Source organism: Lepisosteus platostomus, chromosome 5, assembly GCF_059453375.1.
Source record: "Lepisosteus platostomus isolate fLepPlt1 chromosome 5, fLepPlt1.hap1, whole genome shotgun sequence".
In the NCBI taxonomy this organism is placed as follows: Eukaryota; Metazoa; Chordata; class Actinopteri; order Semionotiformes; family Lepisosteidae; genus Lepisosteus; species Lepisosteus platostomus.
The window spans coordinates 49,068,859-49,140,947 of NC_142615.1; the positions used below are offsets into that span (position 1 = coordinate 49,068,859).

General features: G+C 41.2%; 1 long non-coding RNA gene and 3 other non-coding genes across 4 annotated transcripts; 2 read left to right on the forward strand and 2 right to left on the reverse strand.

Annotated features, from left to right (window-relative positions):
- Nucleotides 1-16,020: 16,020 nt before the first annotated feature.
- Nucleotides 16,021-16,093, reverse strand: trnak-uuu (transfer RNA lysine (anticodon UUU)). The gene has a single exon. It is a non-coding gene; the product is annotated as a tRNA-Lys (tRNA).
- Nucleotides 16,094-17,409: 1,316 nt separating this feature from the next.
- trnaa-ugc (transfer RNA alanine (anticodon UGC)) lies at nt 17,410-17,481 on the reverse strand. Its single transcript has one exon. It is a non-coding gene; the product is annotated as a tRNA-Ala (tRNA).
- Nucleotides 17,482-33,541: 16,060 nt separating this feature from the next.
- LOC148668292 (uncharacterized) lies at nt 33,542-34,517 on the forward strand. The gene is made up of 2 exons (XR_015936973.1): nt 33,542-33,657; nt 34,219-34,517. It is a non-coding gene; the product is annotated as an uncharacterized LOC148668292 (long non-coding RNA).
- A 12,603-nt stretch (nt 34,518-47,120) lies between these two features.
- trnai-uau (transfer RNA isoleucine (anticodon UAU)) lies at nt 47,121-47,214 on the forward strand. The gene is made up of 2 exons: nt 47,121-47,158; nt 47,179-47,214. It is a non-coding gene; the product is annotated as a tRNA-Ile (tRNA).
- Nucleotides 47,215-72,089: the final 24,875 nt, after the last annotated feature.

Consider the following 72,089-nt stretch of genomic DNA (forward strand, 5'->3'; position numbering starts at 1 on the left):
GGAAAAGAAAAAGAACAGATGTATCAGTTTACTGTTCAGTCCAGAAACAGGTCACTGTCAATGTTGCCTCTGCCCAGACGCAAGGTGGATGTGTTGTACAGTCTTATGGCAGAAGGCAAGAATGACCTCCTGTAGCGCTCCCTGTCGCACTGTGGATAAATCAGTCTACTGCTGAACGTGCTCTTCATTTCTACAAGCCTGTCATAGAGGGGATGGGAGACGTTGTCCATGATGGCCTCTAGTTTGGACATTATTCTCCTCTCAGCCACTACCTCCACTGGGTCCAGGCCAGACCAAATGACAGGGCTTGCTCTCCTGATGAGCTTATTCAGCCAGTTAGAATACACGGCTCTAATCCCAGAGCCCCAGCATACCACTGTGTAGAAAATGGCGCTCGCCACCACCGACTGATAGAACAAATGTAGCATCTTACTAGGTACATTGAAGGACCTGAGCCTCCTCAAGAAGTAAAGCCGGCTCTGACACTTCTTGTAAATGGCCTCGATGTTCTTAGACCATTCCAGAAGCAAGTGACCATACATGTGAATACAGATCAGAAAAGACCAGAAGAAAATGGAGGAGAGGAACCAAAAACTCCTTAGTAAGGAGGACAAAAAATATTTCTCGAGGTTCGAGATCAACTGGCTGCCCAACCCCTCTGGGCATGCTAACATTATACACTTCTAAAAAGTACTATATGTGGAGTATTAAGCCTTCCATCATGTCCTTCTGTGTGTCAGTACTGAGACCTGGGGATGTGCTCTTAGCAATCAGGCGGGCAACTTGGTTAGAATTAATGATCCTCTCCAGTTTGGGTGGAGACTGTTTAAAAAAAGCCCAGGCTGTTCACTTATTGATAAAGGTTATTCTATTTGATGCACACCAAGTCTCTAACCAGTGGTTTAGTAAGAATATAGCCTACTATAGGTTACTGTAAAGGATTTGTAAGGGACCAGACACAATAAAATGCAATAAAACGAAGTTAATCTTTAACATCTCAGATTGTTGATACTTTATTCATTAGTTCTAGCATGAACAACCAAGGTGGAGACTTCATTGCTGGAAAATGTCTAGTTTCGCCTCAATGTCAGCATTTTACGGAAACCTCAGATTTGTGACGGTTAGGAGTTCTAACTTTCCTGATTATCGAGCTGCCAATTCAGAGCACCTTATCCCCATCGACGGACATGCTGCCTAAAGCAGAGAACCTGTTGCTGAGTCAGATGAGTCGTCTTTGAGCTCTTAGACCCCCATCTGACCTTGACCCAGGGCTCGCGTGTGGTCACTGCTGGTGCCAGTGTCAAGCTGGAGACAGCTGGGCCGGGAGGGACTGCAGCCAATTCTGAATTGACTGAGTGCTCCGACTGAGCTGAATTTATCCTCCCCTCAATGTGTTTAATATCTAATAGTGTGCTAATGCGCCCCTCCAAAATGCAAAATCTGTCCTCCAACTCTACTAGAACTGAGCAGTTCTGGCATTTAAAATGTATCTACATTGTAGGTGGAACTTTCTACACTGTACATGCAGCAGGACTGGCGAAACACAAGGGGTGCTCCCAGTGGAAGACATAATCGCGACTCGCCTTTGTTAGATGTGTCAGCGGCGATGACTAATTACTGACAGCCGAGTCTGATTGAACTCGGCTGTTGTCATCTTTCGCGATCAACTCCATTTCATAAAAGCCTGGAAGACTGCTGGAGCGTTCACTAGGCCAAAAGGCATAACCAGATATTCCTAATGTTCATGTGTTATCATTAATAGCTGTTTTCCCACTCATTGTCTTCTCGTATACGAAAAAGATTATACTGTACACCCCCCAAAGATCTAGTTTTTTTTAAAACAGTCACATCCTGCACTGACTCGAGAGCTGCTGCTATTTGAGGCAAGGGCTATCGATGTTATTTTTTTTAAATAGTTATTTCATTGAGATCTGGATAGTCAGAGCTGGGTCATAGTCTCCCATCCTTCTTCTCCACGAAGAAGAGACCCGCACACACTGGGGCTGTAGAAGGTCGATAAATAAATCCTCAGACTGCTTATTGCCCTGGGCATGTACCAATAAATTACAGGAGCATATCTATATATCACTGCATTGAAGCAGGAGACACAGAATCACTGCAAACACATCCTAAATACAGTGTTCCTGCACCTTTGACCTCATCCAGAACGTTTCATTTTTTTAAAAGGGATTGCTGTCTGAATGCACATCTGAATCCCAAACAGAATCTCTAGTAAAATACGATCATTTGTGAAACGTACAAATGAGTGTTTCAAGGGCCCATTCCTCATTCTCAAGACACATGTATGCAGTAAGTTCACCATGCATTGAGCAATAGGGATTAAAGACACCACAGGTAAGGTTAGAAGTCATTCTGAGGTGCCACATGTGAGGGATACAACTAGGAATCTGAAATGCAGGGTTTGAGAGCCCTTCAGGAGCACTGCATCCTTTGAGACACACCTGTGCATGTTAAACAAATGATCATTTCTTTCAGCATTAGGGACTAAATATACTAAACGTATTATTCTAAAATGTTATTTAAGCAGTAAGAGTGCAGGGGGTCTAAATCTGCGATCCAGTGTATTGAAGTATTTCACAACACTACCTTTAGCACGTCTGGAAATAAATCCTCATTCTGATTATTGCCCTGGGCATGTACCAATAAATCACTGAGCCTATATATATATATCACTGTGTTGAAGCTAGAAACACAGAATCACTGCAAACACATCCTAAATACAGTGTTCCTGCACCTAACCCTAACCTACCTAATTTAAGTAGAATAGATTCTAATAATATAATGATCCAGTGTGTTGCACTACTTCACTGATCTATGCCATTTGGAAATAAATCCTCAGACTGCTTATTGCCCTGGGCATGTACCAATAAATCAACAAATCGAATTAAAATAAAAGCTTTATTTTATGATCATTCGTCCAACCACTCCAGAGATTGTCCTTCTCCATTAAACGACTTCCTGGAGACACCATAATCACATAGGAGCTCTTCTCCCACTGCAATCTCTCTTTTTACCAAGAACAGAATTATGTCAGTCTTTTCGTCAATTACAAAAGATTCTTTAATTGGTCTGAGGTTGGCTTTTTTGTTTGAATGATTTATGCGCCTTCCAATTGTGTCCATATCCAGGTGGCAGGTGCAGTGTTCTTCACGCGAATCAATGCACATTTTTTGTTTAGGTCCAACAAAAAAGAATAGATATCCCATGTCTCCCTCTGCCGTCTGTGCCATTAGGGCTTCTCCAGCTGTCTTTGTGATAACCTTGCCATGGTAATCACACACCACCTCTCCCTTCTGGAAACGCCTGTAAGTTATAACCTTCTTCCCTTTCACAGGATCGTCAACGATGTGCAGGCCTCTCCAGGTTTGGAGTTTTACCAGATTTTCAATGTCCTTGCCATTTGGTTGGACTTCTACATGCGGCCTCCAGTTCTGAAGTACCTCGGACACAGCTGGTGTATGGGTTGACCATCCCATTTTTTCTATATAATGGGTCACTTGGTTTTCTGTTGGTAACCGTCTTTTGTATTGATCTGTAGAGAAACATCAGAAATCCACCCAAAGAATATATCCAGTAATAGACTCTTGAAATATTACTCTTTAAAAAGGGAAGAAATCCTGTTCTTACCTAATATGTTCTGTTACCTCCTTTTCCTCTGCTCAGCTCTCCATTTATTGTAACAGTGGCGATCGTGAACGCCGGTCACTCTCAGGCGCTCTTTCTTTCTGGGAGGCTGCCTTCTAATGTCACGGGAAACATCTGTATCAGCTTCTGGAAGGCTGCAGCATCATCCATCTTTGGGCATCTATATGCAGCAGCTGCCACCGTGGACCTATTTGTAAAAAGAAAACTTAAATATCTCAGATCTAAGACAGAGTGGCTAAAAGGTAACTGAAAGAGGATATTGAATTAAAACTTACCGTATAGCAGCTGTACGTTCTTGTCCATAGCCTAAAGATTGCTCTCCTGATCCTGAACTGAAGTTTAAAAAAATATGAGAAATGTATGTTTATCTTAAATATTGACTTTCAGATACTGAATTTTGATATCACTGTGACACTTACAGAGATCCTGCTTCTACAATGCCATGAATTAGTTCCCTGGCTGAGCACATGTCCTCATCTGTCAGCCTTCTGGCTAGGTTTTCAACAGTTCCATTTGAAACACCTAAATAATCATTCAGGACAGTTTTCTGATCAATAGGTAGCGTCTTTATTTCCATTTCAAATGCCCTTCTTGCAACATAGCAAGTAATCAGTGGTAGGTGGTACCTGCAAAACAAACATATATAAAATAGTTGTTTTCAAGCCACAGAAAAGTAAAAAGAAAATACATCAAAATAATGATATATTTCAATTTACTTCTCATGCAGTCTTCGCAGATCATAGGTAGGATTGTGAACTGGTTCTCCTCCTGCATACACAAAAAATGTTCTATTTCCATTCTGCAGTTTGCATCACAGCGTAACTTAATGAAGTAGCAGTGAAACATCTGAGAAAATAAAAAATAAAAATGCAGTTTAAATGCAGTATTCTTCACATACCATTGAATGCAAAAAGACAGTTTTTAGCAATGAAATATCAATAAAACCTTCAACTCACCTTTTCCTCTTCTTCATTTAGTGCAAAGGAAGCTAGTCGCTGAGTTGCAGCCATGCGCTCTTTGACAGAGATTATTACCCTGTTTTTACCCACTTTTATTCACAATTTTTCGCTGTATCCAATCCAGGACCTGAATTCAGAAGATTTTTTAATACAAATATTAATTAAATTCAATTTCTCGAAAAGAACATCTATAATCAAAATTCTCGGTTGTATGAAGGGATGCTTACTGTCATATTCTTTACCACCCCTGGGCTCTGAAGGTGCTTCAGCTGGAGAATGGCCTGCAGGTAAAGCATCACAACAATCCGCTCACTTGTGGTGATGTCTGCAGAGGTGTGTGTCTTGCCCAGTATCTGCTGCACATCTTTCTTTGCAACACTCAACACCTTCAAGCAATCGCTTAGTTTAGGTGGAGGACTCTGCAGCTGTGTTTGTCTTGGGGAGAGAGAGCAATACTATCAGCCTCCAAAAGGCAACATTCATGTGTTTGAATAGAAAAGCAAGTATAAGTTGAACCAACATTTAATAAGTAATGTACCTCTTTCTGGTTATTTCCTGTCTGACACTCTTGTTGTTTCTCTTTTTTATATCCTTTAGATTGCTCTGGAAGTCTAATAAACTCTTAGCTAGACTGGGATCCTCCACTTGCAGGCTAGTGTTTTTTAGGATGAAGAGCAGGAATCTGCTGATATTAATGATATAACCTGCAATGGTCTGGTGAGACAGCCCAGTCATCTTCAACTGGGAAACAAATGTCTGCATTTTGGAAATGTCCTTCAGAAAACTTAAGGAAACTTCTGATGGATGCATAAAAAACAGGAACCTGGAGACATTTTCAACCTGAAAAACATATATAGAGAAAGTCATTATTTTTATGACCAACATCCGTGGTATGTGAAGTTTAAGCCGAGTAAAACCATGTACCAAATACCTACCTCCTTGGAGCAGTTTACCATTCCCAGGCCCTGGATAAGGTATTGTTTAAAGCCAGCCAGGAGAGGAGAATCAAGAGAGTGTTTTCTGTAAAGTCCAGCCAGGGCAACTCTTTTTTGGAGAGCTTTTAGATTACCTTTAACTGACACCCTGTAGAAATAAGACACATGGACAATTACATGTATTATAAGTGTTTCCGTTTTCTTAGTTGGCTTCTGGGAGAAAATGGCTTTAGATGTGGCCCCGTGTGAATATGTATATCTACCAATTAACTGACATCCCAATTAAGGCTACATTTTTTCTTGCCTCTGTGAAACAAAATCAATTTTTATACATACAACGTGCAAATAAAAAATAAAGCACTAGAAACCCTATTGAGCAGAGAGTCTTACTGTTCCCCATCTTCCCCTTCCTCCTCCGCTTCTGCTTCAGTTTCTGGAGCAGCCTCTGGCATCTCTTCCTCCTGGACAGCGGCCTCTTGCTCAGGGCCACTGGAATACAGGTAGATTCTTTTCAACATGCTTTTACATAATATGTTGTAACAATGATTTCAAAAAGAAACTACAGAAGCCTTACAAATTAAAAATATCTCACCTTGCCAATGTGTCTTCAGGCTTCCCACGTACAAAAAGGCCCAAGGACTCTAGCAGTCTTACAACCGCTATCCTGTTTGCCTCACCAGACACGATCTCTATTCTGTTGTAATCCACGATGACCCCGTTCTTCAGGTGATTCATCATGTCCTTTCTCGCCTGTTGAGAGGCCATCGTGATCTCCTCTGCTGTGGCGTGCTTCATACATGCCCTCTTCAAGTGAGCAGGAAGCTGATCAAAAGTATTCAGGCACATCTTGCACACCAGGGGAATCCTCGTGGGGTTTCCTTTGAAAATAAATAATATAATTTGTGTATAGAAACAAGATAAGACTGATTTCTTAAATTATCCTTAATTTTCTCTCTCATAGTTTGAGCATAATGATTTTATTGTATTGCTCATTGCTCCAAAATAAATAATGGTTTCATAAAAAAGTGAACATTCTCATCTATATTCATTTGCAGTTACACTATTGCAATTAATCTGTATCCATTCTGCATTCATATCTACTAGAAAGAGCTCTCAATTAATTAAATGCCCCATTGAACTGGCCCTGATTATACAATGCAAGGAGAAGTCTTCTAAGCCAATACTTGTAACCAGAAAGAGGCTGTATTTCAATTACACAATATACAAAACAACACCATTTAACACAAAGATATATTCCACACCTCAGCATGCACATGATGAGATTCTTGATATTAGATTAGTAAAAACAATATCAATTCACTGAGAGACGCTTAAGAATAAAGATGCATCTGCCTGACTGCATATTTGTTTTAAAAGGTTATCAGCAAATGCATTTAAAAGTAAAAATGTAAAGTCTTACCTCTTGATCGTGGTGGTGATTCAATAACCAGGACCTTAGTCAAGTCTCAGAGTTACTGTACCTCCTGTCTTGTTATAATTTAATTTAAAAACATGGTTAAGCATGGGTTTAAAGTATATTAAAGTATATTCAACAGTGCAGGTGCATCCAAAGAAATCCAAGCCCTCGGAAAGAATTACCATTTCCAAAGATGTCTAGTTTCAAGCATTAACATCCAAAGTACCCGTCTTAGCTGGGGCAGATAGTTTGCCAAGCCATCTGAAAGAATTACCATTTCCAAAGATGTCTGTTGTAAGCCAGGTTCAATCATTACCATCCAAAGTATCGGTCTTCCCTTGGGGCAAGGGAGTTTCCTGTGTGTCTAGGATGTGTACTTCCCTTAAATAAAGGATGAATATGGGTACCATAGGTATTAAATCTCTCAAAGCTCAGAGTAAACTAAAAAACCCTTGGTAAGTGTGTTATAACATGGATGGGTATTTATAGTCCAGTGCCTCCTATTTGGTGTCCCCTGAAGGCATTTTGAACCCAGCAGGTGACACTGATTTAGTTTTATTTGGCCCTGATTATGCAATAAAGGATAAGTAACCAGAAAGAGGTGGTATTTCGATTTTACAGTATATAAAACAATACATATATTCCACAGCTCAGCATGCACATGGTGAGATTCTTGATATTAGATTAGTAAAAAATACCAAGGCACTGAGGCTTATTAATAAAGATGCTTTTGACTGACTGGACCTTGGGGCAAGGTGTGTAAATTACAACAGACATCTTTGGAAATGGTAATTCTTTCTGAGGGCCTGGGAAACTCTATTTCTTTGGATGCACCTGCACTGTTGAATATACTTTAAACCCATGCTTAGCCATGTTTTTAAAATTAAATTATAATGATTTTTGTGTTTGATAATGGTAGCAAAGGCTTCCTCCACCCACTGCTTTGCCAAAGGGGAGTGCTGTTTTCTGGGAGGGGTGGAGTCTTTGCTCGGGGTAACTTTCTGCTGAGTGCAATATACCTTTCACTTTTCACCTGCAATCGAGACAGGAGGTACAGTAACTCTGAGACTTGACTAAGGTCCTGGATATTGAATCACCACTACGATCAAGAGGTAAGACTTTACATTTTTACTTTTAAATACATTTGCTGATAACCTTTTAAAACTAAAATGCAGTCAGGCAGATGCATCTTTATTCTTAAGCGTCTCTCAGTGCATTGATATTTTTTTTCTAATCTAATATCAAGAATCTCATCATGTGCATGCCACGGTGTGGAATATATCTTTGTGTTAAATGGTATTGTTTTGTATATTGTACAATTGAAATAAAGCCTCTTTCTGGTAACAAGTATTGGCTTAGAAGACTTCTCCTTGCATTGTATAATCAGGGCCAGTTCAATGGGGCATTTAATTAAATGAGAGCTCTTTCTAGTATTTAAGAATAAATATTAAATTTATGGTGTATTAAATAAAGGGTGAATATGGGTACCATAGGTATTAAACCTCTATAATCTCAGGGTTAAAATAAAAAAAACAAGGTGAATGAGGTGTAACATGGATTACATGGATTATTTAGTAGAACTTTAACTTTAGTAGAAAGTGGCTTTCAACAGCCATCTTTGGAAATGGTCAGTCTTTTAGACACCTGGGGAGAAGGTACAGAGTAATTTACACACCTTCCTGCTACCATGATCAGAGCAGTATTAGATTAAACTTGTCATTTATTGAAAGCCCAGTTTTTAACAATCATTTTCATTTTAACTTACTTTTTTCAAAGAAGGATCTGAGGTTCACTTCTTGAATTAAATCTTTTGACAAGAGGTAAGACTTCTATTTTACATTTAAACCCATGTTTAGCTGTGTTTTTTAGATTCAACTGAACCAATTTCTGTGTGTGATAATGTCCTTGAATTCTGACAACATCACACTAAATTACATGATATGAAACAGCTAATGTTTCTAGAGATTAAGTTTCTGGGATGCTTCTCATTACTTTGCATTACCAGGGACAGTTTAATTCACCTTGTACAGTATTGAAAGACCAAGATGCTTTTTTTAAAGTTATTTAACATTTTATAGAACTTTGTCTACTATGGCAACATGATAAGCTTTTGCACCTACCTGCCCCCCAGGGAAGGCCAATGATTTCTAAATTGATGGTTCCCTACAGTAGACTGTACCTTATCTTCTAAGGCAATGTATATTGACCCAAATCAGTTTTGGAATCCAATCTACTGACGAGATGGAGCACATCCTTTTTTGGATACAGATTCATTGCAATAATGTAACTGCAAATGAATATAGATGAGCATGTATGTTTGTTCATATACAGTGGCAGGAGCAGTCTCTCATTGCAGTGAATTTTCAGGGCCAATTCATCTCTCCATCTTATACTGAATATGAAAGGTAGCTGTGTCTATATGGACTCCTCACTAGTTGGAATTTGTATATATTCCAGTGTTCCCTCAGCCAGTCCTTCTGTTGTAATTCAATTTATCTTATAAAATTCCTTCCCCACTTCTAGGACCAGCAGTTTTTGAACTCCACAATGGCTCCTATTGGAAAGTCTGTGACTGAGACCAAGTAAGAGTTCACTTTTTTATATTAAGCCATTATTTCATTTGGAGCAATGAGCAAGTCTGATATAAATACAATAAAATCATTATGCTCAAACTATGAGAGAGAAAATTAAGGATAATTTAAGAAATCAGTCTTAGCTTGTTTCTATACACAAATTATATTATTTATTTTCAAAGGAAACCTGCAAGGATTCCCCTGGTGTGCAAGGTGTGCCTGAATACTTTTGATCAGCTTCCTGCTCACTTGAAGAGGGCGTGTATGAAGCACGCCACGGCAGAGGAGATCAGGATGGCCTCTCAACAGGCGAGGAAGGACATGATAAATCACCTGAAGAACGGGGTCATCGTGGATTACAACAGAATAGAGATCGTGTCTGGTGAGACAAACAGGACAGTGGTTGTAAGACTGCTGGAGTCCTTGGGCCTTTTTGTACATGGGAAGCCTGGTAAATGATTTGAACTAATTTAACGTCATATTCGGGAAATCCAGAGAACGTCTTCACACTTGTCGTGGCTGTTGCAGGAAACACCTGTTGAATCTCACTCGGGATTTCTTGAGAGATCATTCAGCGAGCAAGTCGCAATTAGGAGATAATTTGGTATTTCTTAAGAGAACTCAGAGAACAACAGCACCAATAAATGCTGGGGAGACAGGTAGTTTTTTTGTAATCAGATTCCAATGTCGAATACTGTGTATGAGAGCTTACTGTACGTAACTTTCCTTTTCTCACATTTTCTGACGACTATTCCGAAGGGGGGCCCTGTCAACTCCTAATACTTTCAAAAAATCTGTCTGAGTGTTTGATTATTGTCATTTAATTTTTAAAAAAGTTCAATGTTGATTATAACTAAAGAAATTAATGATCACAAACAAAAAAAGGGCTGAAGATGCGAGTCGCTTTTGTATTAGAGCTGGATGACACAAGCTTATAAATAAAAAACGTTTTCTTCCAATAAATCATACATTTTGTTCCATCCTTCTTACTATACTTCTCTCTTGTAGTAGTAAAGCATTTTGATTGAAACCGAACAATACATTAAAGGTTTCATCTATACACTTATACTTACGCTGCTGTGCAGCGGAGCCTGATACACCCCAGTGGGCAAAAGACGTATAATATATGTCTTAAACGCATACCTTAGACGTATAAATGTGGTCTGCAATTCGTCTAGAATGAAATTCTAATATACGTCTATGATTAGATGTTCATTATACATAAATGGTTGGAGTTCTATTATATGGATAAATTTAGAGGTCTATTATACGGATAACTTTAGAGGACTATTATACATATATGGTTAGAGGTCTATTATACGGATAACTTTAGAGGTCTAATATACGTATATGGTTAGAGGTCTATTATACGGATAACTTTAGAGGTCTATTATACGTTTATGAGTAGAGGTCTATTATACATCAAAGATAGGTTTTACTGGTGTAGAAACTAGTAAATCAAGCCAATGATTTGGTTTAGAAATTTATTCAGAAAATACACATTCACACCTGAAAAATATGTATTTCAAATTATACATTGTATACAATCGATCAACAATCAACATATGGGCAATAATCATAAAAAACACAACTAGTCTTAAACTTCAGCTACAAATTCTGGTAACATGGCAATATACAGTATAGTAATGACAAACACTAATTACATTAACGCACTAAAACAAAAACACATTTTGATTCAAATATAAATTTTAAAATGCACAACTTCTACATTTCCAAGAAAAAAAACATTACAATGGAAATTAAGACGATTTTTGTCCACCATTTGCAAACCCTGTCTAATTGTCCTAACAATTAGAACCAGAAACTTATTATTTTCAGTGTCCAGATCTCCTGGCCCCCTGCCTTGCATATGCATTCTTCAAGTAATGCATTTTGTGCTCCTTAATTTCTTTTAATGTCGATGTAGGGTGGGACTATATTTATTACTATATTTAGTATACACGTGTAAATAAAGTAATTACTGCAAAAATAATTTACTTCGTGCACGATGCAGATTGCTGTATACTCCTAGTTGCAAAGGAACAAGTAATAGGTTTATTCCATGCTGAAAAAAAGAAGAAAGAGAACACAACGTTTCGGCCGTGGAGCCTTCTTCAGGTGTGAGAGAGACAGGGCAGTAGGCAAAGGTAAAGTAGCGGGAGAACAAAGGTTGGGAGGGAGGAGGAGTGAGAGGCGGGAGCAGGGGACAGAAAGAGAGGCCAATCAAGAGGTGTGAAGTCAGAATGGGTGCAGAGAGGTGTGAAATGAAACTTCCAATGAATGGAGAAAATTTAAAAGAACAGTAATCTGTAGTTAAGGGAAGGGAGAATGTGTGATCCTAACTGCAGAATAATTTTAGTTTCGGTGGTCTTTCTGATGTATGAGTTCGGAAAACCGTCTTTGAGAACACAGACGGAGAGATTAGTGTGGTCGTGGCCGTCAGAAGTGAAATGAGAAACAATGGGCTTGGAGAGATCTTTAATCTTCACAGCCCTGACGTGTTCTCTGAAGCGGTCTCCGAGTCTCCTTCCTGTTTCTCCAATGTAGATGGCTGGGCATTTACTGCAAGAGATACAGTAAATAAGGTTGCTGGAGGTACAAGATGCTGTCTGGGTGATCCGGAATTGTCCTGAGGGGCCTTGAATGAGTGTGGTGGTGGCTGTGTACTTGCAGGTGATACAGCGAGCTCTGTTGCAAGGGAAAGTGCCTGGTGTGGATGGTTGTTGAGGGTGGTCAAGGGAGCTGTGAACAAGGAGGTTACGCAGATTAGGTGGTCGGCGATATGAGATGATAGGGCGATCATCTCATATCAGGTTACCCACCTGAACTACTCCTAGTTGCGGCACACAAGACATTAACAGTAAAAAGCCTCAGGGACTGTGTCAGATGTGTTTTCGACGTTATATATGCATTTATTAATGTTGTCGATTTTACGGTTGCAATTCGACGTTGATTATACGTCGCGACAACGTATATATAAGTATAGCCGTATTTTCGCCGTGATATATACGTATATTCGACGAATCACTGCCCACTGGGACGGTGCCGTCCGGTTTCAGCCGCACAGACACATCCGGACCCCCACTGAACGATCAGCAATCAATAACATTTGAACGATATAAGCTCCTGCGCTCCGGATCATGTGAGAGAGAAGGCACTGAAAAAGTCGTGTGAAAGTGGATTTTGCACCTGCGCCAGTGCTGTAGTGGTATCATACAGATGCCCATACAAATCCACCATAAAATATTGCTCTGCCCGTTGGTGGATTAGGTATGCATGCTATATTTCAATTTAAATATAAATTGAACCTATTAAAAATTCGATCTTAGATTCAAAATCGATTAATGTAAAAACTGATAAAGCTAAGGCTTTTTTTCAGGGCTATATCTACTTTTTTTAAAGAAGTCTATCGCAATTGTGAAAATTACATAAGGTGTACCAGCACAGGGAGTGAGAATGACCTCAGTCCGGCTCCCAGCAGAATCCGTCCTGGTTTGGTCACTGTCAGACTGTTTGGATCGCAACGTGGAAAAAAAAAATCGCTCTCATCGTGTGACTTCAACTAGAGGAAGGGAAGATCTCATGTTTAAAAAAAATTAGGACTGAAGATAACGTGAACTGAATCCGGGGCCTCACACTTATCAAATTATAAAATAATAATTATTAAAATATCAGGTTGTTTTATGCAGCATTTTGTGCACAGTACGTCGTATTTATCTAACAATAGAACAACAGCCTACCTCAAGGAGGGATTCACACGCAGTCTGGGGTATTTTCCCCTTTACATTTTTGCGATTTTATATCGAACCTGTTATACTCCCAAAAGTGCAGAGTAGCTTGTACTGTGTGCCCTGTTTGCCTTTGTAAGCATTTGATTAAAAAATAAGTTCACAATACGATAAAAACAGAGAAAGCACAAATGTAATAATATAACTATACAAAATCAATACCAAATCATAAAGCCAATTAAGTGCCTAACTTTTGAAAACAGACAACACTTTATCTACAAAAAACTTGACATTGGTATCTATTTTTGAATTACAAAGCAGATAGAGCAGTCCCTGAATTCAAAGACCAGATTAGTTAAAATCCCTTCCACCAATTTAGATTGATCTCGGTCAGAACAAGACCATCAGACGTGAAGGGAATTCGGAACAGGAGCCTCTGCTTCATCATTTATTGAGCTTCTGATCAACATGTGAGTGATAGTTATTTATTGTCTTTGATTAAAGTACACAAAAGTCGCCTTCCTTCGAGCCGGAGTCGAATCAGCAACCTTAGGATTCCCAGGTGTTCCTACTACAGTCCTCCGCTCTACCATCTGAGCTATCGAAGGGATAACAGGAGCTGTTTCCTCGCACACACTGCACAATGTATTGAAATGTTCCAGGTTATTTAAATCCCAGTAAGACATCAAGTTTCCAACTCTTTTCCTTAGTCTTGGTTACCTTGAATTTAAGCTACGAACCAGGATTCTACTGTATACACTTCCGGGGATATTACAAAATGTTTGGTGTGCCATCAATCATTACAGGTGGAAATTGACTCTTTTCTTTCTCGAGGGATCATATTAAACCTTTCATTTGGATCGAGAAGAGGATCGGCATGAGACACAAAACATACCTGTCTTTTTTCTTAAAATCGAAGAATTCTTTAACTTAAGACTACAACGAACTCGGCCGCAGAAATCAGTCCACAGCTCCTTAATTAACCTGTTCTTCACTTCAAGGAACCCAATCCTGCGCCCTCTAGAGGTTACTGAAATAGAGGACAGACTGAAATGAAGACATTCAGAAGCAGACTAAGGGGAACACTGGATCTACATTAGAATATTACCCTTTATAGTGGGAATAAAATTGTCGCGACATAATGAATTTACGCATCAGTTGCTTGGAATATCATTTAATATTTAATTTGCTTTCCTGTCACACCACTTTTATTAATTATGAAGTTTATCAATACACATTTATTTTAAAAAATGTCATTTATTATTAATACACTTTCATTCCGTTCTTATTAGAAGCTGTATCACAGATAATGCATGTAAAGCCTTCAGTATGCGATTGTGAGTTCAGTTATCCCAGGGAGTGAAGAGAACTGAAATTAAGTGAAATAACATTTAAATAGAGTGTAAATCTTCAAAGTTATCTCTCACTTCAGAATATTTACAAGAACTTACGAGGCGTGGGGTTTAAACCCACGTGGACATTTGTTTATTAGATCTTAAATCCCACGCCTTAACCACTCGGCCATCCTGGTCAATAGCAATTTTCTCTCCGTTCTTTAACATTTCAATATGATTCAACAAGTTAAAAAAATAAACCACGGCCCTCTCACAGAAACGTATCCCGTTCTGCCGCGCACCAAACAGGGGTACTTAGCACTGTACTAAAGAGGAGCTGTTTACTGTCAGCAGACATTTCCTCATTTCGAAAGACGTTTTCGCCTACTCTCAGCTTTTTAAAGACGGTCATAAACGCTCAAGAAGTAATTAATTTCAGTTTGAAGTCTGTTTCTTTTGTCTCCGCTCTTGATGAAGAAAAGCCGTGCGTGGGAGACTCCCTCTCTGAAGAAGTTTGCCGTCACCCTGCAAGAGAGAAGATCCATCATTCACCGAGGCAACCACTGAGACAATTAACATTAAACACGTGAAATGCGAGATGCTTTCTACCTAGGGATTTTATCGTTTCTCCTTTGTCAGAAGTGGGATGTAAACAATGGTCTCCAGGAAAAGCTGCAACCTAAACGCAACGCCTTAGACCACCAATACGGAATTATATTTTATTTCTTTCTACTTGTTGAAAAGAAAAAAAGTGAAATCATGTAATGAGGGAAATGTCTTTTTTTCCATGGGAAAAACTAGTACGAGGAAAGTTTATTGAGCAGCGCTCAATAAAAAATATCAGAAACCGAAATCGCTTCTTATGCGGATCAGTATATTCCGATGCCGGTGATTCTGCAGAAGAAATAAGAAAAGCTGAACTCAAAGCACTGTGCTGCCATTACGGCTACTGTGTCTGCAGCTGCTTTAAGATCTACTCACACCGTGTTGCCATTAAGGCTACATATTTAAAAAAAAACGTATCGTCATCTTTTTGAACGTGATTATTAGACACCCGTTAAATCTCCACGAGGTTTCTTGAGAAATCGTTCAGCGAGCGAGTATTAAAAAACTACGTCGCTTCCAACCCCTGCTGTCACTGTAAACTCGGACGTGATGTTCTGCAGATGTGCAGTGTGCCTTTCCTCTTGTCGTATTCAAGAGTACTCACTGTGATTTAATTTAGATGATTACGTGGAGTAGAGTGACAAGATCTACTTGAACATTTTCGGTTTGTGAAATGAAACACTAAATACACTACTGTAAATACAAGTAATGGACATTTAAAATAACCACAGTACAGCTAGAAGAGTGAAAGATAAGAGACTACTGAGAATGACTTTCACAACTGACTTAAGACCAGCACAACCGCCCGAACAGGGACTTGAACCCTGGGCCCTCAGATTAAAAGTCTGATGCGCTACCGACTGAGCTATCCGGGCTCTGAAAGAAAGACGACACTGTCGGGATCCTCGCAAGTCACGTGTCTCTTGTGCCAAAGAGCAGTCATACCTGACCCGTCTGGAATGACCACTGACAGACTTTATCATGAAGCGATGGCACCACTCCCAGTAGAATGAGTGAGAAATACAGCATGACATGGGTAGTTAAGGGGCTCCCACAATCCATCTTTCCTCACATTACTGATTTTTTTCAATAGCATTTTGACCTTTTTTCACATTCAGATTTTTTTCACATTTAATAAAATCTTTTTATCAACAACATTAAAAAGAAAACAAATGGAACATTTTTTGGAACAATAATTCAAAAAATCTTTCAATGCCTTGGTTGTATATGTGTGCACACCCTTTATAAAGGTAGTTGCAACAGTGCTGAAATTTAAAGAGCATTTCTGTAGAGAAAACAGCCTTGATGTTAAGCTTAGGGAGCCTGTCTTTTAGAAATTCTATTTCTTAACACCCTGCACAGCCTCCCGACAGACTAACAAATATTTTTTGGAGAAATTGGCTCACACACCGGAAGACACTAACCTTTATTTACATTAGAGTATATGAATAGCAGTTTAACCGAAAAAGTTTGTAATTGTGATTCTGTTAAAATTCAATAAATCGTCTATCAACAGTTAGAATTTATTAAGAAATTGTTTTATTTTATAAACTATAAGATAATTAAGAGAGTTTATAGGTCATATCCGTCGCTTATGTTCTTTTAACTCTAGCGTTCAGGATCCAAACCCAGCTGCGGACGATTGTGTTTCTTGAATCTCTTGTAATCATCAAAAGTCGATGTGTAGTCCTTCAGTACTTTCTCGAGTTGTGCCATGGATATTTTATACGATCAATACTTGTCATGCTCTTTTGCATTTTCCTTAACAAACGGAAAAAGTTCAAGGTGTGTTTACGGCTGTGCTTCACATCTACACGAGAGCAGTACAGGACACGGAGTGAGGAGTTCCTGAAGCTTTCAGTTTAGTGCGGAGTTCAGAAGGAGGATTCGCTCGCTGAATGATCAATCAAGAAATCCCGGGTGAGATTCAACAGGTGTTTTCTGCAACAGCCACGACAAGTGTGAAGCAATCTCTGGATTTCCTGAATTTGAACTAAATTATTAGTTCAAATAATTTAGGATTTAACAGAACTAAATGAGGTACATTTAAAACAGCAGCGCAACCCTGCAGCACGTCGAGCTTAATTGTGTAAACTGCATTTAATTGTGTAAACCTGGCTCTCTCTGAACACGAGCAAAGAGTTCTCACTCAACAGAAGACTGCGATGTGAGTACTGTAATATAAAACACCTGGAGATGCCAGGGATTGAACCCGGGACCTCATACATGCAAAGCATGCGCTCTACCACTGAGCTACATCTCCGATGTAAAAGGCTATGGAACAGACTTAGAGATGTGCAAATGCTCACTGATCACACCACTCACGAAGAATGCCTGCAGTTTCCCACTTTTGCGTTTCTTCTACTACAGAGTAAATTCATAGGAATGAAGAAATAAGGAAGGAAAAATAATCGCATCGAAGCTTAAAGAGACTGGGCACAAATTAATCTGTTATTTTTGTATCCAGTTACATGGGCGACGGTGGTTGATTCCCAGACGGCGAGTGCTTTTTTTCTACCTCCTTACTCGACTGTCTTTCAGTTCTATTTTATTTGAAAGCTATTTGCATCTTTTAAGTGCTCTTGATTAAACTATGCATAGAAAAACAGCAGTACTGATGATTTAACGTAAAAGGGTGAAACAACGCCCCAACCACAGGAATGGTAACAGGAAGGATCGTGTTCTTATTTAATATGTCCTTTTGAGATGTCTTGTCAATGCTCACAGGCGGTAGAGCTGAATAATTTACTTTTAGTGGTGTTTTTAAACAAAGATGGAACACGTTCTTTCTATACCAGGAGAAAAGGAGCAGACTTTACCTTTAAGTGGCAAAAATGACACCTTATCAAAGCTAATATTAATTAAAATGATATCACAACAAAGGATTTGAGCCTTGAGCTTTCATTGGACGTCTGTGTCTCCATAACTTTGTAGGTGAGAGAGAGGATTGTTATAATTTGTAGGTGCTTCTCGGAAGTGCGTTGGTGGTACTCTGGCTGTAGCTGTTTTAAGATCTACTCAGCGGGCAAAGAAAGTTGTAGGAGGTCAGACTGTTTGCGCTGTCTGAAAAACAGTATGCGAATTTAAGCTTATTTAAATAAGATTATTTACAATATAATACATGCTCCAAAAGCGTTAATCCTGCACAGGCTGCTATTTGAAACGCCTTCATAAATGACGCGTAATAGAGATTTATGCAGCTGGCTTTTATGCTTCACAATATATTGCAATCAGGAAAATAAACCTATAAGAAATGTGCAATACAAGGTCTGTTCCCAAAAGTGAAAGCTCTTTTACACTGATGTCGGTCTTTTTTAGATAATCCAGATTGTAAAAACGACCGCGCCCTGGCCGATCAAAATATTACAAGAAGGCTGTAAAGCACACTCTGAATCGATCCGAATATTTAATTTCCCGGTCCGTTTATGCTACAACAGGCAAGTTTTGCTTATCCAGCAAAGCATTTATCTGTTTAGTGAACTGCTGGTGCTTCTAAGACATCCATGATGGCCGACCACAGAACACTGACACAGCTTTGCGTTCTGAATCTCTTTTTCTCATGCGTTCATTTAATGTGGCACAATGCACTGGGATAGGGGTATTCTGTTCACAAACCAATAGCATTTAAACCACAGCACCCACAATGCTGCAAGTAAGTGTTTTGCACACTAAGCAGAGAGCGATGTCTTCCTCGTTAGTATAGTGGCGAGTATCCCCACCTGTCACGCGGGAGACTGGGGTACATCAGGACGTGCATTGAAGCGAAAGCAGGAAGCGCTGCGACATGCACTGTTCAGATCCCGCCACACTAAGAGGTGAGTGGGTCTGTTCGATCACAGCACTAGGCGAATTCCCAAACAGTGTGTGTGGCGACAAACGAAACGAGCCTGTTTCTGCCCGGTTTCGAACTCGGGCCCAGTAGAATGTGGCTCTGCCTTGTAGAATTCTCCACTTCAGTAGCCCGATTTCGTCGATTGCGTGGAGAGGGCTGTAGAATGTGGCGCCGCCATTCCTGCTCCGTCCATGACAGGCGTGCTGGTCTCTGGAGAGAGAGCACGGTCCATCAGCGCACTCCAATAAAGGCACTGGATGCAGCTGAATCTCATTGACTAAGCTCAGTGCTGGGCCGCTGGGTAGGGTTTACCACCGTTTACGTAGTGTAGTGGTTATCACGTTCGCCTCACATGTGAAAGGTCCCTGGGTGGAAACAGACCGGCTTCTTTTGTCGCCACGCACACTGTTTGGGGATTCGCCTAGCGCTGTGATCGAACAGACCTCCTGCGGGGGCCTCTTAGTGAGCCGAAAATCTCATTAATCTCAAGAATCGGCTCCAGCAACAGGGCTGGGCGCATTGTTACATTCTCCGACCACTCTCGGTGTAAACAAGTCCCTCCTGGTCTCTGCTTGAAATGCACTTTCCTGCGTTTGCTTTGGTGTAACTGGCTTCCCCTGCATGGACGAATGTGAAGAAGATCCTTAGTAAGTCATCGAAGAAAACCGAGAAGAGGTCGGAGTGGCCTCTGTCGTTCAGCAAAAATCCAGGCAGGCAGTACTTCTCCTATTCTGCCAGGACCCGGAATCGAACCGGGGTTGTTGCGGCCACAACACAAAATACTGACCACTATACGATCACAGCAAGTTACCGAGACAGACACAGTTGGGTGGGAAGGATGTACTCTCTTCGTGTGACACTAGTCGGAAAAGTCCTGACGTTGTATTTCAACTGAGCCCTAGTATACATCGACCCTTCGACACTCTGAGTGCCATCTCTCTTGTGTGTTTTCTCCACCAAGCAGGTCATGAAGGCAGCAATTACAGTTTGCTTACATGACGCACGGAACAGCATGGCTGTATGCTCCCATATGGTCTAGCGGTTACGATTCCTGATTTTCACCCAGGTGGCCGGGGTCCAACTCCTGGTATGGGAACGTGTCAGTTTTGCCTCCTGCTTTCCAAAAGATCAGCACCATGTACGAAGGAGCCGCATTTAAACCACTCGATCATGTGCAAAACGTACGAGAAGAGGGGGTGCATGTTTTCAACCGAGGACCTCTCGCGTGTGAGACGAACTGATCATCGCTGCAGCTCAGAAACCTGCAGGAGGTGGGAGGGTTACTCTGGTAGACAGTGTTGACCTTCGGCAATAGGATTTATACTCTCCAAGATGATATTTGCACTTTCTGGAGAGGAGATTTTCTCCAGTTCAGTAGCCCGATTTTGTCGATTGTGTGGAGAGGGCTGTAGAATGTGGGGCCGCATTTCCTGCTCCATCCATGACAGGCATGCTGGGCTCTGGTGTGAGAGCACGGTCAATCAGCGCACTCCAACAAAGATACTGGAAGCAGCTGAATAGCACTGGCGAAGCTCAGCGCTGGGCCACTGGGCACGAGTTCCAATCGTTCCCTTTCTCAGCCCGAAACGCAATCAAGACACCAGCAGCAGCCCCTGCAGGTTTCCGTAGTGTAGCGGTTATCACGTTCGCTGTGTGACTCTGTTGGTGAAGCTCTTCTGTGCCTAGACCTGTAGGAGGAGCTTCTCCCAGACAGCCCTGTCAGTCTCACAGTGCCCATCCTCTCCCTGAGACACTGACACAAGGAGGGTTGGGACCTCGGTTTTCCGCCTCCCCCGAAGGACGGCGCCTGTTTGTGCAGCAGAGTGTCGCCATCAGGATGCTGGGGCATAAGAAAGCCACACAGACCGCAGGGTGAGTGCTCCCTACTGGTCCCAGTCACACCTCTTGCAGGAGCAGCAGCAACCTGAGCGTTTCCGGGGGGGAGTCTCCCATCCGGGTGCCGGCTAGGCTCACACCTGCTGGGCTGCCGTGGGTGAGCCCAGTCGAGAGTCGCAGGGTGAGATCTAGTCACCAGGGAGAAACGATACAAGCGAAGGATTACTCGGCTCCCAGCACTTGAAAAGACCGACAAATGACTCGTTCCCGCCGGAGCTGAATGTACCTGCATGTGTCGTGTCGTCTACTTCCCCCGCCCCGCTGTGTTTGCTGTATTGTCTTTGAAGCCGGCCCCCGAGACGAGACGGGCTGTTCCTGTGCCCCAATTAACACTTTACAGGTGCCATTCCCCGGCATTGTTGCCATTGTCGGTGCTCACACGGGATAAGATAAGGTGGAGGAGAGCGGGGCATGCCCACCGCCAGACATTCAAGGAGGGGGCTGTGCGAGGTGAGGTGAGGTGCGACATGCCGGAGCCCCGACGCTGCTAATGCGGAGCACTTGTTTAACTGGCATTGAAAGGACGTGTGCGCACGGAGCGAGCCTTCCCTGCGGCAGAGCGTGGAAACTTTCTCCCCGCGCTGCAGGAGTTGTGTGCGCTGCAGCGGTGCCGAGAGAACAGCACAGAAGACAGCAGGCTCTGGAGAGCAGGTAAGAGACCGAGCCTTGTGGGCAGGCGAGCAGGCCCGTTTTTTGGAAATTGCTGAAAAGGCTCCGGTGTTTGTTCGGTGTGTGGCAGGAGCACGAGTCGAGCTTGTGTAGCGATCTGCCGGTCTGGTATTATGCAAATGAGGCCGAATTGCGTCCCGGGACATGCTGCGAATGCGCAATGGCGACTGCAGATGTGTAGGAAACGGCGCGCTCGTTTTCTCGTTTTGCCCACACTTTTGAGTGTTAGTGTGGCGTGTGAGTGTGCGACAGAGTGGGCCCAGCAGGGGGCGGTGGCGTGCGGGGCGAGGAGCTGGCCTAGGCTGCGCGATTTGTGCTGTGGGTGCGGGCCGCTTGCAGGGGCTTGTACATCTCATACTTACCTGGCAGGGGAGATACCTTGATCATTCTGTAGGTGGAGTAGTTTGATTGTTTTCTGCAATTGAGTTCCTGCACTTGAGAAGATCAACTTGCAGCCTCTGACACAGAGAGAGAGGAAAACGGTGCATGTTGTTATGTTCTCGGAACTGGCAAAGACAGTGGACATTCATACCTGGCTTAACCAGTACTACACTGTCCACCATGGAACTGAGGTTAGAGATGTTGATGGTATAAAAACAGGAGCAAGGAAATTCGAGGTACGCTTGCTATCAGACAGCGTAAATGGAGGCTTAAGGCACCTGCCGTCTACAATCCGGCTGGGTGCCTGCAATGGCTATGTGTTTTATATAGGACAACCAAAGGTGTGTCGGCGCTGTGGTGTTGTGGGACACCTGGCATCATCCTGCACTGTGAAATGCTGCAAGACCTGTGGCAAACAGGGACATTTAGCCTCTGACTGTTCAATGCTGCCAAAGTGCAATTTATGTGGCTCGGAAGGACACGTTTTTAAGAACTGCCCTCACGCCTACGCCAATAAACTCAAAATGAGAAAGGATGAGGCAGTGCTTGTTTCAGCCAAACCGGCCCGAAAATCCAAAGCAAACAACAAGTCAAACAATGAACCCTTGTTGGACAAAGAGTCTCAGCCTCCAGCCACGATCAGTCCTGCTGTGGCTCCGGGGCCGGTGGAAGAGAAATCCACTACGCCCCCACAACCGCAGACTGCACCAGACAAGCACGAGGGTTTGAAAACCCCCGAGAACAGCAAGGACCCCTCCCCCACTCCTGCTCCTCAGAACAAGGGCCAGTGTGGGGCCCCCCGGTGGAGCGGGTCCAGCGAGGATGCCCAGGATTCAGCGGAGCTGCTTTTCTCAGACTCTGCAAGTGCTACAGATGCCCTCCTCTCCTCCATCCAGTCCATCACGGAGGATCTGCAGCAGCTGGTGGGTGAGGGGGAAGAGGAGACTGGTGCATCGGCTGCACCTCTTTCCCCTCAGTGCTCCCAGGAGCTGGACTTGAGGAAAAGGAAAAATGACTCTGTTTTCTCCCCGAGCGAGGAGGAAGGAGAGCATGGCGATGGGGACAGCTGGAACCCCTCCACCCCTCCCTCTACCCCCTTCCTTGAAATGGACTCCGTGAACGCTTTTACTGCTGCCACCCTGATGAAGGCTCATTCAGAGGATGGCTGGCAGGAAATTGGTAAGAAGAAAAAGAAAAAGAAGAAGGTAACAGGTGAGACAGAAGAGAAATGTGTTTTGTAAAGACTGGTTCCACTTTCTTATGTAATATGTCTCTAAACATAATTTCTCTTAACACCAGAGGTATCAATGACAGAGTTAAATGCCAGTCTGCCAGTCTCCAGCAGAGAGAGGGAGATGTGTTGATGTTGCAGGAGTGTGCTTTAGCCTATCAAGAGAGGTATAAAAGCTTTGAAGATACATGGGATAAAGGGCCTTCTGTTGGGTCAGGGGACAATAACAACAGAGCCTCTGGTGTGGCCATTCTTTTCAAAGGATGGGCATTCAAATTGAAAAGTATTCAGAGGGTCATAGATGGCAGGTTGCTGTGTGTGGATGTGGAATGGGGGACCGTTAACCTGCGGCTAATCAATGTGTATTGCCCTACTGACGTGGGAGGAAGGGTGGAGCTACTCAAGGCACTCTCTCCCCTATTGTTATGTAGCACAGACGTGATAGTGGGAGGGGATTTTAATTGTATCTTAGAGCACACAGACAGGCAGTCTAGCTCTCCGATAAAATTGGATTCCAGCTCACTGGCCCTGCAAAACTTAGTTCAAGACTTTAAACTCTCAGACACATATAGACGTATATATCCCACAACAGCAGGATATACATGGTCAGGGAGGAATAGCAGCTCCAGAATTGACTATTGCTTTGTCTCAGAGAGAGTGAAAGTTGTTGGGGTCACTCTTCAGCCTGTCTTCTTCTCAGATCATCAGGCTTTAGGGTGTAGAGTGGAACTCCAGGGCGGGACTGTCTTTGGCCCAGGCCTCTGGAAACTCAACACAAAGCTGCTAGAGAACGAGGGGGTAGTATCCTGCTACAAGGAGAAACTATCACAGTGGCTGTCCTTGCAGTGTCTGTACGGGTCAGTAGGAGAGTGGTGGGAGGAGGTGAAGGTGAGGACAAGGGCCTTTTTCATGGCTGAGGGAAGGAAGGCTGCTGCCAGACGGAGAGGAGTGCTAGCCAGGAAACAGAGGCAGCTGCAGCGTCTCTACACGATGCTGCACAGTGGCTTCCATGTGCTCGAGGATATCACCCTTTTAAAAAAGGACATCCGGAGCATAGCCGAAGAAAGTAGTCGAGGAGTGCTGTTAAGAAGCAGAGTGCAGTTCTTGGAAGAAAATGAGAAGTGTACTCACTTCTTTTTCAGGAAAGTGGTAGGCTCCAAGTCTGTCATGGAAAGTGTAGTTGATGAGGAGGGACGAGAGAGAACAGAGCCGAGTGCTATCCTCTCCTGCACCGAGGCCTTCTACTCAAGACTGTACAGCTCTACAGAGGTAAAGGATGAAGAAATTCATTTTTTTACCTCAAAGCTAGAAAACGTTTTGAGTGAAGAAGATAGGGAAGTACTTGAGAGGGATTTGACAGTAGAAGAGCTGAGACGGGCTATGGAGAGCTTACAGCAGGGGAAAACGGGTGCTGACGGGCTCCCTAAAGAATTTTATTGCACCTTTTGGGATCTGCTTCAGGATCCACTACTGCTCCTATTCGTGGAAAGCTATAAGACAGAATTGCTGCCTGACTCCTTAAGAGAAGGCACTATCTCTCTCTTGTTTAAGAAAGGAGCAAAGAATGACATAAAGAACTGGAGACCCCTCAGCCTGTTAGGCGTGGACACTAAGATCCTGTCCAAAGCCCTTTTCCTGCACCTACAAAATGTAGTGGCCTCACTGGTAGGAAAAGAACAGACTTGTGGGATAGCAGGACGCCTGATGAGTGACAACCTGGCCTTGTTGAGGGATGTCTGTCTGTACTCAGAGGACCGCTCCCTCCCTCTGTGCATTTTAGGTGTAGACCTAGAAAAGGCCTTTGACCGCCTAAACCAGCAGTACTTAACATCGGTACTTGAGCACATGAAGTTTGGCCCCATCATGAGAAAGTGGATTAACCTGCTGTACACAGGTAGCAACAGCAGAGTAATGGTTAATGGCAATAGATCACGCCCCTTTGAAGTCTGTTCAGGGGTGAGGCAGGGCTGCCCATTATCCCCCTTTTTATTCGTTTTGGCTATGGAGCCCTTAGCCTGTGCCTTGCGCCAGGATAAGGCCATTAATGGGATACCAGTGCCTGGAAGTGGGGGAGGAGAGGTAAAGACGTCTCTATACATGGATGACGTCACTCTGCTCCTCTCTGACAATGCCTAAATTAGCAGAGCTCTACAGTGCTGTGATCGTTTCTCTTTGGCTTCCTCCGCAAAAATTAATAAATCAAAGAGTGAGATTTTTTATCAGAACTGGAGGGAGCCAAAAGAAGACATGATCTCAGGCTGCAAGAGAAGAGAATTAAGGTCCTGGGGGTGTATTTTGGAGAAGAGATGGGAACAGTAAATTGGCAGAACAAATTGCCTATCTTAAACAAAAAAGTGATGCAATGGAAGGACCGAGACCTCACCATGACAGGGAAGGTGCTGGTCATCAAAGCCAAGCTCTTGCCTGTCTTGAATTTTCTGGCTTCTACCTTCCCAATCCCACACCGTGTTGCGGTGGTGCTGAGGAGATTGATGTTTCAATTTCTATGTGGGGGAAGCAGGAAAGGGAAGGGAAATAATGTACAGGCCGCTACTCTCAGGGGGGAAGTCTGTCCCTGATATTGCTACGAAGCTGCTGTGCATTTTTCTGGCCTCTGTGCTGAGAGGCTTTGCAACAGCACCTGCAGCGCGTACCTGGACTTATTTTTCCAGGCTCTGGGTAGGTAGGGAGGTGTTCAGAGTGTGGGGTGTCAGACCCAAGCTGGATGTCCCACTCTTTGACACATGCCCTGCAATTTATGGGACAGTTAAAAGTTTTCTAAGATCTCACCCAATTGGCCATATTCCCCTCCGAGATGTCAGCGTCCAAAAACTGGAAGATTTCGTTGCACCCCAGAATAATAGGCAGACCCCTGTGGGTATTTTAACATCAGCCTAAACAAAACACGGAATGTGTGGAAACACACATCCTCTAAGCTTCTGTGCAACATTCACAGAGACGTAGCCTGGAGTGTCGTCCACCAGTGCTTACCAGTGCGAACCTTCTTGTACCACAGGGGCCTCACCCCCAGCCCTCGCTGTGTTAGAGTGGGTTGCGGTGAGGAGGAGACTGTGACCCATCTCTCCTGTCAAACTTCCTCCTGACGTGTTTGACAGGATCTGCACCGTGGTAAACAGTGGGAAAGACACCCTGTGGAGAGTGAGGAACTTGGGGGTGTTCAAAGGCATCGAGGTCCCAGTCAAGGCAGCAGGTAGCCTGGCCCTGTTCATCACCCAAGAGAACTATTACCTCAGAGATCCTCAGAGCAGAAAACCTGTGGTAAATAGACTCCATAGGACTATGTATCTCAAGAAGCTGTGGAAAACATTATCATGTTAAAGTAAATAATGGGATTTTCAGCGGAACAAGAGAAATTGTTGTTATGTAACTGTTACCACGTCAAAACTTAACGAGATGTGATCATATATACTGTTTTAATGTAACTGTATGTATATTAATGTAAAGCTTTCTATTTTGTGATTCCCTGTATTTATTTGTGAAAAGAAAATAAAGTTCTTAAAAATCAAATAATCCAAAAGCTGATGAGTAAAAAAAAACAACTTAGTACAGATGCACATCCATGAAAAACCATTAAAGAGCACAATGGTTTTCATCACATGGACTTGTTTGACTGATGAGGATTAATGTTTTGGTGGCGGATCAATTAAAAGACAACAACCAGAAACACTATCTTTTGTCTTTCCAGAGTAGTCATTCCAAGTTTATTAACTTGTCTCTGTTTTTGTTTGTACTCTTCAAGAGCCACTGATGTTATTTACAACAGCTATTTTTGGACTAATTTTAAAGAATTGGCACATTAGGCGAAGTGGTGGCTCTGTGGCTAAGGATCTGCAGTTGTGACTGGAAGGTTGTTGGTTCACATCCCATGGGTGGCAGAGGAATTCTACTCCTTTGGGCTATTGAGCAAAGTCCTTAACCTCAACTGCTGCAGGTGTGCTGTATAAATGAATGACCCTGTACTCTAACCCCCAGTTTCTCTACCTCTCTGTGTGTCTCATGGAGAGCAAGCTGGGGTCTGTAAAACATTAGTTCCTAATGCAAGAAATTATATATGGCCAATATAGGGATCATATCTTGTTAACACATGGTAATCTCCCAGGAACAAGTTTATTCCATGCTGAAAAGAGAAGACTTAAAAAAAAAATTGCGGATATTTTTTTCCAAGAAACGCATACTTCTTTTCTTGTTTTTTTATGTGGTGACTGTCAGGAATCCTCAGTGAAAGGTATGCAGATCATGTGCAGACGCAGGAGCAAGTAGTTATTGAGACAGGTGAACAATCCAGAACGTCAGGCGTGGTCCAAGATCGAGAGGCAAAAGGGAGTTCAGTAACCAGTAAGCAAGATTCAGAGTAAACACGAGGTAGAGCTCTCAAAGAGAAGACTCAATACCAAGCAGCGGGAAGAGGGTTTGGATGGTTAAAATAGTGCTGCCTGCTGCACAGTAGAGTGTGTGCTGATGGATTAACACTTGCGGCGGCACTTGTTATTATTAACCTGCTGCTGGTACTGGTTAGTTCTTTTGTGAGTTGATCTCCGCTGGGTGGTGGTCGTGACAGTGACAGAATGCTGTTTTGCGATTGATGCTATATCAAAATATAGCGTCATTCAAAAATTAAACAGAAATAAAAACATTTAATGGACTTGTACATCTGTTGCACTCCTACACTATTAACATCCATTGGACATAGAATTTCAATTTTGTTTCCACTTCATTCAGATGCGTTTTCTATTTTTCAGATTGTTGGCAATGCCACATGTTAAAGGAGGACAGAGGAGTATGAGGCCAGACCTGTGGTCAAAGAAACGCCTTCACTATGATACGGTGATTGAATTACATATGACACAAAAATTAATGAAAGAATGTGACTTCGACACTGTCCATTTTCCAGGATATGTACAGATTTTGCAGTTAGACACATAGCTGCCTGTCTTTACACAGAACATAGTATGCGAATTCTTATTGCCCATCTAAAGATGAAGGAGAAAGTCAGCCTTTACCGGGTTGCGACAGGAGGGGTAGTCAGAAAAACTCCATCGGAGAACAAAAGAATTATGTACTACAGTCTTACATTACCTGGAGGTGGAAAAAGAAAGCCTCCATTATCAGTCTGAAATGTTGAAAAATGACCGCACAGTTGTCAATATAGAACGTTGGCTCCGGAAATTCATGTTTGACATCTCGACATGTACTACCAAGAGAGTGCAGTTGTTATGTCCCAGTGTGTGTTCTTTCTGTTAAGTCCACACTGCTGACCCTTGTTTGTTCTCCCTTCCCCATTGGCCCACCATCACACCACTGTTTCAATATCACACCACACTTTCAGTTGATGTCATCATCAATTAGCTCTCAGCCAATCAGAACTCATCTTATTCAGCATATAACATGGAGGTTTTCAGCAAGGAGAGGCCTTTCGTTTGACTTCGGTCCCGTTTGGTTTTGGTTATCACTTCGCTTCTGGTTATTGCTTCGGCTTCGTTTGTTGGTTTGTTTTGCTTTGTGTGTGTATTTTCGTATAGCTTCGGCTTTGTTGTTTTGTTGTTTTTTTTTTGGTTGTTTCTTTGTGCTTTCGTTTGTTTGTGTGTTCATCCTTGTTTTGTCATTACCTTGCCCCAGTGTTACATGTTCAACTTTTGTGTTCTTTTGTGCCCTGCTCGTGTTTATTACTCTTGTTTTCCCTTATTTGTCTTCCTGGTTCACTTGTGTTTTTGTGTGAACTTTTGTATATAAGGTTAGTTTAGGTTGTTGGGTACACTTACACACTTAGTTGATTTTGTATTAGTACACTAGTTTAGTACGGGTGAGTGCCATTTGTCTTGTATGGTTTTGGGTAGTCAGTGCAGGTCAGCTAGGGTGTTGAAGACGCCGAAGACCGTGTGTTTCGGGTTTTCTTTTGTAGTCAGATTAGCTTTCCCTCACTTTCCTAGCCAGCTCCATTTTGTTTGTTATTTTCTTTCCTTTGGCACCACTCTAGTTCCTTACCCTTGTTATCACGCTTCCTTGTCCCTCACCAAAACCCCCCTACTTCCAAAAGAATTATCCTAAATGTTACACCCCTTTACCCCTAGACACTTGGGGTCGTAACAGCAGCATGTAGAAACTGGCTTCAGCTGGGCCCTGATTCACAGTGCATTTCTTTTGCCTTCAATGGGGACACCATCCATGCATACTTAAATTGTGCAATGAAAGTCTCCCAAGGCAAACTTAAGTACACAGAACTTCAGATGTTCACTTTTCTGCACCTTTGCTCTGCCCATGTCATAAAGGCTGTCTCTCAAGCAATTAGGAAAAAAACAACAGACAAAGGACTGTGAGACTTTGCAACATTTTCCTTTGCCATCCTGCAAAACAGCACAACTTTGAGTGTCGCCAGAAATGTTTTCAAACACATGTGCATTGTACTCTCAAGCAGGAGGTTCACAACTGAAGTCCAATCTAGTGTCTGCCTCCTTAATGCTTACATTACTCAAACAACGATACCAGACCAGATGGAAAAGGAAGCAGAAGTCAAAGACACAGATGAGGTACTATACACAAAAATGAGAGGCAGCCTGGGCCGCTCTCCTTTCGCTGTGGAGTTCAAAGGTATTTATGAAGACAGCATATCAGCTCAAGGACATGATGACTATGGGACACAACACAATGTGAACCCCTATTTCTGTGAAGACATAATTAGATTTCTGTTGCAAAGATACATGGCATTATTTCCACTGTGGAGTGGAATTTTGTTGGGTGACCTGACAAGATATGCTTCATACAGCAAAAAAGACATATCAATGTCAGAGGTAGCACAAACAAGAGCCACTAACTGTCATGTAGAGACCTGGTTTTGCATTGTCAAGCAATCAATACTTCAGCACAGGAGGAAACTGAGGCCAGCAGAGTTTATTACGATAATGAGAAAATCCCTCTAGGGCGGTACAGAGAACATATAATCCAAAATGATCTCCCCAGAAAGGTTTTGATGGCACCATTGATCACCACTAAGACACGTCATGAACATGCACAGGAACAATGGGCAAAGAGAGCACCAGGTGTAGGCATAGAAACAAAAAATAAATTCTACAGCGCACCACAGAAAATTCCAATCCCCCAAAAAATGAGAGAACAGGAAAAAAAAGTTAGCAAAAGAAATATCGAAACAAGTGAAAAATCACCAGATGACAGCAACAGCCTGCAAGTACAGCAGGGGAAAGCAGGAACCACAGAATGTAAAGAATGGCAGCAAAAAGAAGAAAGGAAAGTGTCACCCAAGCAAGCTGTCGTGGGCATGACTGAAGTGATCACACCACACTGTGATGCACGCCCCATCTCAAAACTTATAAAAGAGAAAACAGATTTCAGAAAGAAGGTAGGATTTGTATTCCAAATATTTCTCTGTGTGGACATTTACTTCTTTTCCAGAGCTTATGAATGTCCTCTTCTACTAATGTAGGTGTTCTTTGTCATTTCTCTCTAACTTGTTATACTTGTTGACATTGGTGCGTTATCTCAATTTTCATTGTTAGCTCCAGTGATCTTTTGGCTTGCCTTGTGTATGCTTTTGGCTTGGTAAATCTTTTTTTAGGTTCACGCCCTTTGGAACATCAATCCGAGTGAATTAGTGGTTGCAGTTTTGCCATCCATGCACAGTGCAGACACATATATTCTCAGACACTCGGAGTTTGTGTCTCTGAAACCAGATGAGTGGCTCATAGGCGAGGTAAAATGAAAGTGTTTGATTGCATGCACTTGTTAAGGTTTCTGAGCTTTGTCCAATCAAATGTGTGTGGGTGTGTGAAATCACATCTTCAATTGTGTTTGTGTCACGCCCTCTGCAGCCAGAGGGCGCTCCTTCTCTGTCCTGTCCCTAGTTTCTGGTCTGCTGTCCTTCCTGTCCCTCTCTTTCCCTTGGGCTATATATTTCCGGGTCTTGCACTCTGTCCTCACTCAGCATTGACGTTCGGATGTCCTGAGACCCGCCTAGCACCAGGGCGCCCCACGTCCGCTCCCTGAGGGCATAGGTTTCTATACGGCATTCCTGAACTCTTTGCACTATGAGCCCGGGCCTTTTTCCCGTCTCGCCGCTACGCATATGGGTCTTTTTCCGCTCTCCTGCTCCCCACGGTTAGTCCCTTTGGACATCCGTGACAGTTTGCTTTTTCCATAAGACCATTGAGTGTTACTTTCAAGTAGTTAAAGAATCCATGGACTTGGGGAAGAAGGCTTTCCTAATGAACCACTACACAACTGGGGTAATCATGAGTGGGAATAGAGAGCTCATGGCTAGACAACGTTTGTTCAAGGTAAAGACATCAAACACAAATTTTGATGGATTACATTGGTGAGGGGCAAACATGGTTTTTCTACTAACTAATAATTGTTTTATCAATAGAGAAACAAGGAGAGCCACAAGCAATCAGAACAGGACACAACTGTGCCCATGGTGATGCCTAAAAAAAACTACCTTTATAGTCAGAAATCAAAATTCAAAGGTAGCACATCATCCATGTGAGGCAACCTGTTGTGCTAATCTTGTCATTCTTTTCATTACAGGTCAACTCTGAACACTACGAAGCCATTATTAGCTTTTTTAACACTGGTGCCCATTGGAAATTGTTGGTAAGTGTGGTGCAGGTAATCCAAAACAGCATAGGTTTATAATTACACTTGGAACCATTACACAGTTCAAGTGATTATCCCTGTTGCATCTAAAACAATTACAGTCACAATGTATGTGTTCCTCTCCTGTTAAAAAAGGTGGACATGGATAGTGAGTGTAAGGCAATGGTGACAGTGCACTTTTCCTAAGTTATTATTGTGAATACTGCTGTGCAATGAACAGACAACCAAGCAGGTCAAAGTGTCATGTAGGAAAAAAAGTACTGTTAGGTCATTTTCTGACTGTCTTTGCCGAGGTTTGCAAAATATTAAATGTAAAATAATATATAAATATTATATATATATAAAAAACTTTTGTTTTCACAACATGAAATTCCTGAAACTGCCTGTGTGTCTTGCCCCACATTAAATGCAACTTCATGTCTGATGACGGGCCATTTGTTTCTTGCAGTATCTGTATGCTCCATCCCAGAAAGTCTTTGTGGTCGACCCTATGGGGAGTGACAAGATGGCAGACTCCACTGCAGCGGCAAAAAGGTTCAGGTAAGAAATCAAGCATTGGTTTCGTGGTGAAACTCTGCATGGGCACACACACATTTCAGGTTCAAATTCAGCATGACAAATATTTCCTCATTTATCAATAACCTATTGTTTGGATTCACAGGGACTTTTTCAAGCTGAGAAGGAACGTCTTGGAAAAAGAAGACTAGTTGAATATCAACTTGCACCCAAGCGTGATTGGTCACACCAGGCAAGCAGATGCCTCAAGCTGTGGAGTCTTTGTGCTGCAGGTCAGCATAACCTTTCCACGCTGAAATTTTGGACTGTCTCAAAACTATTGTATGAGAGATTTTTAGGTAAATAATTGTGACAAACTTTTTTCTGTTAGATGGGCGCAGACATCATGAACAATTTCCCGGATATTCCAACATACATCGAAATAAACAGCAGCGCCAAAGAAATAAGAAAGTTGCAGGAAGACCCGTCAATCAGAATTCTTGAAGCTTCAGGTATTGTATCATTTGATCCTCATTGCCTACGTTTATTGGAGTATGTTGTTTTCCTGAAGCATGTTCTGTCTCTGTAACAAGTCTGAATGAAAAAGATTCTCAATTTATTTATATGCAGAACTCATTTGGGTGTTCTTTTTGTACTATATAACACAGAGATGAAAAGTTAATTAAATCACATTTCACACAGTTAAAATTCAATGGCACTTTGGCCTTCATCGTGGTTGACACAACCATAGTCTAGGAAAAGTGTGGGTCTAAATTGCCCATAGTGAAACAAGTTGAACATAGCTGTGTTATCATGTGCCGCCTTAAAATCATAGCTACACACGCTGACCCAAAAAAGTGTTGACAGGAGTATTCTGAGACATGACAATGTGCAGTTTAAGAAGCAGTAGAACACCTAATCAGGAAAGTGCATATGAAAAGGTCTCTATCAAACTGTCTTCAATTGTGCAACAATGATCAGTAGATTACAACATTGGAAAAATCAATCTATTTGGCATGTTTATTATAGCTCCTCTCCAGGACATGTGTCTGATGTGTGGAGAAACACCGGTGTGGCAGACAAACTGGGTAAGTGAACATCATCTCTATCTGTATGTGTAATGTACACACATAATAACAAAACATGCCAGTGAAATGTGATAGCTGAACTGATATAAGGTTTACTATCTGTGTAGATTCAGTGTGACAGTTGTGAAAACTGGTTCCATGAATTGTGCATCTCAAAAGAAGAGTATGAAAGCGCAAAGAATGAAGTAACATGGATATGTACATTTTGCCAACCCCAGTTTGGTGAGTATGCTCTGCATGCAAACTATCACTATGAAAGGGTTTTTTAAGCAGGACATGTAGTTTTAGATTCAGCAGAAACATACAGTAGGATGACATATTTCAGTGGACGTTATAATTGTTTGTTATTGTTAAGAAGGATTGCAGGCTTGTCTTCTGGCATTAATGGTTCTATAAATTAGAGATAACTTTTCAAAAAACACACCAAAGAAGGCACACATAAAAGATTACTGATAATCTGTGCAATTTATTACATGACACAGGCATCTCAAAGATAGAATTACTGTGTCAGATTAATGATTAGACATGGATGCATCAAATCACTTACTAGGTTTCTTTCCAATAGTATAGAAACAAAGACACAACCATGAACACCTAAAAGAGCTTGCCATTTAGCACAGAAACAATATAACGTCTTGCTGTAAAAACACAAAGTAAGAAAAAAGGAGTTTGATTAAGAGAGATCTGGCAAATTGTGCAAATACCTAGATCTTGATTTGTGACCCATTTATACTCCTTGGATCCTTTGCAGTTCGTAACCCTTCTTACGGTTTTATATTTCAGGCACTGTTGATGAGTGAGCATCCACCCCCTACTCCCGAGCATTACATAAAAGACATGCTGGAAACTCAAGAAGACTGTCAACGTGTTCTCAGCAGAATTCACCTCCAAAAGACACGTAAGTACAAGTTTCAATATCCCCCCAAAAATTTATCTTGGGTAAGAGTAAACTTTCGTACACTTTGCCAAACAATAATGAAAAACACTAGAACACAAAATCACTAGAAACCATTTGTTATCTATTGCCAGAAACCAAACAAAGTCTGTATGAAAACAGTAAAAAAGTTAATCATGACACAACACAGTCCCTTTTAAATATGATCACTACACACTGTTAACATCACTGTAGTAGTGCAAAGAAATGTAAAACGACAGTATGTCACCATGACATGATTTATGTGAAAGATTTCCAGATAAAATTGTATCCATCCTAGTAAGATAGATTAATCAAGAAATTCCACTCCGTTGTGAGAAGATCAAAGAAAAATGGCTTCTATCAAATAGAAGTGTATCTAGGGTGATTCCTTTTTATTAGGTTTCCAAAACAGTACTCTATCTACCTTCAGACAGGGCACAGTGCTAAAAGGATGATGATTAGATATGGATGCATCACATCAATTACTAGGTTTCTTTCCTATAATATAGAAATAAAGGCACGACCATGACTTTCAAACTTTCAGACACTTTTCGAAAAAATAATGAAAAACACTAGAACACAAAAAAATCACTAGAAACCATTTGTTATCTATTGACAGAAACCAAACAAAGTACATATGAAAACAGTAAAAAAGTTAATCATAACACAACACAGTCCCTTTTAAATATGATTACTACACAGTGTTAACATCAAAGTAGTAGTGCAAAGAATTCTAAATCAGCAATATATCACCATGACATGATTTATTCCACTCCGTTGTAAGAAAGATCAAAGAAAACTGGCTTCTATCAAATAGAGGTGTATCTAGTATGATTCCTTATTATTAGGTTACCCAAATAGTACCATCTCTACGGTACCTTTCAGACATGACACAGTGCTAAAATAAGTCTAACCAAAACAATAAAACACAATCACATCATCGAAGTCCGAACCCCACTGACTTTCAATATCATACCATGTACATCTCCAGGCTTGGAGACTCACAAAAAAGAACAGCCTAGACACCAAAGTGATCCTTTTCTTCCAGTAAGATTATGGCATTTGCAGGATGCCACCTAGATCAATGAACAGATTACGTTAACAATAGCAAGCAGGTAGCAGAGCATTTAGGCACACAGCCCCTAAAATGTGAAATATGTCAGACTTTATTAAGGATGCCCCATACCTACAAGCATATTTAACAATGTTGTAGTCTTCTACATCGTCGCTGTAGTCCTCTTTATCCCGAGTGATCTAATTCTTTAGGAGGTGTAGAAACAGATATCAAGTGGGTAAGTAGACAACCACGTTGCAATTGTTTTTTTCTATGTCTAACCCATTTTTTTTTCTCCACACCATGCCTGCCACTGTTCTCTCTTCGGTGCCTTTGGTTGATATTGAGCTCTGTTCCGCATGACAAGGGATCCTCCTGGATTTCTGAAGCAAGGAACCCAGCTGATATGAGTCCCTACAAAACTCAAGATCCTGTACTGCTCAACCCAGTGGATGGGACATACTCAACATTAATATCTAGCCTGACATAATACAGGAAATAGAATTCACCGTGTCAATCTGCATGGTGGTGCATGTGAACTGTTTCTAGTAACTGCTTGTCATACACAGCCGGGACCTGGAGGGGAGGTCAACCATCAGGCCTTGGACACCCAGAGAGTTTTTTGTTATTCTCTCCTTCGCACCTGATGGTTACACAGTCACATTATCAAGACTGCATACCACACCTTCATTGTGATTTGCTACAGATACAGCTTATTTAAAATTAGGACAAAACTAAAAGAAAACATGTGAAATAAAAAGAATGTCAAATCTAAAATTTTCAGATGTTGTGATGAAGCTTTTGACTCATGAATAGTACCCCCCATCCCAGTGTATTGCATGTTTAATCATAAAAAAATAAAAAAAGGTTTCACAACCAAAAGCAAGGTTGTATAAGGTGAGGGGGGCTCTCTGGTGTGTAAAACACTTGGTTGTAGCATTGTGGGTGCTGTGCTTAAAAAGCTATCGAGTCATGAAGAAGACCCCACTGTCTCAGTGTATTGCATGTCAAATGGTGCCATATTAAAATAAATATATATAAAAGGTTTCACAACCCAAAGCAAGGCTTGGGAAGGTCAGAGGACCTCCTTAGTGTGTAAAACACTTAATTGCAGCATTGTGGGTGCTGTGGTTTAAATGCTATTGGTTTGTGAACAGCATACCCCATCCCAGCGCAGAGTGCCACATTAAATAAAAGCATGAGAAAATGAGATTCAGAACGCAAAGCTGTATCACTCTTCTGTGTAAAAAGTCGGTTTGAACATCATGGGAGCTGTTTTAAATAAGCTGCTTAGTTTTCTGCTGTCAGCAGGATTGTGTATATAGTTGACCCTTACCAGAATTAAAACAAGACATAAAGAAAGGGTTTCAGAAATCAGCCAAAGGTTTATTCCCATGCTTACAGTCTGGATAATTGGAGACTGCGCTGTCCTGCTTCCTATAGTGATATATGGGTTTTTCACACAAAGCTGTATTGAGTAGTATTTCTCGCGTGGTGAAAGTGTGTACACAGCGGTCCCCCGGGTTCCAGTTAGTGCGTAGTTACACATCGATGAAAAAACAGAAAAAAATTATCTTTAATAAAAGATAATTAGCTCACTGATAGTTTGATGTAGAGGGTGTAAAAACTTTCACAAGTCGTGGTCTTTAAAATGCATTTTGTTTGAAGGCTTTCTGTGTTTCCATTGCTAAGATATGGACAAAAGAATATCCATGCATGGTCTGGCACTGTGGGTTTGGTGTTCCTGACAATGTGCACTCTGGGAAATGGTCACAGACTGGCTTTCTTCTCGAAATGAAAATGTTACTGTTTGTACCTCATGTAAACAGTTTTAACCATTAGAACACTCATATATATTCTGAATCAAGAACGAATGTGCCCTGGAATCTGTTGTACCGCTTCAAACTGAAAGACAGATATTTAGAGTCTCGGTAAAGACTTTTTACAGGAAGAGACGTCATGCTTCAGCTGCTCTGGCCTGCAAAGTGCGAAGGGGCTTCATTTGAAATACCAGATTATATTTCAAAATCCAAGGTATTTTTTTCTGTGTTAGAATGTATAATTTATTATAAATGTTTTTTTCACAGCCTGTTCTTCAGGAAAATCCAGCACACACGAAACGATATTCAAAGACTATAGGAACAGTAAAAAAGAAAGTGGTAAGATGGATGAAAAAAGATTTTGACGTCTCTTCTGCAACTGATGAATACTCCTGTGTGACATTATTTACGTGGATTCTGTTATTTTGCCACAGGCTGTGCGTCTCTGTTCTCGGCCACTGGCCAGGGTGCTAGTCTGTAAAAAGAGCAAGAGCACCTGTGTGGAGTGTTTACAACAGCAGCGGGAGCAGTACGGCTCATTGCTTGGAAGGATTTGGAGGTTGGAGCCACTCCTAAAGATGCAGAAGACGGAGACCATATGTTCCAGCAGTCAAACACTAGGGTGTCAGCCGTCTCCAAACAGACCTTCATCTCCTGTAAAGTGCCCCTCTCTGCCACACAGGTTGCTGTGCCTGGTGCAATGCGTGTCTCCACACAACCCTCCACCCCCAGCAGAGCACACACCACCTTAGGACACTCCATCCTGTCCTCTCTGCTCACCACCACTAATGAATTGGCTGGTGCCGTCCCCACTGTCTCTCTCCCCTCAGGAAGCACCATCTACACAGCAGAACTCACAGATGCCAATGCCACGTACAGTTCTCCCAAATGTCCACCTTTTGCCCATCAGTCAAGGGAAGGAGGGGGGATTGAATGTGCAGTGTGTCGGCACGGGGGGACAGCCAGAGCCGACCACTACGCCGCTCTTCTGTTTTGTAATTTTGTGACTGGGAGTGAATCACATCCGTAAATGTCGACTGGTCCAGAGGCAAAAGGGCCTTGCCTTGCATTCTCCGCGAACGCATAGGCATGGTAAATTGGAGATTCTCAAAACTTACTTTGTGTGATTGGAAACTGATACATGATAGGATAAACAAAATGCTTCAAAGAAAGAGGTGCTATTTCTCTCTGGTTTTAGTCTGTGCAGCAATAAAACAATCAGATTAAACAAGAGAGAGTGTGACGTTACTTTTCGTCAATGAAAAAATAGTCTTTTCATGTTTATTTAAGTGTCCTTCTTTCATTTGGATTGTATGAAACAACTCGGGAGTTATTGTTATGATTACTCTATTATCGAATCCTCAACTCGTTCACTTCTTATTATTTTGGGAACATTTTGACATGTTGCTTTTAGCCGTTGATACTGTTGAAGTCACTCAGTTTGTAATGTAGGGTGCTCTGAACAAGTTAAACTTTGATACAGGACAAATGTATTTCCCACAAGCTATACTGTAGTAGCTTTAAAAGTATACAATATCACACCATCTGCATGTGGCACGTCTTTGTTCAACTTAAGAAAAAACAGGACATTTGATTGCTGGTTGCCTTATGTTAAAGGCCAACAATGACACCAGAAAACTGAAAGTTCCTTCCCCTCCCCCCGTAGAACTGTCTAATCTACATAAACACAGTGGGATGTAACACCTAGCCTAGACTTTGTGAGAAGTATGGAGCTGCGTCGCATTAAATTGGCTGCAATGGAATATACAGTAGTAGGCAAAAGTTAATTTCAAGCTGAAAAGAAAAGACTCAACATGTCCCCTCTATATATTTTCCATTTAGACCATCCAATGTCATTTATTATTAATAGCTTCCGTATCCCATTAAAGTTTATTCTTATCTGTGTGAAAACAGGAAATATCTATGGAGTTTCAGAAAGTAAACAGAGGTATAGAACACCCTATCTCAGATGTTTAATAAATTCAAGTTTGTGAAAACAGTGACAAATCACCCCAAACAAAATACAATTTTAGAATAGAAGCAGTTTGAAATTATTAGTTGTTGTTATTAATAAATCACTTAACTTTGAACATGTTGTGTTTAGAAATAGCAACAAATCAATATAATTTACTATTTTAGTTTTTCAAAGAAATGTTTTTGTTAAAGGAAAACTCATGCCAGGAGCTGGGTTCAAACAAAGCTATAGCTGAAAAGGGCAGGCAAAATGTTTAAGTAATCATGGGCGAATGAGACAAATTGATGCAGATGTTTAGAAAGAAAGTGGACTACAGTAATATTTTGAGTTTACAGCCTATCCAATGTTATTCATTATTTATCTTTCATATCACATTAAAATGAATGTTTTTTTTAAATGTAAGAGGCAATACACAATTTGTGTCCTCTATAACACATCAGTGTACTTTTTAACCAGTTTAATGTTTATCAATGTTATACAAAGCTTAAAGTTATTAAATTGGATATACCGTTTAGACTGTTTAATTCTGTAATGGACAAAAGATTGTCCCTCAGCATTGACAGGGATTCAAAACCAAGTGTTTTCTGGCAAGAGCCCAAATGCTGCACATGAGAGCTTTCATAGCTCCACCTGGTGGTTTAACAAGATATTCCACCCTACTTCGATACATCATGCGGTATCCTACAGTTCTTTGCGGAACGAGCACTGCGATTTACTGCAGCATACCTTGCACATTTTGAATGGTTGGATCTGTAGTTCTACTCAGTCTGGTGAATTCTTGATAAACCAAACTGGTGCCCTCCCTCTAACTCACCATTCCTCCCTTATGGTAGTGTATGCAGAGAAACCCATAGGGTCAAATGCAATGGACTTCCCGAGTTAAAACACAGCCGCGTACTAAGTTAGTATGGTACATTCTGGAGATCATCTGCTCCGAGTTCAATTTCAGCAAAAAACATGTGGAACAAAGTTTGAGCTCAGCTCAACTTGTGCTTAATCTGGTTCTAAGGGCTCGGCCTTGTTGTACTAATTAGCCCGAACTGGAGAGGACTGTACATCAGAACACTTCCGATTAGTAGAATAATATGTAGGCCACATTAATATTCAATTACTTTTCTGTTTCTCATTTAAATTCAAACTAAATTTCCTAACAAATCAGTTAGTTTTTAATTTAAGAATTGCATTTAGGCTATAATTCACCTGATGAGGTGACATAGTTATTAATGAGATACCCAATTATAATTAGTCATGAAACAAATGAGAATCGCAGCTGTGCATTTGAAATTAAACACTACTGTATTATTGCAGCATTAATTTTGTTTAACACTCCAGATGAATAAGCAGACATCATTATAGCTAAATCATTACAAAAGACACCGACTAATAACCAGTAAAGTTAAGTTTTATTTTTAACAGAACTGGAAATTAAACTTATAAAAATACTTGAGCAAAAAAAAACCCAACAACAACAACAACAACAACAATTGTTCCTCCGACCTTCTAAGCATTTTTTTTTAAGGCAATACATTTCTTTAGCAGGGTGTGCCTTGTGCTTACTTTTCAGAATTTTGATTTTCTCTCTCTCCTGTGTCAGTTCAGATTAAGCTCTTTAATCAGTTCCAACATCTTCCTTTCAAAGTGGGGAAGTGCTTGCTGGCGTGTTGTTTTGCCAAGACATGCTTATCCTTTATGACGGTATCTTCTGACACCTGTGCACAATCCAACAACATTACAAGACCAGCACTATAACAGGAATCATAAAAACACAAGAAGCCACATTGAACGAGCTTTCAGAATTGTAAAACAACGCTTTGATTGTCTGTCATTTGGTTTGCATACCAGTCCATCAAGAGCTAGCACAACCCTGGCTGTTTCAACACAGTCATTGGATCACAGCCACAGGACAGAAAAGGGACTGTAAACCAACATAAATCACTTAAGATGCTGAGTTTTTTCCTTTAATATGCTTGGGTGCCACCTAATTCCTCCTCATCCCTGCTTTCCTCCGATAACCACAAATACGGAGACCCATCACTAAAATATTTAACAAAATCTATCCAGTTGACTCCTCAATTTTATAGAACAATTAAAAGGCTCATGCTGCATTTTTATAAATAATAGCTTAGGTTCTGTTCTCTTCACTCCCTAGCACCTTAAACTTCACAGCTACTAGTAATGATTAACATTCAACATAATAAGTAAATGTCACTTTCATAAATACCCACATTAAATCAACTTCATTATGAATAAATGTGGTTTGAGTGTTAAGCAATTTTAATTAAATATTACAATGTTTCCAAGCGACGGATGCATAAATTCAGTACGTGGTAACGATATTATTTCCACTATATTCTGGAGCCTTCTAATGCGATTCTTCGTTACACCAAGTATGGTACTAAGTTGCTCAAGCCATATTAAGAGGTGGTTTAAAATAATTCACTAGTTTAGTCACTTCTAGCGGGCAACAACTTAATTTGTGTTCGTTGTAACGGAGAAAAGGTTTAGTACAGTGCTGTGGTCTAAGCACAGCAGCAAAGTTCGTTGCAATTGGACTTAAGGTGGAGCACAACTTCAGACCACAGCTGCGTACTAAACACGGGTTGAACGCCTGTTAGTACTTCACTTTCAGTTTGTTGCAATTAACCCCTAGACTTTGCACTACTAAGGTCTAAATCAAGCTCAAGCAGATACAACCCATTTATGGCTTTCATAACTTCCATTAGTCTCCACCTCTGTCTTCCCTAACTCATTCTTGATCTTTCTAAACTAGGCGTTTAACTGAAATTCAGCCCAATTATACTGTTTAATCTGAGAAAAAAAAATATAATAAGCGCTATTCCTGACAGCCTGAAAAGAAACACATATTCCTATAGTCTCAACTGAGCAAAAGAGTCAGTTTCTGCACCTTCTGAAGTATTATTTAAAAAAAAATCTCCAGCACTGGCTGGAAAGGCTGTGTGTGTCCGGGCTCAGCGGTTATATAGGACAGGACTCAGCGCGCAGCAGGTGTGACTCATTGCTCTGCGCAGCCCGTGCGGAATGCGCGTCTCCTCCCTCCACGCGCCACCGCCTCGCTAAACCGCCTTCATACTCACCAGCGGCAATAACATCTCCATTTATTACATTTATTCTTCCATCTTAACCCAGAAAACTCCTGGGACGTTTCTGTGAACCGGTAAAGCTCTCTTTGTTGGTGGTCACAAGTAGAAACAATGCACGAGCTGAAAGCAGGAAGTCAAGCACTCCTCCCTCACTGTACGAGCGTATCTGGGTCCTGGCTTCCGAAAACTCCTAAAATTGAATTTCATATTAAAGTCTCCCATCCGTTCGTTTCAAATACATAAATTAGATGAGTTCGGGTACTTTTCTGATGTATTTTAATAGTTCGGCACTGTGCCTTGTTAAATATGTCACAAGCAAAGTTTATCAACTTCACTTTAATGCGAGGTTTTGCGTGGATACAAAAACATTATATGATAACTATAACACACGTGAATCTGAATTAATCAGAATGCCTCGCTGCACCAGAATTGTTATATACGTATTTTAAAAATACATCTGGTGCATCTGAAGTCAGAATAAAACCCAGAAAAGGACGACAGACCATTAAACTGTCTGTTGATATTGCTGCACGGGGCGCAAGATCACAATAGAACACGTTATTGTAAAAAATATTAACATTCGTGAATGAGAATTTTTTTTTATTGTACCAAATGTCCGTTAAATAATGAATGACATTTTTCAGACCATAAACACTATTATATGAAAAAAAAACATTTACTATATATCCATTTAACTTGCTTTTTTTAAAAAAAAACATTGCAATACGGTAGATGAAAATTGTTGTTCAGCGCTCTTGTATTAAATATACTCTAGTCATGTGTCAGAAATAAATTGTATACAATTTGCTAAATCAAACAAAACACAAGCTCTACGAAAAAGAAAAAAATGTGTTAATCCTGCAATTTTATCTCGTTGAAACGTTTTTTTTTTTCTCTGTGGCACTAACGGGCTAAGGCTTAGGATTGCTGGTTTCCTGATTACATAGAAATGTGTCTCTCTTGCCTTACGATGTCCAAATGATCAGTTCAGTGTAGAAAAAAGCACCGTAAAACCCCGTCAGGCGTGCAAAACGTATAAATGAAAGAGATCGCTTTGTTTCTGCCCGCTATCTCACTGAAGCCCTTTGGTGTGTTAATAGAAGGTTATAACCGCTACACTGCGCGGTGTGGGGAGGGGTGATTTGCAAACAGAGTTGACCTTTGAGAAAGGACTCGTCTCGGGAATATATTTCCACATTTTGAAGAGATTTTCTCCATTTCTGTAGCCTGAATTCCAATATTCCTAGAGAGCTGTAGAATCTGGAATCACCTATCTGGGAACAGTGTGTAGATGACAGGTTTGTGACTTTCTCATGAGCACGATATATGAATCCATCAGATTAAAGACACTGTGAGCATTTGAATTAAATTAACGATAGTCTGTCCCAGCTCGCCGCGATGGTATAGTGGTCTTTGTGCTGTGAGCGCAATACCTGCGCTTTGAATCCGGGTGACAGCAGCCCAAGACAAGAGAGTTTCCTTCGTCTATGTTATTTCAGTGAAGGGGGGGCATGCGTGTACAGCGAACGATCATCGAGATGATGTGTTGCCCCATATAAGCAATGTGAACCAACACTGCTTTACAAAGGAGCACGGTCTGATCTTATAGTTGATAATCTGGAGATCAGACCGACCTCTTCTCTGACGAGAAGAAAAGGTCAGGAGCCGCAGTATTTAATATAAATAAGAGATTTCATTTTTTCTGTGGCACAACTAGTACCAAGCACTTAATCTCGGGGTTGTGAATTCGAGCTCCACGCTGGTAAGAAATCATATAGGTTATGATAAATTTACTTTTTTTTAATAAAAACAAATATCGGAAAGAATTCGCCTGTCACTAAGGAATTTAAGTGGAAAGATAAGTAGAGACATAATCAGAAAACCTACATATAGGAAATGTTAGTTACTTTGTATGTGCTTTAGCGTTTTCTTTTATATACCGAAAAAAAAGTTCAAGGCGTTCTAGTCGCTGCACTCCTCGTAGATAATCTCAACGAAATCACAATACAGTACAGGACACGCAGTGAGGAGCTCACGCAACGAATAGTCTTGAACATGCCAAGCGTAAAGGCACACTGCACATCTGCGAAACATCACATCCTAGTTTAGTTACAGTGAGATTATAGACTGGGAGGTAGGAAGTCTTAGATCACTTTTTTATTAAAGGTTCAAGCAAACCCAAATACCTTTGCAAGAGACTTTGCAAGAGAGCTGTGCGGACCTTATCTTCATTTACCTAGTTTAATCGTTTTCAGAAAGTGTAATTGTATTATTTTATGTACCCCTGACGATTCTACTGATGTTATAAGTGCTCTTGTTTATATTGAATCTATTTTGTTGTTCAAATAAAAAGTAAAAAAAAAAAAACTTTCCGGATGCGTCTGCTGTAAAAATAAAATGACATCAAAGGCGTTGTACGTAGAGTTCTGAAGCCTGTTCCACAGAAGAACTAGCTGAGATGAAACGTTCAATATTCTACTGACAGGGCTATTCCCGTCAACTCAGTTTCTTTCTGAAACAACGTTTTATAAGAAAAACTTACACTTTGCAAAATGTGAAATAAAATACTTGCTTAAAAGTTCAAATTGTTTTTTACCCAAAAACTGTAAATGGAGAAAACCGAACCGTTGGAGTCTCTGTTGTACCATTGCTCAGTGCGGTCAGGTCGGGACTAAAATTATAGTAAGGTGCTGGTTCAAGCACATCTAGGCACGCCTTTCTCACTGTTCCATCGTGAACATCATCTGGAGAAAAAGTGGGATGTAATGTTTAATACATTATTGACCTTATTAATAATTTGAGGGAATACAAATGCTTTGCATGTATCGAATTACTACACGTAACAACTGACTACCTGAGTCGATATCACCGGGCAATTTCCAATAACGACCAACATCAGAAACTTCAAGAAAAATAAGATTCCATATCTTGGAATGTAGGGCGGGAGAATTCATTTATACTCCTGTTGCATCTTGAGCTAAACTTTTTTTTTTAAATATGACGCAGATTTGCTCAAGATACTTGTAATCGCCTTAAAGAGAGTTTTCATGAAAACATACATCGGCTAGGTCTCCACTGTTAATTGACAGAACTTTTGAAGAAACTGTTCTTATATAAGCAACATACAAATTACACATCTTAATGAACATGAAGGGAAATCTATGGAAGCCCGTTTCCGCCAGGGAGTAAAAAAAAAACGCGCTATGGTATCTCATTGTATGTCTTTTTTTACTTAAAAAAGGTCTTCTTTAGCTCAGCTGGCAAGACCTGGGTTCGAGCCAATGCAGTGAGGCACGAACTACGGTGGGAGCGGCGAGGGCACAAGCCCTAGAACCCGAATCCGTTACAATAACAGAAGGACAGACAATGAAATATGGGCTATTTCGAAGTCGCAAATGTGAGACATAAAGTCGGAATTCTGACTTAGTAAATCGGAATTCTGAGATACCATAGCGCGTTTTTTTAACTCCCTGGCGGAAACAGGCTTTCATAGATTTCCCTTCATGTTCATTAAGATGTGTAATTTGGGTTGTGAATAACAACTGTCACTATACACGATTGAGTTCTTGAGGCTGGCACCTAAGATCACTCAGCTATCCTGACAAGCAGTGAATGCGCCCGTTGCTTTGTCGAAGGATTATTAACTACTACTGACAGTTCTTTTCTTATTATTTCAGAGATTTCTATTGACGATTTAGATAAAGGTAAGTCATGGTAAGCAAACCAGGCACAGACGGGGTTTGAACCCCACGCTCTTCGGTTTACGAGACCACCACCTTACCACTTGGCCACCGCGCCCACAGTTTAATTTCCTTTCCCATCAAGGCTAATACATTTTGAAAATCAATAAAAAAAAATCTTTGTGCACAAATTTCAATGGCAGGAGAAGTAAAACAAATATGATTATGATGTACAGTAATTGTTCACTTAGTGAAATACTCACTTTTTTGGCCCACTGAATATAGTTCTTCTGTGGAGCTGGCTTCAGACTCTGCTTATAGCGCCAGTCAAATAAAATAGATATTTTATTTTTACAGGAAGACGCATTCCGAAATGTATCTGCAGTTTTAGAAACGCGCAAACCGTATTCTAATTGCAGACTGCAGATCTCTGCAGCAATCGTACTACATTTCACTGTGATTCTGAAATATTTCTAGCAAACATATTTGTAACGCAACGGGGGCTCAGGCAGGCGCCCTTGCCGCATCTGGTCGGCCCCATCCCGACTGGAGGCTCGAACCCGGGACTCCCGCGTCTCTCTGCAGCGACCCAGCCCCGTGAGCTAAAGAGAGATCTCTCTACAGCCCAGTAGCTGTAGTCCTGCTATCACAGGGAAGGGCGGTGACATCACCTGCTCTGGTACGCCGGCTCTTACACAGTGCCTGTCGGCCGTAAGCGTTACAATATTCAGGTTTCCTTGAACTTTTAATAAATAACGACTTCGTTTTCAATCTCTGATGTCACTGTAAACATCGGACGTGATGTTCCGCAAATGTGCAGTGTGTGCCTTCTTGTTTTATTCAAGTTTACTAGATTTTTGAAACAAAAATACAAACTGGACAGTTTCAGACACATGAAGACTCATAAATGTCACTACAAATGACAAATTTGTAGTGTAAATCTGCCGGGCTGATTTACGTGTCTGACCATCTCTCTCCTCCCTCTTTTGCAGTGAGCACTATTTTTTCATTTTCTTCCCTTGTAGTTTCCTCGCTCTTTTACTGTCCCTTTTTCCCACGGAGAGACGGAAAACATGCCGAAATCGTTTTCACCCTGTGTTTGTGCAACGTCAGTGTGTGAAGGGAAAGTAGTCTACGTGGCTCCAGTGGCGCAATCGGTCAGCGCGCGGTACTTATACAGCAGGACACAGCGGAGTCATGCCGAGGTTGTGAGCTCGAGCCTCACCTGGAGCAGTGTAGTCTGTCTTTAGCTACTGAAAGCAACTGTCCACTTTAGATACTGCTACTTATAGGTCGTCCTTAACACCTTATCTAACGGGATAGTAGCCTGTTAGGTATTTGCTGGAGATCCGGTCTAAATTAACATCAAAGGAACAGATAAAGGTTTATTCCACGTCACACCCGAAGAAGGGTCCACGTTGTTACCTTCTCCTTTCAGCATGGAATAAACCTGTATTTTTTCCTTTGCAGCTGACGCACGTCACTACTTAAATTCCCATCAGCTGTGGACCCCCCAGCTGATCTGTACACAGATAGATAGAGGAGAGGTCTACTGGGACTAAGGAAGCCAAAGTATGGGGTACCAAAGACTTGAAAAAGCTCTCACATTAGATTTTGCGTTTTTGTTGTTTCCCAGATTTGTTTTTAATGTTCTTTTTGTTTTCCCTTAAGTATTTTTTTATTTTATTTTCTGTAGTCGTTAGACTACTACAGTGATTTACCGAGGTTCCCGGAAGGCTTCTCGCATTGTGGTTGTTGTGTTTTTGGGTTACAAGTATTTTTTTTTCTATTGATAGGACCCCACGCATTACTGTGGGACTAGGCACAAATGATGTTTTTTTTTTCTTGTGGCTGATTGGCAATGACCCTACAATGGGTCATTGCTACGAACTGTTACGATCCCTGCCTCTCGACAACGGAGGAGGCAGAAGTAGGTGTAGCCCCTATCCATCAGTTCACCTATCAGTTTTCCCATTCACCACCACACCCCCGTCTCATCCTACTTAAACACCTGTCCTTCCCTACCTCGTTGCTCAGTATTGGTTTTCCCTATCGAGCTTCCTGGTTGCGCTTCCTCTACTCTGTGTTTGTCTTGGATTTCGGCTTACGGTTTTTCCCTTTGGACTTCGGCTTTTCGGATCTCGGCTTGGATTGGTACTTTCGCTCTGTCTAGGATTACTGGCTACCTCTGGGTTCTCGGATTGCTCTATGGACTACGACTTCGGATCACACTTCGGTTTCGGTACACGTTCCCTTTCGGATATCTTGCTCCCCCTGGACTCTCGGCTTGTTCCTACGATTACGGTTTGCTTTCGGTTTACGACTTGGCTTTGTTCGCTCCTGCAAGTGGGTTCACTCACTAGTTCGGTCCCTATTACCGAACTAGTAACACGAACCTGGCTGCTGAAATTTGTCAGCAGCTCTGTACTAAACCTGTTCTCAATTGCAACAAACCTAAAATAACATCTGCTGCCCATAAGATCTTACTGATGTAGGAGACTAACTTAAACCACCTCTTCACAGGGTTTAAGTAGCTCAGTAGTGGAAAAGTTGATCGCTTTTGAACTGTTCTGAATGTAGTGGAAATAATATGGTCACAAAGTAACGAACATACAGTATTCACCACTCACGTAGTGTAATTTATGAATAATTAAGATTAATGTAAACCTTTATTAGTAGCTGTATTACCAGTTAATCTGATGAGAATTCAGAACACAAGTCTCTCGCTCAGTAAACACGCTTTATCGTTTACTGAGCTTTCGATGAATGTCTAAGTGAAAGACAAATTCACTATTTTCACTTTTTGTTTAAAGAACACTTTTATCACATGTTCTGCACTCCTGATGGTGTTTAACGGTGCTGTTTTCTACACGCCTGATTTGAGGATCCCCAGCTAAAATATTTTTTACTTAACAGGCTGGATTTGAGCGTCTTTACAGACCGATTTGGAAGCCTCACATATGCAAATTGTGACACTTTATCTTCGCTCCACATAAGAAACTCATTAATCTTTGAATGCTTTCCTCTTCACTTGAAGCACTAGCATTTGTCTACAGTTTGTGGCATCTTTTCAACACAATATATTTCACCATGGACTGAAAGGTCAAATGGTTTTGGCAAAAGATAAGGAGATCTCCTGGCCTGTAAGGGATCAAACCCACAACCGTGGAGTTATTAGAACGACAATCGATCCAACTGAGCTACACATACGCGTGAGACTCTCTGTTCAGCATAAAATTTAATTTCGAGAATTATTTTTCCCTCTGAATTTAAACCCTCACAATTATGTGTACTGGCTTTCTGGAAGTGGTGGATATGATGAAGAAGAGATCAGCCTCTGTGATGCAATATCAAGTGACACTGACCTTCTGTTATACTATTCCCTGCTGCATTTAAACCTACTGGGGAAATACTGGTATCCATACATGAAAATTTTCCTCCTTGTCAAATTATTTTCAAGCACATTTTTGTTGAAAATAAACCTTGTGAATTTACATGATGTGTCCCTCTTCTGTTAGTGTCACCCAAATTGATACATTGTGCTCTGGTGATTCTTCAGATCATACCATTTTGTACAATACTGTATCAGTATTAGTAAGAAAATAAGTCTTTTTTGTATATTTTATTATAATTGTATTTATATGTGAAAATATGTTATTTTAATATCTACATGTAAATTTGAAAAATTATTTTCCCCCCTAAAAGCAGGCAGCCTAACATTTTCAGCTGACAAAAAATTATATGAATTTTTAAAGATCCAGACTGAAAGTTTATAAAATATTGATTTACACTATATGCTGCTGTTTTGGAAGTATACTTATTTTATAGGTTTCCGCCAGGTGCTGCAGTTTCTTCCCACAGTCCAAAAACATTGTGATATCATTTTAGGAAGTGAATTTCATGATCATAAGTTTTCTAATGTCATTTTGTCACACCTGTCAAAGTGTGAATTGTTTGAACTTTCATCTTTCCTGTCATTTGAACCCAAACGCCTGTAACAATCTGTAGCTATAACATTTCTGCAGTTCTAAGTGAGGTAGCGATGCTGTATATTTCAACGAGCCGTCCCTTCTTGCAGGACAAGGACCCTTAATTTCTCTTGATTTGTAGGGAAATGTAAATAACAGTCAGGATGTCTCATGTTGTGTCTGGATTTGTCCACAGTGGCTTTTCTCCTTTGTGTGGTCCAATGTATACATATTGATAACAATTATTTAAGTTTCCCTTTCCATTGGGGTTGATATTTTCATTGTGAGTTGCCAAGAGCTCCTTCATTTTTAATTGATAGTTTTAATATAATAAATTAGACATTATAAGCACATAAAATGATTCTAGAATGTTTCTTGCAAAAAAACTTCAATAAAATTAATAAAAAATTGTTCCCATCAAAAGTGTTACATTCAGAATTTACATCAATGAATGGTTTCATTTCTTATTTCTGAAACATCAAATTGTAGAAAGAAGAAAGAAATCGTATGTTCAAGCCTCCCTTTTGTAAAACACAAGCTGCAGATACAGACATTGAGGAGAGTGTGGAGTGAAGTGGACTCAGGTCACAGTGTCAGTGTGGAAACAGTGGAGTGAAGTGGACTCAAGTCACAGTGTCAGTGTGAATCCCATCCCTGAACTACCTCACCCACACTGAGTCCCCTGTCTGTAGTCCCCTTTACCTGAAGTGGCGTCTCCCTCACTGTCCCCTGCATCTCTATATCCAGAGGGCGTCTCATCAGAGAGGAGTCTCCCTGTGAACAGACGAGCAGGTCAGTAATGGCTCTGACACAGATTGGCCTGTCAGATACTTCTTCTCTCCCAGTCAGTATTTATTTGCTGGTGTGAAATAAGGTTGAAACTAATCTCTAATGACAAAGGTTAGTCCAGGTTGGTACAGGGTGTACTCCTGCATCTTATATACAGTGCCTTGCGAAAGTATTCGTCCCCCTTGAACTTTTCAACCTTTTGCCACATTTCAGGCTTCAAACATAAAGATATAAATTTTTTATTTTATGTGAAGAATCACCAACAAGTGGGACACAATTGTGAAGTGGAACGAAATCTATTGGATTTTGGAAACTTTTTTTACTAATACTTTCGCAAGGCACTGTATAATAACTCACCTGACAGCGTCTGGACTCTGGGGCACACTCTTTTACCAAAACTCTCCTCCTCTCCATCTTCTCCTTCAATTGTTGCTTCTCCAAAACTCTCCTCCTTCTTCATCTGTTTCTTTACCTCCTTTTCACAAACTCTCCTCCTCTCCTTCTCCTCTTTTGCTTGCTTCTTCTCCTGCGTCTCCAACAGTTTCCTCCTCTCCTTCTTCTCCTTTGCTTGTTGCCTCTCCTCCTCTTCCCAAAATCTCCTTCTCTCCTTTTCCTCCTTTGCTTGTTTCTTATTCTCCTCCTACAGCTGATTCCTCCTCTTCTCCTCCTGAGCTCGCCTCCATTCCTCCTTCTCCTTCTGCCTCCTCTCCTCCTCCTGCTCCAGGCGTTTCTCCAGCCCCCGAGCGTAGGCCTTCCACCTCTTCTGCTCCTTCTTCTCCCATCTCACCTCCTGCTTCTGCTGCTCCCTCCTGTTCTCCTCCGCCTCCTGGGCACGTCTCCGCTCCTCCTTGTTCACGGTCCTCCTAATTGCATCTGCTGCCTTGGTGCATCTCCTCTCCTGCTTCTCCTCAGTCTTTCTCCTCTGCTCCTCCTCCTTCTCCCATCTCCTCTTCTCCTTCTCCAGCATCTGCTTCCAGTTCTCTCCCTCCTTCTCCCATCTTCTCTCCTGTTTCTCAAACACCTTCCTCCTCTTCTCCTCCACCTTCATCCTCTCCTCCTCCAGCTTCCTCCTTTCCTTCTCCTTCTGCACCTCCTGTCTCCGATCCATCAACCACCCTTCCTGCTTCCGCCTCCTCTCCTCATCCTGCTCCTGGGTGTTCAGGGACCGGTGCCTCCCGACACGGACACTCCTGACTTTCTCCACTGGTTCCGTTGTCCTCTTGCCCCCTTGCGGCTCCTTCCATCTCTTCAGCTCTGTAGTGTTGCTCTTATCCTCATTGACCCCGGAACAGCACAGCATCTTGCTGAAGGAATGGGAGGAGCTGACCTGCTTTGAGAGAGAGGAGTTAATATAGACACACTGACTGGACACTCCAGTACATTAACACTGCACTGAGAGAGAGGGGTTAATACAGACACACTGACTGGACACTACAGTAAAGGTTCACTCCTCAACTCTCCTAGAATCACAGGAGCTACAGGGTCCTCTAGGTGTCTCAGCACCTGTGTTCTGACTTTCAGCAACTCTGGAGGCCTGTCTTCAGGACCTGGACCTTCCTGACTCTCCTGATTCCTCTGCCTCTTCTTCCTCTTTTTCTTAGTCTTCTTCACCTCAGTCTTCTCCTGGGAGGTGATGGGAGGGAGGCGAGGGAGGGGTCTGGGGACAGGCAGCTGGCTGGACAGTGGGGCAGTGACCTGGGGCAGGTCAGTGTCAGGATTAGAAGAGGTGGACATGTTGTCCTCTTCATCTTTTTCAGGGCTGACTTGGACTCTTTGCACTTGGACACTGAAGACAGACACAGGTCTTTGCTGTTGGGGTCAGTTCTTCTTAGTCTTAATATACCCTCAGTACATGCATTGTGACTGTAATAAGAGTCTGCACAGTTGACTCTACACAAGGACAGAGGGGGCAGCATGGAGCAGTCGGCAGGGAGTTTAATGAGCTCAGCGGCGTCACAGGTGAGTGTAGAGGGAGGGCCCAGGGGCACCGAGGTCCAGGAAAGGAAGGGGTGGACAGCTGGTTCTCTTTGAAAGCCTCGTCCACCTGGATAATGGGCTGTGGAGGCTGAAGACACACAGCAGACCTTGGTAATGGAGACACCCTTCACTTCTAATTCTGTACGCACTATAAGGTCCACATGTACTGAGTTTCACCAGGTGAGTCTGCACAGTTTGTCCTGTAAGATCCTGGACAAGTGTGTCTGTACAGTTTTTTTAAGTGTTTGTACAGGGGTGAGTCTATACAGTGTGTTTAATAAGAGTCTAAACAGGTCTGTTTATATAGTGAGTCCTAATAAAAGCCTGTACAGTCTATACAGTCTATACAGTGTGTCCTACAAGAGTCTGTACAGGTGAGTCTGTACAGTGTGTCCAATTAGAGTCCATACAGGTGAGTCTATACAGGTAACTCCACACAAGGACAGAGGTTCTGTTCGCTTCTCACCTGTCCCGGAAGCTCAGGAGCTCTGACACTCCTTAGAGGAGGGAACTTAATGGGGGCAGCATGGCGCAGTCAACAGGGGTTTCTCTGAGCTCAGCGGGGTCACAGGTGATCGAAGAGGGAGGGCCCAGGGGCGCCAAGATCCAGGAGAGGGAGGGATGGACAGCTTGTTTTCTTCAACAGCCTCGCCCACCTGGATCGTGCGTCTCCTGGGCTGTGGAGACTGAAGACACACAGAAGACCTTTCTGTTCCTGCCGAGTCACACAACAGGTCAAACTGTCCTAAGACTACTACAAAGAGAAAAAATAAACCTGCTATTCACAGACCTCAGCTACAGGGACTCCCAGGTAATTCTGCAGGATGAGGTCAACGTCAATGTTGGCTGCAGCCTGGTGGAAGCACTTGTTCACCTCGGATAACTCACACCTGACCTTCGTGTTTTCAAAGTAGGACTTCAGTGTCTCCACCACCTCTTCTTAGTTGTCCTGCTTCATGATTCCTGTGCCCTGGAAGGGAAAATCCTAGGAAAATGGGGAGAGAGAATCAGGCAAGATGTCCTGACCATGTCTGCAGTCGTCAAACCAAACCTCCATTATATGAGCTTGTGTTGTCTGTTGTCTTCACTGTTTTAATTTTGGGATTTGGTAAAATTTCTTATCATATCCTCTGTTAAACTTCACTAACTCAGTACCAACTCCTGTACCAGAGAGAGAGAACTAAGACAGTGAATCATCATCATCATATCTCCACAGCGCCAGACAGGAGATGCAACCTAGGGGTGGAACTGTGATATCTCTAAAGCCAAAAGAGAGGGGGAGGGGGGGTCACCCCACTGTTAATAGAGCCAATAGAGAGATGAGGTGTCACCCCGCTATTGCCATCGATGACCAAGAGTCTCACCACCCACTCTATGATGCCCCCTAGTGGTGATCTGTAAGTGGTGTGTTTTTCAGCCACCCACTTGAAATAACAGCAGGCTGGTGTCCCAGCCCAGCTCCTGTCTCTCTCCCCTTGGATCTGGGAGATTTCCAGGTTGAGTGGGGTGGCGCAGGTATCTTGGAAAGCTGAGGGGGTCAGGAGAGTCGCCCCAGCCCCTGTACCGCCCCGATACCACAGTGTAAGCTGGACAAGGGGAGGGGTTTCAGTGACTCACTAATCCCACATATGCTGCCTCCAATCCAAACTTGGCCAGGACCTCATCGTACAACTCCAGGCAGTCAAGCTGGATGGAAGACATCGCATTCTGAGCCCTGGGCCGCACCCGGCTCTCCTCAACCTAGAGCAGCCCCTCCAGTTCGACCCACAGGTCCTCCCTGAGCCACCACAGGGCAGCCGGGGCCTTACCTACACTCTTACCTACAGTTACACTATAACTAACACACAAATACGGCCAATATTACAACAGTAACACTGCAATTAAGGCTTACAGTATCATTATTACTAACAATAACACAAACTTAGTAGTACACTAATAATACCAATAATAACAGTAATACTATCCAAAGAACTAACATGACAATGAGTATTAATATTCTGACACTAACACTATGATTATCACTAATATTAACATGAATACTAACATTAAAACTAAAATTAAAAGTAGCTCTATCATCAATAATTCTCACATTAATACTAGTATTCAGTAGTGCTTTCATCATTAATACTCACATAGACACACAGACACTACACATACTCATGGACACACACCCACACACATCAAACACCCACACACCCTCAGACACCACATACGCTAATAGTGATAAAAACACAGCACTCACAGATTTCTGTTCGTTGGTCTGGACTCTAGAAAGTTATAAAGTGCTCTAGAAATTTGCAAGCGACTCTGGACCTCAACACCGGTTGATGGGTCACTTCTGTCAGACACAGCATTGGAGCCCAAGCCCACCTACACACACATTCACACACACTGACAGATATACACCCACACATTCACACACATTATGACATACTGACAGACACACAACCACACACTCACACACATTCACACAAACATTACACACACTCACAGATACAAACTCACAGACACACATTCATAGACACAGCACACACTCACAGGCACCACGCACATTTATACACACAATCAGACACTCACACACATACAGTACTCAGTACATACTGAAAATCTACCTCTACCATACATGTCAAAAGCTCACTCCCCATAATTTCTATCCCTTTATTTCATTCTTTTGATGCATGTTTTTGCACATAACCTGTTACCTTTTTGTTGTTTTGCACACTGCCTGTTGTTGTTTGCACATCGGCTGTTGTCTCTGTCTCTGTGTTTTTTTCTTTGTACTACTTATGTCCGAGAGCTAGCTAAATAGCATTTCGTTATACCATATACCTGTATATGAGTATAATGACAATAAACTTGAATTTGAACTTGAACTTGACATAGTCTTATTATTATTTTATCGTTTACTCATTTACAAAAACATGGTCTTCTCGTTCCAAAGTCAGATTTTTAGTGCTTTCGAACGTTACTTCCAACCTGGACTGACAGCTCACCCGATCTGTTTGTGATCAGACCATGGCGTGGGGGGCTGTACCAGGCAAGCAAAAACAAGGCAGGATATGCAAGAATACTAATCACTCGCGACAGTTATGTTCTCTTACTATTGAGACTCCTACATTGCGAGTTTTTTGAAGACTTTGAAACTAAAGGAAAGCGATTCACTTTTCTGTTGAGGATGTAGCTCAGTGGTAGAGCGCATGCTTTGCATGTGTGAGGTCCTGGGTTTGATCCTTGGCATCTCCAGGTGCTTTATATTACAGTACTCACATTGCAATCTTCTGTTAAGTGAGAACTCTTTGCTCGTGTTCTACGTTTCCTAGTTAAAATCACTGTTTCATCCACTGTGGAAGTGAGGTCAGCACAGGAATACAGAGACAAGGTGGACTGGATGTCCTGTGGATGCAAACAGAGCATAATAATTTAAATGAAAAAGAAAGAAAAGCCCAGCAGTGACTGTCCCCTCTGTACTGAGCCTGGTGGACAGCAGCTCTTCCAGTTGAGTCCCTCAGACCCTGAGTCTGTCCCTGTGCAGCTCCAGTCCACACAGATGTTCCAGCCCCTCCAGCTGTGGCCCCAGTGTCTCTCTGAGTGGAGCTGACTGTGAGACTGAGACTCTCTAACAGCACAGTGGAGCTGAACTGATACTTATACACTAATACACCCCCAGTCTGAACAGAGTGAGGACAAATCTCAGCTCCTCCTCCTTATTCTTATAGGTAGTAGTAGCAGTAGTAGTAGGAGGAGCAGTAAAATATTAGTAGTAGGTATTTATAGTAATAGTAGGTAGCAGTAGGTAGCAGTAGTATCAGTGGCAGGAGTAGTTGTAGTAATAGCTGTAGTAGTATTAGTAGTATTAGTAGTTATGCTGTATTTAAACTTTCCTGTTCAATATAGCAGAGCTCCTGTGTTACAGCCTCACCATAATAACTGCAGCAGCAGGAGCATAAGTGCAAGAGTCAGTTTGAAAAAGCAATGATTAAATATACATATACATATACATACATACATATACATAAATATACATATACATATACATATTGTATACAGTATACAGTACAGTTTGCATACGGTAATATGTTTATGTTACGCGATTAAAAAATAAATAAATAAAACTTAAAGGTCCAGCACCAACTGGATTCGAACACACAACCGGCCAGTTGGTAGTCACGCACCTAGACCAGTAGGCTACAAGACAGCTCACGTGAACAGGCAGGCTCAACAGCCCAACACAGCCCTGCCGCAGTACATGGATATAATCATACCGTTATTAAATTCTTGAGATACGCGATTCCATATTATATTCCCTTTTAATCAAATTCTAAAAGTATGCTTGTTGACTCCGGTATCACGTTAGTTAAAGACTTCGAAGCTTACAATGTTTAGGAAGAAATGGAATACTGGTGTGTATTTTTTTCTTTAAAGTACCAAGACCAGCTATATACTGTATGTTTACGTTCCAAAATTAATATCGTTTATGGCCTTCACACGCGTTACAGTATGCTCCTATTCTTTTTATGCTCAGCTACTAAGATTTCCCTAGATTCAATTTCTACAATGGGCACAGTAAAGACGTTTACAGTAAGTCTTTCTACGACAGACCAACGTACCACGAGTGCCCCTGTCGGTCAACCAATCACGCACCGCGGTACCCCGTGTCATCTTACCTGCGGTACGTGTCTGTACCGCTCACTTTGAATGGCTGCATCTGTACATGTAAAACGCTTAAAAGCGCTTATTACAGTGACTTGTGCTCTTTCTTTTCTGCTCCACAGGAGTATGCTTTATAACGCATTAGTCTGTGAAGTAAACATTTTTTTTTGTTTAATGAATTTCATTCCTCGGTTCGTCATTCTCCTACTCCTGTTGTTATAATAATAATAATTAATTATAATAATTGCTTACACTTATATAGCACTTTTCTGGACACTCCACTCAAAGCACTTTACAGGTAATGGGGACTCCCCTCCACCACCACCAATGTGCAGCATCCACCTGGATGATGCGACGGCAGCCATAGTGCGCCAGAACGCTCACCACACATCAGCTATCAGTGGGGAGGAGAGCAGAGTAATGTAGCCAATTCATAGAAGGGGATTATTAGGAGGCCATGATTGGTAAGGGCCAATTGGAAATTTGGCCAGGACACCAGGGTTACACCCCTACTCTTTTCGAGAAGCGCCCTGGGATTTTTAATGACCACAGAGAGTCAGGACCTCGGTTTTACGTCTCATCCGAAGGACAGCGCCTGTTTACAGTATAGTGTCCCCATCACTATACTGGGGCATTAGGACCCACATGGACCACAGGGTGAGCACCCCCCACTGGCCCCACTAGCACCTCTTCCCGCAGGAACCTTAGTTTTTCCTAGGAGGTCTCCCATCCAGGTACTGACCAGGCTCACACCTGCTTAGCTTCAGTGGGTTGCCAGTTGTGAGTTGCAGGGTGATATGGCTGCAGGTGATATGAATCGCTTCTCTTAACAGCCTGGTGTGTTTTTATTTTGGAGATGTTATATATCTGTAAGAAAAGCCCCCCCTCATGCTGAGGTTGTGGTTTTGAACCTCACCTGGAGCAGTATTGTCTGTGTCTTTAGCTACTGAAAGCAACTGATGAGTTTAGGTGCTGGAGATGAGGTTTAAATTAATTTGGAAGAAACAAATAAAGGTTTATTCTGTATCACACCCAAAGAATGCTCCTCTGCTGTAATGTGTTTCCTTCTCGTTTCAGCATGGAATAAGTAGTTGCAAGAAAATCAGCCGCCTGAATAGGGACCCTGAGATGAGAAGTTCAATATTCTACTGACTGGACTATTCCCGTCTACTCAGTTTCTTTCTGAAACAGCTTTTTTCAAGAAATACTTACAATTTGTGAAAATTGAAATACAATCTTGCTTAAAAATGCAGATTATTTTATCCCAAAAACTGTAAATGGAGTCTCTGTGGTACAATTGCTTAGTGTAGTCAGGTCGGGACTAAAATTAAAGTAAGGTGCTGGTTCAAGCACAACCAGGCTTGCCTTTCTCACTGATCCAACATGAACATCAGCTAGACAAAAAGTGGCATGTAATGTTTAATACCTTATTGATAATTGGAGGGAATACATATGCTTTGCATGTATCGAATTACAGCACGTAACAACTGAGTACCTGAGTCGATATCACCGGGCAATTATTTTCTTATTTTCTTAAAAAGATATCACCGAGATATCTTCTTAGACGAGAGGAGCACAATGCAGTACCAAAAACTTGAAAAGCTCTCACAGTTAGATTCTGTGTTTTTGTTATTTCCAAGATATGTTTTTAATGTTCTTTTTCTTTATGTTTTCAAGTTTTTTGTTTGTTTTTATAGTTGTTCAACTACTACAGGGATTTACCTATGTTCCCAGAATACTTCTCCTTTTGTGGTTGTTGGACTTTCAGGATACAAATATTTTTTTTCTATTGATAGGACCCCACGCATTACTGTGGGACTAGTTAACTTTAGTTCTTACATTCTACCTGAAATTACCTCAATAACTACAACTCTTTTTTCTATATTTAACTACAGTTGCTTTCCAGACACCACAACTATTCATGATGAATCTCATGAATACATGTCTTTATGAATAATAGTATTATTTATTAATAATTAACTTTAATGGATATCTTTATTAGTAGCTGTATTACAGGTAATGCATGTACAGCCTTTAATATGCGATAGTGAATTTGCAGGTATCTTGGGGAGGGAAGAGAACTGAAATGAAGGAAATACATATTTAAAGGGGGTGTAAGTCTTACATCCGTTCTGTCACATCTGGGTGTTAACTGAATAGATTTGTGGTATTATTTATTGTGTTTTAACTCTATACTGTTTTTTAACTCTATCGTGTTTCTCAGGAGACAGCAGAAATATTGAAGATTTGTGGCTACAGAAAAAAGCGTAAACTTTATAGGCAAATGTAAGGTTACATTAAAGAAAAAAAAACTTAGTCACCTTTTTCAACGTGATTATTTAAGACAGTTTTTCTGAACAGTATGTCTTCTCAAATCTGTGGCTGTGGTCCAACAATAACGGTGGTGAAACAGGCGGAATGAACTGGAGACTCATCCAGTCGATAGTAAGGTTGTGTAGGACCGCATAAAATAGGTGACAGTGTTGAGTAGCGTGGTTTAAAAGCTTCATGAGCCAGGCAGGAATCGAACCTAAAAACTTCTGATCCAAAATCAGACATGGTATCCATTGCACCACTGTCCCTACTATCCTCTTACTCAACTGCACTACAGTGAGCTCAGAGCCGCTACTAGTAATACATCGCCCCGGTCAACATGGTCTCAATTAGATTCACGTGTTTTGTACGTGTTTATAATTACTACGTCTTTCGATTTGTCTGGTTTAAAAAATGTCTCTTTTGTCTCTTCAGACAAAGAGTTTATGTGTCTCCCTGAAATTCACACACGAGGGAAGTCACAAGAGGAAGGAAAGATATCGCGTTTTAAAAGAATCCAGAGTGGAGACGCCGGCGATTGAAAACGACGCTTCATAGAGCACGCTACCACTGAACTAAACTCCCGATAGCGAGTCTTTTCCGCAGGTCTTTAATTGTGTTAGGAAGAGTGAACGGTCAACAGTGTACATTTTAAAGGTCAAAGCAAGACAATCAGAAGTGAGGATAGATCAGAACAGGAGCCTCTGCTTCTCTGTTTGCTGAGCTTTCGGTGAACGTAAAAGTGAAAGACAAATTCGATATTTTCACTTTTTAATTAAGGAACAAGAAAACACCATCCTTCGAGCCGGATTCAAAACAGCGACATAACAATCTCCCGCTGCTTTTTGAAACAGTTTTACACTCTAGCAACTGAGCTATGGAAAGGTCAACTCAAAACCCACACGTTTTGTCATACGCGTAGCCCAATGTAGTGTAGTGTTTCTGTTTATTTAAATCCCAGTTCGACATCAAATACTCACTCCCATAGTCTCTTTTAGTAGAAGAAATGGACCAGGATTCTACTGTATATTCTACCAGAGATCTTACAAAACGTTTGAAGGGATATCAGTGCAGGCTGAAATTGACTCTTTTTCTAGTGGGATCAGGATCATACAAAACCTTTCTTTTGGATTGAGAAGAGGATCATGGTGACACTCAAATCACCTCTTTGTTTCTTTTGAGGACTAATGGATTATTGAGGTGTAAACATCGGTTCAAATCAAAACTCTGCTACTGCAGTTGCTTCTTGGAGAGTTTCTTCAAATCTTTCAACTGAACGTCGATATCTTGGGATATTAACCATGATATCATACAGAGTGTGGTTTTCTTTTGATCGAAAATTGTATTAAAATATGAGCCTCTTTTACCTTTGTCTTGGATGTTTTGCAATGTATAATACTTTCCCGTGCATCCTCAGATAAACATTATAAATACCACAAAGTTACAATATATGGAATAGCATTTACTTTTACATATATTTTAAAATTTACTCTTATTTAAAGCTACATTTAGTGCTAGGTAAAGATAACGTTGCTAATCATGATGTAGTAGAAATGTTAGATGAATTGATAGCTGTCTGAGCTAAAAAAGTCCTAAAATGCCTCCTGTAACAGGTAAGGACTCATAGCAAGATTCAACTCCAAACGTTGCTATTGCTTTGTGCATTATGTAAACACGACCCGTTTCAGCTTCTGGTGAGTGCAGTTTTTCCAAATTGAAATTAACAAGAACATTTTTCAAGATGCACCATGTCCCTAAATCGATCATCAGGACTACTATTACTATCAGGTGAAAGCAGTACAAAACATAAATATAACCTAAATATTAAGAGACTATTGTCTGTCCCCTACTGCTGTAAGCCATGTTCGGCCAACGCTAGAAATATTACTGCTCTACTACAGTAGCAAAAGTGCACAAACCCGACTTAGAAATGGATCACAAGTCAAAAGCTCTAGATGACAAGGATAGGATTCAAACCCACATGTGGAGAACACAACGGATGAGCAGTCCATCACCTTAACCAATCGGCCACCTCGTCAAGAAAGCCAGTCTCTTCAGACATGCGTTGGCACACTCAAGATCATCTTTCTTCATTCTTGATGGTCGTTTTCCTCTTCCACCTGCCATTTCACTATTTTGCTTGAGTGATGTCAATCCAACAGGCGTGTCCTGTGCTTCAGTGGTGAGTATAGAGGACACCCTGTTGTACACGGAAAGCACATTGATCTCCTTGGACATGAAAAGTGCCAGATAAAAGCCATTTCTCATCCTCTCTCTTAGTATCGGGGCTGCTAGTGCATGAAAAGGAGGCAACTTGCTCGGCGAGCAGGCTCAGCGCACACCGAACGCAGATGTCTCAGAGCGGTGTGTCTAAGCGGCTGTAAGAATAGCGCTCTGCCGGCGCCGTGGTTTAGCTGGTTAAAGCACCTGTTTAATAAAGAGGAAGTCCTGCGTTCAAGTTCTAGCGTTACCTTTCTTCCTGTCTTGTTTTACAGAACAGATCATTTGGGACACTCACAGAGGGCTTGATTTGGTTTAATACATGTATTAATTTCCTTTGTGGAACTTTTTTAAATCATATATCTTACGAAAGATGAAATGTGAGCGAATTTTTGTGTGCACCAAAAGTATGTAAATGGAAAAAAAACGGCGTGAAAGCATTTCTGTGGTGCATTTGGTTGGCGTGTTTGGCTCTTAGCCCAAAGGTGGGTGTTTTGAGCCCACCCAGGGACGCACTTCCTCCCATAGTAAACATCATCACCACAGATATATAATTTGTCCGCAAAACCTTAACTATTTTGATATTTGCAGTAGTAAACAATTGAGGGTTGGTCAGAGGTAAAGACTGCGGTAGAGTCAACATTACCGGGAATTTCCAATAATTACCGACAAGGGCAACTTCCAAGCAGATAGTATTCACCCACGGAAATTTGTTCCAATGGGTGGCGGGAGAATTCACTTATAATCCCGTTGCATCCTCAGCTAAAATAATTTAAAATACAATGCAAAATTATCTGAGAACTTGATAAGCAAAAACGACAGATCGCCAGAGTTATATTTTAATATTTTTGTATATTTACCTTAATTTGAATTCTAAATGTTAACCTAGTGCTGTTCAATATAATGTAATTTTATTGTACTTTTAAAATATTTTAACTGAGGATGCGAGGGAGGATATTACACATTGCCAAACATCTAAAATAACTGTAAAAGAGGCTGGCATTTTAATAAAACAGGCGATCAAAAGAAAGCTACAAATAGCCCAGTGGGCAAAAGACGTATAATATACGTCTATTAAACGCATACCTTAGACGTCTAAATGTGGTCTACAATTCGTCTAGAATGAAATTCTAATATACGTCAATTATACGTCTATGTTTAGACGTTCATTATACATAAATGGTTGGAGTTCTATTATACGGATACATTTAGAGGACTATTATACATATATGGTTGGAGTTCCGGATAACTTTAGAGGTCTATTATATGGATAACTTTAGAGGTCTATTATACGTATATGGTTAGAGGTCTATTATACGGATAACATTAGAGGTCTATTATACGTATATGGTTAGAGGTCTATTATACAGCAAAAATAGATTTTATAGGTGTAGAAACAAGTAAACCAAGCCAATGATTAGGTTTAGAAATTTATTCTGAAAATACACATTCACACCTGAAACATATGTATTTCAAATTATACATTGTATACAATCAATCAACAATCAACATATGGGCAATAATCATAAAAAACACAACTAGTCTTAAACTTCAGCTACAAATTCTGGTAACATGGCAATATACAGTATAGTAATGACAAACACAAAACTAATTGCATTAACACAATAACTCAAAACCACATTTTGATTCAAATATACATTTTAAAATGTACAACTTCTATATTTCCAAGAAAAAAAAATATTACAATGGAAGTTAAGACGATTTTTGTCCACTATTTGCAAACCCTGTCTAATTGTCCTAACAGTTAGAACCAAAAACCTATTATTTTCAGTGTCCAGATCTCCTGGCTTCCTGCCTTGCATATGCATTCTTCAAGTAACACATTGCGTGCTCCTTTATTTCTTTTTCTGTTGATGTAGGGTGGGACTTCAGCACCACAGCTAGGAGAAAATTATATAATATTACTTCCCAAATAAATGATGATTAATATCGTCTTTAGTATAATCTAAAAAATGAACGGTTTACTAAGCTCAAAGCTGAAATAAATGTATAAAATTTGGCTTGCATCATAGCAGCTGAGCAATAAAGTCTGTCCTAATTAAAGAGTACCCAAAGTTTGAAAGTACAACATAGAATAAGAATAAGAGAAACGGCAAAATGATTTTGTGTCATCTTCCCCATTCACACTATTTTATGTGCCATTTATTTGCTTATTCACGTACTATTTTAATCAAAATAATATTAAGAAAGATATATATGTATTCAGATAGTATTATTATTGTTCATACTTACTCGTCAAAAGAGGATTGCTGAGATATTTGCGGATATACTTCTACATTTGAAAAACGTGTCCAAAATGGTGACCAACGAATACTAGCAATGCATTGTGGTATATAACCGGAAAATATGCTGGGTTCGATATTTTCTCAACGTATGCGTTTATTAATGTTGTCGATATTATGGTTGAAATTTAACATTGATAATACATCGCGGCTATGTGCCCCCTGCTATGAGCTGATGTGCAATTTTAACGCATGCAGTTAGTAAGGATCGGTCACTGTTGTATGGTATTATATATAATGACATTATGGAATAGGATGGGGACAGGCCTGGCATCACGGGGGGAGGGGGGAATGTCGCCCCTTCAGTTTTGGGCAAAAAGATTTACCTAACTTAATTTGCGCCCTAAAAAAATAGTTGTACTTTGTCAATGGTCAGACAACACTAAATGACACGAACAGTCACTCAGTCTGTTTGATGGGCAGGAGGGCTATCCGTCCAGGAACTGCACATATCAGTGTCGTTATTGAGTGTCAACATTACGATCCTGTTTGCTCAGGTGGACCGATTCCTTGCAGTAGTTTATCATTATACTTAAAATCGTTATATAACTAGGACTAGTTATAGCAGTCTGTGATTTCTGTTGGTTTTACAACATTTTTTTCTTAACTATACTGTATATTGCCATGTTACCAGAATTTGTAGCTGAAGTTTAAGACTAGTTGTGTTTTTATGATTATTGCCCATATGTTGATTGTTGATTGATTGTTTACAATGTACAATTTGAAATACATATTTTTCAGGTGTGAATGTGTATTTTCAGAATAAATTTCTAAACCAAATCATTGGCTTGATTTACTAGTTTCTACACCTGTAAAACTCTTTGATGTATAATAGACCTCTAACCATATACGTATAATAGACCTCTAAAGTTATCCGTATAATAGACCTCTAACCATATACGTATAATAGTCCTCTAAAGTTATCCGGAACTCCAACCGTATATGTATAATAGTCCTCTAAATTTATTCGTATAATAGAACTCCAACCATTTACGTATAATGAACATCTAATCATAGACGTATAATTGACGTATAACAATAGACGTATATCAGAATTTCATTCTAGACGAATTGCGGACCACATTTAGACGTCTAAGGTATGCGTTTAATAGATGTATATTATACGTCTTTTGCCCACTGGGGTGTCTTCCGACTTGTCGTAGCTGTTGAATCTCACCCGGGATTTCCTGAGAGATTGTTCAGCGAGCTAGTCCTCCGTCTGCACTTTGCACTGAGCTGAAAGCTGTGTGAGTTCCTTACTGCGTGTCCTGTACTGTTACATGTGCTCTCGTGTAGATTATCTATGTGGAGAACAACGACAATAATTTTTCCCATATGTGAAGGAAAATGCTAAAGAGCCTGAAAGCTTTGAACATTTAAGTTCGCATGTTTTATATTCTTCATATACTTTATATTCCTTACAGCAGAGTAAGCCAATCGTAAGCCAATTACAAGCGGAATTAACATTAATATACTGTAAAGTGCTGTTACTTGGGAGTGTTAATCTACAATTAAAAGAAACACGTGGCATCTAGAGCTCTAAAGAGGTTAACATACAGTAGACGTCTGTAACAGATCTTTTCAGTTCATTGCTGTTCCTCTGGCTTGGTGAGCCTTTGGAATTTTAAAACAGCGTTTTGCTTGCCTCTCATGTGGTCTGTGTCCATTAAGAGCCGCAGCATCACTGTGTCGTGTGTGGTCCTACACAACTACACAGCTATCTACTGGAGTCATCTTTTGTCTGGCTTCCGGTCAAATTCTGCGTAGACTTTAAAATCCTCATGCTCACCTATAAGGCTTTACATGGCTTGGCACCTCAATACCTGTCCGAACTTTTATCGCCCTACTCCCCACCTCGCAAAAATTCCGCTCTTCAAATTCTGCCCTCCTTACTGTCCCCCAAGCCCGTCTACATTGTATGGGCGACAGGGCCTTCTCCTGCTATGCCCCCAAGCTCTGGAACTCTCTGCCCAAGGATATTAGAGGGTCACCTTCTCTAAACTCCTTCAAATCCAGACTCAAAACCTTCTTCTTCAGAAAAGCCTTTACTTAACTGGTTCCATTCTTCACCCCTCTGCTCTACTTAATACCACCTTCCACGGTCTCCTCTATTGTAATTGTTGTATTGTTGTAATTATAATTGTGTCCTATCTTGTGAAATCTTCTTATTTATTGTTGTAGTCTTCTTATTTATTGTTATTATCATCCTGTAAAGAGCTTTGAGAAGCCACCTTTAAAGGCGCTATATAAAATAAAGTTTATTATTATTATTATTATTATTATTATTATTATTATTATTACTTATACAGCAGTACAAAGTCACGCCGAGGTTGTGAGTTCAAGCCTCACCTGGAGCAGTTTTGCCTGTTATTTCAGCTACAGAAACTTGCTAGTGGATTTAGGTTGGTTGTTCTGTTTCTTTTACCGCTCGATGGAGCTTTATTAATGCAGGCACACCTGCTTCCAATTTTTTAACAATTTACAAAGCCTACAGTGGACGACATTTGGCTCCGGCACACATCAGTTGCTTGGGATATCATTATAATATTTAATTTGCTTTCCCGTCACACCATTTTTATTAATAATGATGTTTATTAATAAATGTTTATTTAAAACATGTCATTTATTATTGATACAGTTTCATTCTGTCTTTATTAGAACCTGTATCACAGCTAATGCACGTTAAGCCTTCAGGATGCAATGGTGAAAGTTGAGTTATATCAGGGATCGAAGAGAACTGAAATTTAGTAAATCCATATTTTAATAGAGTGTAAATCTTCAAAGTGTTCTGTCACTTCAAAAGCAAGTTATAGGAGCAGGGATTGAACCCACATGGACACTTGTCCCTTGGACCTTAAGTCCAATACATTGACCACTAAGCCATCCTGGTCAACAGTTTCAACTACTCAATTGCTCAGCCATCCCGGGTTCACCTTTCCAGTTCTGTGTTACACAGTTCATTGAATATATTTGTTAATTTAATATATTAATTGAATATATTTGTTATATTTTCAAATGGGATGGGACAGTACACTGGTGGTTCCCAGGGGAAAACAGGGTTATTGAGCCATTGGGTATTCTGAGAATAAATTGGGTGGGTGAATGTAACCGTGTGGTAAAGTAAAACAGTCCTCTTAGATGAAGCGCTACAGATGCAGCCCCTCAAAGTGTATAAGACTTACATTTATAGTACTGCTGACACAAATGTAACCTCTACATCAGACCAAAATAGAGATGTGTTCACTTAATCATGTGAAGGATCTCCTCATGAATCTGTCTCAATCGTCAGTGGAAATAGAAGCCGTTAAAATACGATACATGTTCACCTTCAACCCCTTCTGCCGGACGTGCTTGTTTCTGGAATATTTGCAATGAGTACCAAATTAAGAGTTATGTGTCCTTACTGGTATCTTTTAAACCGTGAGGGACATTCGGTTATATACAAACAGGACAGAGACAAAGTAATAATCCTATTTTAAAGTGTCTTGCATTTTAATTTACTGATCAGATAAATTGAAATGTTCTGATTCAGAGCCCCTACAGTTCATGCTAATTAGAACCACAACAATGCTCCTGAGTCCTGAGCACCACACTGAGCACAATTTCAGCTGGGGTCTGACTTTGTTCAGCACGACTTCTTGTTGCAGTTAAGCTCAGAGCTGGAGACGATTTCCATATTCTACCACACTAACTAGTCCAAAACTTAGTACACAGTACACACTTTTTAAGTGAAGTCAGGTTGTTAAAAAATTAAACCAGCACCCTGTCACAGAAACGTACTCCGGTCTCCCGCGCAACAAGCAGGGGTACTCAACACTGTACTATGGTGGAGCACTTGTCTGCAGCTGAGCGTGAGCTCTGATTACTGTTAGCAGACATTTCCTCTTTTCCAAAGACATTTTCACCTTCTCTCAGCTTTTTAAAGACGGTCATAAACGCTCAAGAAGTAATTCATTTCAGTTTGAAGTCTGTTTCTGTCTCCGCTCTTGATGAAGAAAAGCTGTGCGTGGGGGACTCCCTCTCTAAAGAGGTTTGCCGTTACCCTGCAAGGGAGAAGAGCCAAAAATCACCGAGGCAACTACTGAGGCAATTAATATTTAACACGTCAATAAATAATAAGAAAGAAAAAAGAAAACTAGCCCAAACAAATATAAAGTTTAGAGCAGCGCTCAATAAAAACGATCAGAAACCAAAAGCGCTACTTATGCGGATCAGTATATTCCGATACTGGTGGTTCCGCGGAAGAAATAAGAAAAGCCGAACTCCAAGCACTGTGTTGCCATCACGGCTACTCTGGCTGCAGCTGCTTTAAGATCTGCTTAGCGGGCACAGAAAGTTGTAGGAGGTCAGACTGGTTTGCGCTGTCCAAATAACAGTATGCGAATTTAAGCTTGTTCAAATAAGAGTATTTACAATATAATACATACTTCAAAAGTGTTACTAATTAGCATAAGTGTTTTGGCAGATTGTGGTCTTCAATTAGTAAACGATGAAGTGTTTCCCTCCTCGTGAGCAGACCTGCCTCCATTTACACAGACTCCTGCTCAGCTCTTGATTTCACAGCAGTTTTTGAACAGAGCCCAACGCTGTAAGCAAGTTGAATTATGAAAAGTCATTAGGCACTAGGGATCCCAGTATGCTATCGCATCCTACTTGCACGATCCTACTACATGGTTGGAGAGATCAAGAGGAGATCAAGAAAATTGGACTCAAACTCATGAGATTAAAAGTTTCATGCTCTACCCACCGTGGTAGCTGAGCACCTAAAACATACCTCTACAATCTTTATTTCCTTGTGGATTGTGTTTAATGCATAACACATTCTGATACTTAACGGCGACGTTACAGGGCAACAGATCGCAACCCTCAGCAACAATAAGCAGGACTTGGTTGTCCGGAGTGTGAAGCCAGGAGTATGTCTTGATCCTTCACTGGCTGCTATTTGAAAAGCCGTCATAAATGACGCGTAACAGAGCTTTATGCAGCTGGCTTTTATGCATCACAATGCATCAGGAAATACAATACTATCAGGAAAATAAACCAATTAGAAATACGCAATACAATGTCTGTTCCCAAAAATGCAAGCTGTTTTACACTGACGTCACTCCATTTGTGATAATTCAGATTGTGAAGACAACTGCTCCCTAGCAGATCAAAATATTACACAAAGGCTGTAAAGCACACTCTGAATCGATCCGAATATTTGATTTCCGCGATCCGTTTAGTCAACAACAGGCACCTTGGCGCTTCTCCAGCAAAGCATTGCTCAGTTTAGTGAACTACTGGTGCTTTCAACACACCACCTTGTATAGCTCATCAGGATGGCTGAGTGGTCTAAGGTGCCAGATTCAAGGTTTCATATCCTTCCATTGTTTGGGTGTTCTGGTCTCTGAATAGAGGCCTGGGTTCAAGCCCCATTCCTGACGGCTAGTCTCCTTTTCTCCCCGTCTTGTGCTCGCTGAAAATGACAGGTAGAGGAAAACGGAGAAACCGGTTTGCGGGCCCATCATGGGCAGGGAAATGCTTCGTGAACACTTCAATGTGATTAGCGGAAAGTCAAAGAGGCTTCAATTTCTGCCTTAAGAACTGTTTGGATTGCCTGTAATCGAGTAAAGATTTACATATGCATTCAAAAGTGAAAGACCGAAATATAAAACCAGATGAAGACTTATTAAAACATTGTTTTCCTTGCTGTTTCTCCTGCGTTTCATTAAATGTGACATTGTGAAATCAACCTGTAGCCCTACGGAATGCAGTCACTCCCAGTGACAGCGGCAGGAGCAGAGAGGATTATATCAGAGCTCGAAAATATAGGCAAATTGATTTACAGAACATTTTTATTAAACTTTCCTATCTGCTCAGCCTTACTGAAGTATTTCAGCTTTTTTGTCTATTTCTATACTTTACAGTAGATAGTGTTTAGCCAGAGAAGAGAGATACAAGCACTATACCCCACAGTAACCGCCATTTCCAATAACCTTAACGAAAGCAGGAAGATCAGTTTCTGCTCAAGACAGCTGTTTTCTGAACTGTGAATCTCCAACACTGGCTGAAGACGCTGTGTCTGGGCTCCGCAGTTACATGAGAAAAGACTCAGCGAGCTGCAGGCGCAGTTCGTTGCTCTGAGCTCCACGTGAGGAATGGGCGTATCCTCCTTCCGTTATCATCTTCATACACTCCTCTTAAAACACAGCAAACTCGGTGAACAATGCACTGAGTTTTGCAGTTAGCAGCTACATCACCTTCCAACCCAAAACTGATAACCCATTGAAGCTACGAAGGTCAGTACCTGGATGGGCAAGACCTGCTGGAAAAAAAAAGGCTTGTTGCTGGAAGTGGTGTTAAGAGACTCTTAAGATCTTCCAGAGGTGCTGGTCTTATAGCATAAGTTGCCTTACAGAGTTTACCTTTCATAGATGCGCAAATATTGATGGAGGTGCATGCTTCATGGTGCCTTACAACAGTAGGGACTGCTTAAAAATGAGTCATAGCGTGTGATCGTTTCCATATACGCCCAGTGCCGCGGTGGTAGAATAAAGTATGATACTGCTTTGACACGCAACGACATTATATTTAACTGCAGGACTTCATTTTTTGGTCATTTTGTCTTTCATTGCATTAAGAAGCGTGTAAATCAAAGGCAATTCCTGCGTGTAACATTAATATAAATGTTATTCAAACTGTGGTGCAGCTTTTAAAATCCTTGTACACATTTCTCCATTTTTTTCTAACAAAATTCCATTTTAATGTCCAGACGGGGAGACTATCATTCCAACCAAGCCCCCCTTAAATCCTCCGAGGTGTATCTGTCTGCTAGCATGTATTTTGTAAAGATTTTTCTTTAAGACAGAGAGGGACTTTGAAAAAGGTTTCCGATGCCGCCACGCACTCCATGTTAGATTTATTGCAAAAGTGTGGCGGTAGCAGCACTTACTGTAGTTGTGGCAGAGCGCTCAAGGCAATGGACTAGAAATCCATTGAGGTCTTCCCACGTGGGTTTGAATCTTACTGATTATAGTGACCTTCTTATGTCATTGTGTTCTGGCACAAAAAAAAGATAAAGTGCTCTTTCCTTTTTCCTGGTACTTTTGAAATGCTAAATCACTTGGACCCAAAACCTTGGCAATAAGTCCTTCAGTGTCGACAAATGACATTTCGCAGATGGAAGCAGATAACAACGCTCTTTGCATCCTCATGTCTTCTGCCCTACTTCCAGCCTTTGAAAACCTCATTAGTAAAGCTGAAAGAACCGACTCCGTAGGTGTTGGTCGTGCACAAAGAGGAGCTGTGATAATAGAAGAGGAGGAGTGAGAATGGTGCAGATGCAAACCTGTTTTCTTACACTTCTTTGGAAGAAATTAAAATAAAAGCTGAAACAGCAGTAGCCATAAGAGGAAATGCCTCCAAGCAGCAAGCAAGCACCCCTTGTTCGTATAGTGGTGAATATCCCCGCCTGTCACGTGGGAGATCAGGGTTTTATTCCCCAACAAGAAGACTGGTAGCTTTTCTCCCATCAGATTCCATCTCTCATGCAGTGTGAGAAAGCTTATGTAATATTCCTTTCTGTCATTTTCTGACAACTATTTCAAAGGGGCACCTTGTCAACTCCTAAATGCTTTTTATCAAAATCTACCTATGTGTCTGATTAATTTAATTTTTTTCCCAAAAAAAGTTTATTAATTAACAATCTCCAGTGAACAAAGAAAGTGCCGAAAAGGGTGAGTTCTTGAATCTTGAATCAGCTACACTGAACAGGGTATCTGTTCAGTAGTGGTCAGGATATATATATATACGAGAAACCAGGAGGTCACTTAACTCCTATTAAGCATACAGGATAGGATAAGGACATAACAGGAAAGGAATGGGACATTTTGTGTGTTTGTGCATA